General features: G+C 41.0%; 1 protein-coding gene and 1 long non-coding RNA gene across 2 annotated transcripts; one reads left to right on the top strand and one right to left on the bottom strand.

Annotated features, from left to right (window-relative positions):
- Window positions 1–2981: 2981 nt before the first annotated feature.
- On the bottom strand, window positions 2982–6266 carry LOC100929360 (cAMP-dependent protein kinase catalytic subunit alpha). The gene has a single exon (XM_031944461.1). It carries the CDS (start codon window positions 5920–5922, stop codon window positions 4867–4869), a length of 1056 nt encoding a protein of 351 aa, XP_031800321.1. The 5' UTR covers window positions 5923–6266; the 3' UTR covers window positions 2982–4866.
- Window positions 6267–11011: 4745 nt separating this feature from the next.
- Window positions 11012–24445, top strand: LOC116420210. The gene is made up of 4 exons (XR_004230494.1): window positions 11012–15161; window positions 17766–17818; window positions 22099–22177; window positions 24310–24445. It is a non-coding gene; the product is annotated as an uncharacterized LOC116420210 (long non-coding RNA).
- The last annotated feature ends 47644 nt before the right edge of the window (window positions 24446–72089 follow it).

Below are 72089 nucleotides of genomic sequence, written 5' to 3' on the forward strand. Positions count from 1 at the left end.
TTAGACATAACGTCATTCCACACTTAACAGACCACAGCACAATGTAAACATGCCTTTTATATACAGGGGGAAAACCAAAAAATTCTTGCGACTCACTTTATTGTAGTGGTCTGGAACCGAACCTACAATATCTCTAAACTGGTAGCCAATCATCTCTGACACAGGTCCTTTTGACAGGTTCCAAGGGACTAACTGACCAGCAGCCTCTGGTTGCACATGTCCTTTAACAAGGGCCAGACTACACGTCACTTGAAATGGTCTGTTTTGGCGCCCCCAAAGAAGAGGCTAGGGTATGGAGTCAGTTCCACCCATGTGTTTCATGTTGCCACAGGACCTAATCCAACAGATGGAAGGAAGTGGTGGTGGTGGTGGTGGGGGGTGTTGCTGATTTATTATCTCCATTATAAAAGTACTGTATAAATGTGACCTGTAATGACTGCTATTTTCTTAATCCTCATTATAATCGAAGTACATCATAGTAAAATAAGACCACAGAATGTGAAAGCTAGAAAGGACCTTAAAAGCACCTACTTCAGTCATGTACTTTAATAGAAAGAAAGACTGAAGTGAGTTATTTAAAGTCACATAGGTAGTGGGTTCGAGTCTGATTTGGATCTGAGGCTCTCTGATCCTAATTCCATGCACTTTCCACTGTGCTACTGCTTAGGGATGTCTGTAGGTGTTTACTGACCGCACCTGTCACTGATATTGGAGATCACTCTATTTCCTCAACTTCTGTTCATTTGGAGGATGATTTGGATGTTTTTCCTTTACAGAAAGTCTCATGTATACGAGAAACCTGAATATGGAAAATAACTGGATGCTCACTCAGTGTGTTCTCAGCAGGATTGTTGAATTTGTATTTCAATGCTGCCCCAGATGCTTCCTAGCTGTGTGACGATGGAGAAGTGTCGACCTCTCTGGGCTTCAATTTGCTCACCTATAATAACAGGTGCAGTGTCCAGTGCGCCAGGACCGGTATAAGGTTATGGATGTGCTATCCTTTGAAAACCGTAAGGTGCCATGATTAAAAATACGAATGTAAGAGGTGTTGCCCATCTCACTCTTCAGAACTGCCGCGTTATTCTCTTGTTTTTTTCCTCTCAAGCCTCTGTCTCTCAGTAAATGCTCCCACTCTTGCTACTTCACTGAGAAAACTGAGGTCATCTCTCTTGAGACTTATCATCCTTCTTCAACAACGAGAAAACTCTCTAAACGATATCCCTATAAGCTCTTCCTTCTCCCCTTTTTCAGAGAAAAGGGGAGCCTTCCTGTTCCCCGAGGCCAACCCTTCCACTTGCACACTCGATCCAGTCTTCTCTTTTTTTCCTTTGGGGCGTTGTGGCATGAAACAATCCCCTTCTCTCTCATTTTATATCTCTATCTGATTCTCAGCTCTTTTTCTCTCTCCCCTTCTATTTCCCTCTTTTCCTAGCTTCTTTCTTCCTTTCTCTTCTTTTTTCTCTCACTCTCCCTTTTCTTTTCTTCTTCCTCTCCTTTCTCCCTCTTTTCTCTCCCTCTGTCCCTTCCTCTTTCCCCTTCCTTTTTCTCTCCTTCCCTCTTCTCTCCTCCCCCTCCCTTTTTTCCTCTCTTCCCTTCTTCTCTCTCCTATCTCCCCTCCTCCCTCTCACTCCTTCTCCCTTACCTCCCCTCTCCTGATATCTCTTTTCTTTCCCTCCTCCCTTCCCCTGTGTCTGCTTCTTCCCCTTTTCCCTCTTCCTTCTCTCCCCTTTCCCTCTGCTTCTCTCTCTACCCCTCCCTTCTCTTTCTGCTCCATCCTCCCCCTCCTTTCTGTATCCCTCTCCCCCTCCCTTCTTTTATCTGCATTCCCTCCCTCCCTCCCTTCCCCTTGTCTCCCTTCGCCCTCCCTCCTTTTATCTGCATTCCCCCTCCCTTTTCCCCTCTCCCCCTCCCTTCTTTTATCTGCATTACCCCTCCCTTCTGTATCCCTCTCCCCCTCCCTTCTTTTATCTGCATTCCCTCCCTCCCTTCCCTCTGTCTTCCTCTCCCCCTCCCTCCTTTTATCTGCATTCTCTTCCTCCCTTCTTTTTCCCCTCTCCCCCTCTCTTCTTTTCTTCTGAATTCTCTCCTTTCTCCCTTCTTTTCCCCTCTCCCCTTCCTTCTTTTTTTCTGAATTCTCCTCTTTCTCCCTTCTTTTTTTCTGAATTTTCTTCCTCCTTTCTTTTTCCCTCTCCCCCTCCCTCCTTTTATCTGCAGTCTCTTCTTCCCCTTTCCCCTCTCCCCCTCCCTCCTTTTATCTGCAGTCTCTTCTTCCCCTTTCCCCTCTCCCCCTCCCTCCTTTTATCTGCAGTCTCTTCTTCCCCTTTCCCCTCTCCCCCTCCCTCCTTTTATCTGCAGTCTCTTCTTCCCTTTCCCCTCTCCCCTCCCTCCTTTTATCTGCAGTCTCTTCTTCCCCTTTCTCCTCTCCCCCTCCCTCCTTTTATCTGCAGTCTCTTCTTCCCCTTTCTCCTCTCCCCCTCCCTCCTTTTATCTGCAGTCTCTTCTTCCCTTTCTCCTCTCCCCCTCCCTCCTTTTATCTGCAGTCTCTTCTTCCCCTTTCTCCTCTCCCCCTCCCTCCTTTTATCTGCAGTCTTCCTCCCTTCTTTTTCCCCTCTCCCCCTCCCTTGTTTTTCTGCATTCCCTTCCCCTGTCCCCTCCCCCTCTGTGTCCCTCACCCCCTTTTCTTTTCCTCTCAGCTTTCACTGTCTTTTCCATCCTCCCTTCTGTCTCCCCCTCCCCTTCCCTCCTGCTCTCCCTGCCCCTCCCTTATCTCTCCCTTTCTCAGCCCCTCTTCTCTCCCCTTCCCCTTTCCATCCCTCCTCTCTCTTTCTCCCTTCCCCCTATTTCTCTCCTCTCCTCTCTCCCCCAGTTCTCTCTGTTCCTCTGCCCCCTTCCCCTTCTTCCTCTCTGTCTCTCTGTCTCTCTCTGTCTCTCTCTCTCTCACACACACACACACACACACTCACACCACAGCTGGTAAATGAGATTTTTTTTTAAAACAAAACTTTATTGGTAATGGATTTCAAATAATGTTCACAACAAAGCACACCATTATAGCGGAAGTCATTTCCGTGAAACAGATGTCTTCGAATCACACAGGTTGAATCTCTCAGGTATCCCCCACCCCTCCGCCTGGCCACTGAGCTCCTCCAAGGGTGGGGGAAATTTGAGAGAGGGACACGACAAGCGAAGGGGGATGGAGAGAAGATGACTGCTCTCCATTGAGCTATTTGCTAGAGAGGGGAAGCAATTAGGATATTTCAGAAGCCTCGACCAGGGGCCAGTGAGAAGAGCGATGGATAGATAGCTGTCAGTTAAGCCAGATGAAGGGGGCCTCTGGGGATGGGGGTGGGGAATGGTGGCGAAGCCACCAGGTGAATAAAATTGGCATTCTCAGGGCAAAAGGAAGCTCTTTACCTTAGAGCTGGGCCACTTCCTGTTCCCTTGCTCCCAGCCCCCCCCCCCTCTCTCCCCCATCTCCTCTTCCCCACCCGTGGTGGGCTCTCTTCGCCGACAAGCTTCTGGGGAGTGATGGTCCCAGACAGGGGGGCGAATCGGTGTCTGGAGAGGAAAAATCTGTAGATAAGGATGGTTAAATCGGAGGTGTGGCCCAGGGATTTCTGGGAGCCCTCTTTGGCAGGGATCAAAAACCAGTTAACCTGGGTGGGGTGGGGTGGGGGTGGGTAACGCTCTTTTCTGGCGCCCTAGCCTTAGGGACGCAAGAACTGAGGAGTGGGGGAGGTTCCGAGGGAGGGGGATCGGTGGCAGTTGCGGGGTGGGGATGGGCAAGTCTCTCCCCAGTTGGGCAGGAGACCCCTCCCCTCCCCACCCGCAGTGGGGATCTAGCAATTCTTTTCCCTGACCCTCGGAGGAGATGGGCAAGAAATCCCCTCCCGTAGGCCACGGACCTAGCTCGAGCCATCTGCTAAGATCCTAGAGGTTAAAAGCTGCGGGGCCTTTGACCTAAGCCAATCCAGACACATCCAAAGCTTTTGGGGGGCCAGCGAGGGCTTGGAGGGAGGGCAAAAAGGAGGGAGGGGCGAGGACGACCTCCAGAATCCTAAGCAGATCGGTTCGGTCTGGTTTGGTCCGATCTGTTTTGTTTCGTTTTCCATAGAAAGAAGCCCCGAAAAATCTCCCCCAGCCTCTTCCCAGGCAGGATCTCTCCGTCTGTCTCTGTCTCTGTCTCTCTGGGCAGTGGGGCGGGAGGGGGAGGAAACCGGCTAAATCTTTCTGTCTGTCTTTTTTTGCCCGTGGATAAGCTTCTAAGGTTATAGGGGAGAGGTTAGGAAGGGGCCGAAGGAGGATGATGCGGGATCGCAGCAGTCTTAGGAATCGAAGGATTTCCAACTTGGGGTCCCCCTGGCTCCCCTGCTCTAACTAGCCAGCACCAATGGAATCTTGGGGAGCTCCCAAAGCAGGGGCCTGACCCGTGGGACGGAGATACCACCCGGGGGGGGGGGGGGGGGGGGGGGGGTGGGGGGGGGGGGGGGGGGGGGGGGGGGGGGGAAGAGAAAGAAAAAGCTGCATCTCGCTTTGGTGATGGTGATAAGGCTCGGGGCTGGAAAACTGACTCACGACTTGCATGGAGTTGGGCATAGAGCGGAGGGAACCCGGCCACGGGGGTCTACCTGTTGGGGGTAAGCCAGCAAGGGGGAGGGGGGAAAGCAGTGGGGAGAGGGAAGGAGAGGGAAGGGGGGGGCGCCATCTGGGATGTGAATCTCCCTCGCGGCCTGCAAACCCCCTCAGCTTTTCTGATCTCCCGAGGGGAAAAAAGAAGAGGCCGGGAAATCTGGGGCCCTCTGGCTGCTCAATCCAACCCCCCCCACCCCCGCCCCCCAAAAGGAAGCCACTAGGGGGCCACGCCTAGAACTCGGCAAACTCCTTGGCGCACTTCTCGGTGATGGAGACTCGGATCTCTTCCTCCTCGTAGTCTTCGAAGTTACTCGTGTCGCCGGGGCCTTTGCACTTGGGGATGAAGGGGGCTTCCACCTTCCTCTGGTAGATGGCGATCCAGTCGGTGGTGGAGAACCACTTGTGGTTCTTGATGTCGTTGACTCCGTTCTTGAGGTTGCCGTAGCGCTTGGTGAGGTCCACCTGGAGCAGGTTGCGGAGCAGGTCCTTCAGGTCGGAGCTGAAGTGAGAGGGGAAGCGCACCTTGCCGGAGACGATCTTCTCGTAGATCTGGATGGGCTGGTCGGCGAAGAAGGGGGGGTAGCCCGCCGCCATCTCGTAGATGAGGACTCCCAGGGCCCACCAGTCCACGGCCTTGTTGTAGCCCTTGCTCAGGATGATCTCGGGGGCCAGGTACTCGGGGGTCCCGCACAGGGTCCAGGTCCGGCCTTTGACGCGCTTGGCGAAGCCGAAGTCCGTCACCTGGATGTAGCCGTGCTGGTCGATGAGCAGGTTCTCGGGCTTCAGGTCCCGGTAGATCAGGTCGAGCGAGTGCAGGTACTCGAAGGTCAGCACGATCTGGGCGGCATAGAAGCGTGCGTGGGGCTCGCTGAAGCGGCCGATGCGCCGCAGGTGGGAGAACATCTCCCCGCCCAGCACGTACTCCATCACCATGTACAGGTTGGTGTTGTCCTTGAAGGAATACTCGAGCCGGACCAGGAACGGGAAGTTGACGGCCTGCAGGATGCGTTTCTCGTTCAGGGTGTGCTCGATCTGCTTCAGCTTCACCACCTTCTGCTTATCCAGGATCTTCATGGCGAAGTGGTTGCCCGTCTCCTTGTGCTTCACCAGCATCACGCGGCCGAACGAGCCGGTGCCCAGGGTCTTGATGCGGTCGAAGTGCTCCAGCTGGGCCGTGTTCTGCGCCGGGGCTTCCCACTTCTTGAGGAATTCCTCCTTGGCCTTGGCCAGGAACTCCTTCACGCTCTCCAGCTCGCTGCCCTTCTTGGCGGTGGCCGCGTTGCCCATGTCCGCGGCTCTGGCGCCCAGCGGCTCGGCTTGCTCCTCGGAGCCCGGGCTGCGGCGCTGGCACCGGCGCTGGCGGTCGCGGGAGCCCTCGGCCCCGGGCGGAGACGGCGGCGGCGGCGGCGGCGGCGGCGGCGGGAGCCGGAGCAGGAGCACGAACGGCAGCACGAACGGCAGCAGGAGCCGGAGCAGGAGCCGCAGCGGCAGCGGCTGCGGCAGGAAAGGCAGAGGCTGCGGCCAGAGAGGAGAAGAAGAAGAAGGAGAAGGAGGAGGAGGAGGAGGAAGAGGAGGAGGAGGAAGAGGAGGAGGTGGCGGCGGCAGAGGCTGCTGCGGCAGGAGAGAGGTGGTGGCGGGAGAGCAGAGAGAGGCGGGAGAGGCGGCGGCGGAGGAGGCTGCGGCTGCTGCAGGAGAGGCGGCGGCTGCGCCTAGAGAGGAGGCTGCGGCAGGGGCGGCGGCGGCGGCGGCGGCGGCGGCGGCGGCGGCGGCGGTCGCGACTCTGCTGGCTGCCGTAGCCCTGATGCCCCCCCTCCTCCCTCCTCCTCCTCCCCCCTCCGTGGCCCCCCCGAGCCGCACCCCCTCCTCCCTCCATGGTCCCCCTTCCTCCTCCTCCTCCTCCTCCTCCTCCTCCTCCTCCTCCTCGTCTTGGCTGCACGGCCCCCCCTTCTCTTCCCTCCACGGTCCCCCCTCCTCCTTTTCGTCCTTCTCCGCCTCCTCCTCCTCCTCCTCCCTCCCTGCCGGCCCCCCCCACCTCGCCCGCAGCCGACGCTCGCTCCCGGCTCTCACCCCCCCCGAGCCGTGCTGCGGACCGCAACCTCCCACCACCCCACCCCCACCCCCACCTCCCCACTCCCCGAGCCTGCCGCCTCTGCCCCGGGGATTTGAATGGAGCCCTCTCCCCAGCTGCGGGGAGCCGGCCTTTAGCTAGCCACTGGCACGCCCGGCCATCTGCATCTCCTCCCCGGGTCCCGGCCCTCTGCCGTCACCTGCTCCCAGGCCACAGCCTCAGTCGCCTTGACAGGCTGGGGCTCCTTGTCCACGGCGCTCCTCCTCGACTTGCCGTGCACCGAGGGTAACACACAAGCATCTTGGGCCACGACGGGCTCCCCCCACCCCTTTCCAGCCTTATGTCATAGCAACACACCCTCGGAGCCCTCTCCACTTCCCCCCTGCTCCCCGCAGTCACCCCCCGGCCTTCGTGCCCACTCCTGGCCCTGCCACTTTTCTCCCTCCTGGAACCCTTCCTTGGGGTCTGGCTTGGGGGCCGCCTCCTCCCCCAAGCCTTCCCTGATCTCTTTGGGGGGGAGGCGGCCCAGTGTACAGAAGTCAGATTTAGGGAGGTGGGGGGGGCAGAGGACCCGCTGGCACCTCACTACCTCCGTGACCTTGAGCCATCTTCCTGGGCCCTTGGGAAAGGAGGGGGCTGGGCTCCATGGCTCAGAAGGTCCCATCCACTTTTAACACTCTGCCAGCCCTGCCCTCTCAGTGACATCTCCGAGGCAAAGCAAACTGCCTGTTTGATGCTGCCACTCTTATATAAAGCTATCACATTCCCTGCCCCAGCACTAGCTTTGTGGAAGGGGGGGGGGGGGGGGGGGCAGGAAGGGAGAAGCTGGAATCTGGAGTCCAAGGGCCTGGGTTTGAATCTCAACCCTGCTCTTAACTAGCAAGATGACCTTGAGCAAAGTCACCTCTCAGGGCTGCAGTTCCTTCCACCTTAAGGCAGTCCCTTCCAACTCTGAGTCTGAAGGACCAAGGCTGCAGAGAGAGGAACCCGGAGGCTGCTCTTTCCCATTGTCTAGATGGTATTTACAGCTGCGACACACAGTCCTCAAACATCTCATTCCCCCACCAGCTCCTCTGTGGGCAAGAACTAGGTGCTTTTTCACCTGGGCCTTCTCCATGGCCAAACACCGAGTTTTGCACCTGGTAGGAGCTTCCTAAATGCTCCCGGGCTTGAATGGAAACCGGAGTGCCAGGTGAAAATCAAACCTGCGCCAGAGTGGCAAGGGACAGAACACCGACTCTAGTAGCAAGCCCCCACCCCGATGAGGATGCTCATCTATTGGGCGGGAAGGAAACAAAAATCTCCATGAAAGGCCATCCTTTAGGAAATCAATAGGGATCAGAGCCAGTTCTCCTGGTAAAGGGAAAGCATTTTCAATTCCCAGCTTGGCCTCTGCATGTTCTATGATTCAAAGGGCTGGGGATGAGTTCTGGAGCTGTGATTTCTCAGGATAGGAAATGCTTAGGCGAGGGAACTTCCTCCGGCTGCCAAAGGAGGTTGGGGTCTCTGAAGCGGAGTTTCAGCTGCACGGAGCAGAGGTGGCCAACTCCCGGCTGGCCAGGCAGGTGACGTTACAGTCCACAACTCTCCAGATTAAAATTATCACTGGGAGATATTTAACAAAATCCAGGAAAACACAGACAGTATCACGTATTCGAAAGCAAGACGGTCTGTGGCCGGCCGGGCTCCTCATGTAGGGCTTATCTGCCTTTGAGTGTGATGCCACTGGACTCCAGCATTGAGATTTTCCCAGGACCACATAGCCAGTGTGCATCAAAGGTGGGATTTTGAACCCGGGTTTCCTGGCCCCAAAGCTGCCTCTCCATACGTTATGCTGTGTCTCTACTATGATTAAAAATGATTAAAATGCTGCCACTGCGTCTGAAAACAGGTGTGCCACAGACAGATGGCATAGTGCCCACTGTCCCTCATCCAGTCTAAAAAGCTTTTTTTTTTCTTCTTCTTCTGAGAACCTTAGGGTAGTACCATTTAAGAGATGGGAGGGAACTTGAAGCATTTCCTAGTGCCACCTATTCATTTTGAAGATGAGAAAACTAAAGGTCTGAGAAGTTAAGTGATTTTTTCCAAGACACACAGCAATCAGAACCAGATTTCCTGCTTCTGACTTACGCAGATGCCGTGCTCTTTTTACTACACCAAACTCTGTATGTAATCATGATCCACAAGGAAGGAGGCACGCTGTCACACTGGAAGTGGAAGAGAGAATGGGTTTCTCTACCCCTCACCGCTCACCACTGGCCTACCATCATCCGCTTGGAGATTGGCCTGTTTGAGCCCGAGAGCAGAAGGGAAAGGGTCAAAGGTAGCATGAGAAGGCAGGTAATAGAGGCTCTCGGTTTTCTGAATTGTTGTAGGGCTTAACACTGCTCTGAGACTTAGAGCTCGAAGGGAAACACTTAACTTCAGCAATGAAAGTTTGACCCATTCAACTCGATGAGACAAGTGCTTTTTAAGCAGCTCTTGAGACATGTAAGGCACTGTGCCGAGTGCCAGAGATGCAGGAACAAAAAAGTAGCTCCCTTCCTAAAATGGCTTAGAGGTCTACGAGAGGAAACGATAGAGAAATAGAACTAAGGGGATCGGGAGAGCCTCTGTAGAAAAGGAACTGAACTCTGTGGGACACCAGGGGATGATGAGCACTGGCAGGAAGGAGGGAGAGCGTTCCAGGTTCGAGAGCTAAGCTGCAAAAATACCCGAAGGTCACGAGATGCGGAGTCTGAGGACCGAGGGAGCCAGTTTAGCTCCGTGCAAAGGAGTAACGTGTAATAAGCTTGGAAAGCAGGCTCAGGTCAGAGAGTGAAGGGCTTTAAACACTAAGTCAAGGAATGGGTATTTTATCTCAGAGGCAATAAAAGGGGCAGCGAGATGTAAGTAGATGGAGAGTTTGATTCTCTTCCCACCTACAATACATACTGGCTGTATGTCTTAACGGATGAGTCGCTTGACCAAGCTCTCGGCGTCCCGGACCACAACCCTCCACACTGGGGCTTGGACCAGATGAAACGTAACCGGGAAATAATCAACAAAATAAATACAAATACGATAAAACATAGATGAGGTTAACATGTGGCTCTGCGAGTCGATACGCTACTGACGGAAATCCTCATGCGAGGTTTAGTGGCCCCATTTATGAGTCTGATGCCACTGCCCAAGACAATTCTCAAAGACTGAGAATAAATTGAAGAGGGAGGTTCCTCACTGAGACTTTCCTATACTCATGAAATCACAGGTCCGGCCCTTATTCCTGGAGGCCAAAAGGATTTTGTGCTTTATGAAGATGAATTTGGCAGCTCTCTGAGGGGGTATGGGAGAGATGAATGGGCAGGAAAGAACCTTTAGGGACCGTCAAAACGGTGTTTCTTCAAAGAGGACCGAGGACATAGCGGAATAATGTCTTGATTGGCTTGTGAATTGGATTCGAGTGAGGCAGAGTTGCACAAAATCACTCTTTTCAAGTCAAGTGGCCAGACAAAGGTCAGGACAAGTGGTGATGTCCAGGATACAGTGGATAACCTTGGTGCCTTTGATGTTTAGCCGAGCTCTGAAGTACTCCAAAGAGCCCACTTGAGCTGCCTTCATAGCCACTGGAACAAACTGTTCTCCTCTGACTATTCTGTTTGGGAAAGTCTTCACGAGTGCAGAAAAAAAAAAAAAAAAAGACAGAATATGGGATTCCTAGGATGAACAGGGCTGAGAAAAAACATCAGTATCTCCTTGTATGTCAGGTTGGATTTAGGCGGCCTCAGACCCTTAATGTGCCCTCATGGGAAGGAAATTGGAAGGCCCTTCTTAGAAAGCTCCTTCAAGAGTCATACATGGCTTTAGAACAATGAGCACCCTTAGGAGTAATTAGTCTAACTCAGCCCACCCCCAATTCACTAATGAGAAAACTGAGAACCAAAAAAAGGTTAGGTTAACAGGTACATGAAATAGGATTTGATCCCGTGTTTTCTAACTTCATATATAGCATCCTTTCCATTGTGCCATGCTTCTTTGGGTGAAGAGAAACAGAGGTCTGATAAAAAAAAAAACTGCTTTGGTTCCTGGAAGCCCTTAAGAGTGCTCAACACTCTTGATTCCCCATGGACCAAACCAGTCCACACTGGCCAAGGTGAGCGGCCATAGACTTTCCTTAAGGTCATAGAAAAAGGACTAGCTGAATTCACAGAAAGGGTAAAGGATTTGCTCTTGCCATGTGAGTGGCAGCGTAGTGCCATGGGTTCAAAAGTCTAATGTCTTTGCTAGCTTGACAGCCTCAGATCCCAGGACTACAAGGATGGGATCATAGTGAAGCTGGTGAAGGAGGACAGGCCCAGCCCAAGGCAGGCTTGTTTACAAGGACAGACTGCATTTCCCTCTCCTGTGTACCACTTCTGAGCATGCCTTATGCAATTGATAACAAGGATAGATAATAATTCACTTCTCTTATCTGATATTCAAAACACCCTGGAAAGTAGGATCACTATTCTGATGCCCACTTTATAGGGGAGGAAACTGAGGCTCACAAATATCCAGTGACCTGCTCCAAGTCCCATAGCTAGGAAGAGGCAGGGCTGAGATTCGAACCCCAGTCTCCTGCCTGGGTTCCATACTCTCCTCACTCCCTATGACTCCTCTCACTTTTGTCTTTGACATTCTGTGGTCTGAATTTCACAAAGACACCATTGAGATAAGCGGAAATTACCTCCTGTATTCACTCAATGATTAACTTGGAAACAAAGAGCCTGGTACAAGAACAGCAGGCCTCAGGCCCGGGAGTCCAATACAACCTAAAGGTTTTTCTGTTGTCCGAAAGCTAAGTCGCCCTTGTCCCTGCTTATACTTTGCCTAACTAGGTGGGTGACATTCCTTTGGCTCCCAGGATTATCTAACTTTCATCATCTCTTCTGGGGGTTTCAGTCCTAACTGATCCAATCACTTATCTTGGTCACAGCATGAGGTCTCAGAGCTGATCGAGCTTCCTTGGCACAGAGTCCGATATGCTGAGACCCCGGGCAGCCGATGGGAAACTTTTTGGCGGGTGGCCCTACTACCTCCAAGGCCAAACATTTGAAGCTGGTTAATCTCGGTCACTTAGATAGATGTCAGCTACTTCCTGCCTTGATTGCTAAATGGACTAGGGACATTTTGGCAACTCCTGAACTTGTCATAGCGAGGAATGATCGTTTCATTCATCTCCCATGGAAGGAGGGTGTCTGGGGGTTTATTGATGGCTTCAGATGAATATTGGCTTTGTGGCCTTGGGGCTGGTGAGGCAGGAAGCAGGAAGCTGCGTTTCTTCAGTGGCAGGGTGAATTCAGTTAACGGTTTAGCGGGGTGTTAGGAGCGAACTAGAAGGGTAACACCCAAAGGATCAGTGGCCAGGAGATGGAGAGTGAGGGACTGGTCCCTCAAAATATTCTTCAGTAACTCAATGAAGCCTACTGCTTCAGTATGTCAAAGATGCATAGAATGGTATTTCTGGAATCAAGTAATTTCCAATAGATTGTAAACTTCTCCAGGGCAGGGATGACTTCATTTGATGATTCTCTTTCACTGGCACCTGACGCAGGGCTTGGCGCATTTGTTTGGTGTGTGGGCACCCCTTCCGCTCACACTGATGCCAGTCCTGCTATTGCTTAAGATGCAGTTTTGGAGAACTGCTGGGGCTGAAATGTTTCTCCTCCTGGGACCGACCTGTTGACGAGATCCTCTGAATTCAGACAAGACATGACTGGGCTCAGAGTCGAAGCCTTTCTAGCTTGGCGAGCATAGGATTATAGATTTAGAACTAGAAGGGATCTCCGAGGTCATTTATTCTAACCCCCTTATTTTATAGATGAAAAAATTTGAGTCCCAGAAAGGGAAAGACTTGAATTTGGATACCTTGTAAATATAGAATGTCCCAAAAGTCTGTGTGCCATTATAAGTTCTAATATTGGGGGCACTCGTACTCATACGCATGCATACGTGTGTGTATGTATGTATATTGTTGCTCGTGCTTTATTTTCAAAGAGGACCGGTGACATCAAGAGAGGTGATGTCTTGACTTTCCAGTGAACTGGATTAGCACCAAGTTGTCGTCCTCACACTCTCTTCCCGACTTACTGAAGTCCAGTAGCAAGTCAAAAGTGCAGACAACTGGAGATGGCCCGGGATGCCGTGAGTGAACTTGGCATCTTTGGCGTCTCTGATGTCTGACCAAGCTCTAAGCAGTCCACGGTGCCTGCTTCAGGCACGTGGCCAATGAATACGTTCCAGCTTCTTAAAGTCACAGGTGAGGAGTGGGAGAAGGCAGACATGAGAGGTGGATGAGTGGCCCTGAAAAGAGCCTGGCAGCCCTCACACCAGGGAGCTAATACGCTTAAATGCCATCTATTCACATACATAGAAATATACTCTGATGTCTATGTATTTATGTATTCGCTTTATATTTACTTCCATATATACTTATGGATTTCATTGTTGCCTCCACTATTAAAATACAAACTCCTTACAAGTAGGGATTTTTTTTTGGGGGGGGGGGAGGGGGACCTGTGTCTTCTTTGCCTAGTGTAATGTCAGGCACATTGTAAGTGCTTAAGAAATGCTTGTTTAATCCAATTCATGAGAAATCAGGGGAGGGACTTGTGCTTCAGCATAGGAAATAAAACGCCACCTTTGGAGTTTCAAAGGTGTGTCTACACCTAGGCAAGAATGTAAAATCGATCTTTTCTGCATACAAAAAAGAAAAAAAATGCCAGTTCATTAACTGAAAGATTTTCCCGAGGCCACCATGGCATTAAGTAGAAGGCTTTAATTCCCTCAATAACTACCTACCCATGGGAATCAGTAGTCATTTTGTTTCATGCTTACGGAGATTTGTTGGAAAGTCCCTGAAAGACAGGAGGCCAGAGCATCTACCATCTTGCCTTGATGGCAAGAAAATTTGGGTTCAAAGCCCTGCCTCTGTTTTAGGGGAAAGATGAGTTTTTTAGATATTGGGTTTGCGATGTCTCTGAGATTTCCAGTGTAATATGTCAGATGGGTCATTGGTGATGGGAGAATATTATGCTACCTTCTCTGGGATCAACATCTTCCACGTCTTCCGTTCTTTTGACCGATATAGCCAATAAGAATTTTTTCAGCACCCAGCACAGTGCGAGGCTGTGGAGATACAAAGAATCTCTGTTCAGAAGGAGCTGTCATTCTAATGTAGGAGATAACATGTAGCTAAGTAAATACATCCAGCATAAATATGAAATGAATAAATATAAATATGTACAAAGTAGCTAATGAATATGAGGTAGTTTTGGAGGGAGGGCTCTAGCAACTGAAGAGGTATCAAATCAACAAGGCTTCATGCCAGAGGTGGTGCCTTAGTTTAAAGGAAGAGATGGACTCTGAGGCAGTGTTAAGGAAGGAGCATGGGAAACAACCACTGGCAAAGGCATGGAGATGGGAAATGGAGTGTTCCATGTGAGGAACACAAAGAGGGTTAGTTTGATTGGATCATAAAATTCAGAATGGGGAGTAATATACCAAGAAACTGGAAAGATCGGTTGATGGCTGGAGCGTTAAGGGTTTTTAAACTAAACAAATGGGGCAGCTAGATGGTGTACCAGCCCCGGAGTCAAGATTTCAGACATTAGCTGTGTGACTCAAGGCAAATCACTTAACCTGATTGCCTCCAAAGAAGAAATACCAAAAACAAAGGATATTATATTTATTAATGGAAGCAACAGGCATCCACTGAAGTTGGTTCACTAGAGGAATCAGACGGCCAGAGCTGCCTTTAGGGGAAAATCATCCTGCCAGATACAAACAGGAACGGACTGGACTAGGAAGACAAATCTCAGGCAGGGAGGCCAACTAAGAGGCTGTAGCAAGAATCTAAAGGAGAGGTGATAATGGCCTCAATTAAGGTGGTAACTGGGTGAATAAAAGGCTGGAAGGTGAGAGGTCTAGAGATAGCAATAGCAAGAATGGATATCCAATGTGAGGCAAAGTGAGGAGCTGAGAACACCGAGGTTAAATCTGGGAGACTGAAAGGATGATGGCACCTTCCGCAGAGAAGCAGAGAAGTCTGGGAGAGGAGTCTCTATACCTGATCTAGTTATCTGTTATATATAGTCTATTGGTTTATTCTAGATGATCCAGTTCTATTTACAAAGTGGATGGATGAAAATTTCATATTAAATGTCACTGGTTTTGTCAAGGTTTATAATTTTGGAGGTACATGAGAGAAAGATATGTTAAACTTAAAGAGGCGAACTTCCAAAAGTCATCTCCATAGTTCTGCTACCAAATAATCTATATAATTCTAGTTCATTTGACCCCTGTAGACATCACATCTGTGACTGGAGATCCATTGGAAAGTCACTGAAAGGCAGTAGGCCATCGCGTCTACCATCTTGCCTCGATGTCAAGATTTCAGTTCAAAGTCCTGCCTCTGTTCAAGGTGAAAGATGGGCTGGAGGTTTGTATATACTGAATTTGGGATGTCTCTGAGACATCCAGTTGAAAATGCCCGATGAGCCATTGGCAATGTGAGAATTTCACACTGCCTTATCTTTGTTCAACAGTTTCAGTGTCTTCTGTTCTCTTGATCCTTTCTTCTGCTTATAAACATGAATGGAACATTACTATCTTTGGAAAATGAGGTTTTTTTTTTTTTTTTTTAATTCGGTCTTTTTGTCTCTAAAGCACAGTCGTCTCTGGATATTACTCCCCCCTCCCAGAACAAACAAACATAAAATGATCCCTTTTTTACATCAAAGAAAACCACTTAAGTAAAAGCACTTGACCAAGGGACCAATGTTGTATATAGCATTTGGTACTCAGAGCACGCTGGATCTTTACCAAATAGAAAGATAGATCATTATAATTAGTCAACTCGTAACTTAAATTTGCTGTATCCAATTTGAACCTCTGGTATCCTTAATATTCTTCAATTTTATTGCTGAAATAACTCAAGTTTTGCTATGGTTTGGATAAATGACTTTCTTTGCTTAAAAAAGTGTCACCAGGCAGCTGTATTATAGTAGAAAGATAAGAATTTGAAGTTAGGAGATCTGAGCTCCAATTCTAGGGTTTTTTTTTTTTTTTTGTTTTTTGCTTTTTGTTTGTTTTAAATGAGATTCACAAAAAACAAGTAAGCAAACAAAAAGAAAACCTTGGCTATGTCATCTCACCTCTTGAGATCTCAGTTTCCTTCTCCTTAAAATGGGTAGAAATTCTACTTCTGGCTTCTGTAGGAGAAGGAACAAGAGAGGAGAGTCCAGAAACTTGGACTGAATGAAGAGGAGGAAAGTATACAGGTGAATAGGCAGGATTTGACTCTTGGGGAGGCTGAAGTTAAGTTTGGGCAAAAGAAATTTGGTATAAATTAAATTAAGTTTGAAGGAGAATAAACTCGAGGCCCAAAGACAAATAAGGATTAAGGAAGCTCAAGGAGGATTCTAACTCAACTAGAATTAAGAGTTGAGAAAGAAAAGGAAAAAAGTATTAAGCAAGTAAGGGTAAGAAAAGTAAGAAAAGGTAAGTGGAACAAGTCCCCAGTAAACAAATTGATTGAGGAGATTGATAGGTAGGGCAAACTGGTGAAATAGATGGAAAGGTGGTGCAATGCTGAAGGGGAGATGGGTGTGGGAGCCAAGTTGTCAAGATCAGGAAAGTAAGTTGAGAAGAGTTCTCAAGTAATTAAGAGGTGATAATTGGCTGTAAAATTTTTAACCAGGTGCTTAGGGTTGAGGTGTAAAAACACACAAGTCTGCAAAAAATAGGAGGATGAAAATCTCCACCAGTATGGGGAGTAGGAGAGATGTACAGTACTTTACGGTGAGTGCGGGATGTTTGCATTTCTACCATAGCTCAGAGATTCTTAGCAATGTTTCACCAAAGTCTGATCTGCCTCCTGAAGAAGATAACTGTAAAGGAAGAGGATGGACACCTGTCCATACTCTATATTTGGAGGGAGAATGATGTATTCCCAAAAGGAAACAGAAGTGGTGCTTCAATGGGATTTGTAGCAGAGGAAGCCTGTTCCTTATTAGGATGTTGGAGAGAATAGTAGTCAGAGGAGAAGAAAGAGCTTCTCAATCAAGACTTCAAATCTGGTTTGAGACCCTTCCTGAAGAGGAGGGAGCTAGGTGCTCCAGGAAGTGAGAGGTCACTTGTCTCACATAGCCTGACACAGTAGAGTCTTGAGATGCCGTCAAGTAGGAGACAGAGTATGGGTCGGTAATGGGCAGAGGAACAAGGGAGAAGTCAAAGGAGTTGGTAATTACTCCTCAGGGGGCTCAGGGACTACTGTTTGAGTGTGGCTTTTAATGGGGTTTCTTTTTTAAATTAATTTTTCTTTTTATAATTAGATATTGATTTCCCCTCCTACTCTTCTCCTCCATCCACTCAATTGAACATCAATGATAATAGTAATAACAAGTATACAGAGGTCAGCAATACACATTGCACCAGTGGCCGTGTCCAAACCGTCTGTCTTATTCTGCATCTTTAGTCACGAGGTGGCCAGTCTGCTTCCTTGTGAGTCCCCTAGAATCCTGGGTGGTCATTGCAGTGATAAGAGTTCTAAAGTCTTTCAAAGTGTTTTTGTTTTTTCATTATAATGTCAGTGTTATTGCATATACTGTTCTCCTATTTCAGCTTTCTTCACTTTATTTCAGCTCAGGTTTTGTTTTTTGTTTTTTTTTTTAACCTATAATTATGTGGTACCAACACGACCCATACTATTTGGCTTTTTGTCACCGTTTAGGTGATTTCTATTTGGGGCAGTTAGGTGGTTCAGTGGATAGGATCCAGGTCTGGAATTAGGAAGACCCGAGTTGAAATCCAACTTTCAAATACTTCTGAGCTGTATGACAGAGTTTCCTCATCTGTAAAATGGAGATAATAATAGCATTTACCTTCTAGGGTAATTGTGAAGATCACAAGTTAATGGTAAACTAACACCGGTATGGGGGGGGGGGGGGCAGGCTTGGGCATCATGCTTTTGTCAGCATACTCTTTGAGCTCTTTATTTCTACATGTCTGAACTGTGGTCTCTTGTTTATCCCTTTTTCCTTAGTTGGACTGTAATGTATGGTCTGTCAACCTGGGCATCTTCAAAGTATGATTCAGGTATTGTTGTATTCTTTACTGTATAATAAAAATGTTTTAAAAATGGGGAAAAAAATGAAAGGAAAATCATTGTAAAGTGCTTAGCACAGGACCTGACCCATAAATAAGTACAACATAAATATTAGCTATTCTTATTATTCATTTACATTATCCTACTAATGGCACATAGAGTTTCTAAAACATCTTTTTAGGTAACAAGTTTATTTTATTATATTAACCTGCCACTCCAATTACCCTCCTCCACATTGGACAAATTTAAAAATATAGTATAGCAAAAAAAAAAAAAAATCCACATTAACCAAGTCTAAAAATAAATAAAAATAAAAATCTAAACTTTCTGCATTTTAAGTTCACCACCTCTTTGTCAGGAAATGAATGGCGTGTTTTATCTTTATTCTTTTGGATTGGTGATTTATCTTTGCACCGATCAGAGTTCTAAAGTTTTCCAAAGGTATTTTTCTTTATAATATCATCACTGTTTAAATTATCTTAGTTCTGCTCACTTTGTTTTGCATCAGGCCTTCCTAGTTTTCTCTGAAATAGCCCGATCTCTGATGGGCCAATAATATTCTGCTACATTCATAGACCACAATTTATTTCTTCATTCCCCCAAGAGGAAGCTATCCCCTTGTTTGCAATTTGTTGTTACCATGAAAAGAGCTGCTCTGAATAACTGCATAGACATTCCTTTTTCTTTGAACTATTTGAGGCATAGCTAGGTCTAGCGGTGGTAGAGTTGGGTCAAAGGGTATGAACAGTTTAGTTACTTTCTGGGCATAGTTTTAAAATTGCTTTCCAGAAAGACCCAAGCGTTGCTGGATCAATGCAGTTTCCTAGTGTATCTGTTTCCTACAGTCCCTCAAATAGTTGTCATTTTTCTCTTTTGTTATTCTTCCAAGTCTCATAGGTGTAAAGTGGGATCTCCAAGTTGTCTCATTTATATCCTTTGAACATTTTTCTATTGGTTAATAGCTCTTGGCCTTACAAATTCAAATTAGTTCCTTATATATCTTGAAATGCAACCTTTCAAAACAGAAACTTGTTGCAAAGAACTTTTCTCAGTTGCCCATTTACTATTTTCTACTACATTAGTAGAAAACTGTGCAAATTAAATTTTTTTTCAAGTTAAATTTTAGGCAATCAAAATTATCCATTTTCTCTTGTGCCATTCACATAGATCTTCCCAATTTTCATGGAAACTGTCCATTTCATCATTTCTTATCTTGCAATAATATTCCATTACTTTTATATATCATTATTTGTTTAGTCCTTTTTCAGTTGATGATACCCCTTTCATTTCTAGTTCTTTTCTCAACTAAAAGACTTGCTATGATTTTTTTTTTTTTTGCCCACATGGATCTTTTCCCCCTTTCTTTAATTCTTTTAGGATATAGGTAGGCCTTGCTGTGATATTGCTAGCTCAAAGGGTATGCACAGTTTAATAACTATTTAGATATAGTTTTATACTGTTTTCTTTCCCCCCCTTTCTTTCCACTTAGCATTTTTATCTTCTTCAGTTACACGTAAAAACAATCTTTAACATTTGTTTTTAAAACCTTGAGTTCCAAATTTTCTCCCTTCTTCCCTCCCATTCCACCCGCTCATTGAGAAGGCAAGCAATTTAATATAAGTTAGACATGTGCAGTCGTGCAAAACATTGCCATAATAATCATGTTGTGAGAGAAAACAGACCAAGAAAAAGAAAGTTTAACAAGTGTCTTTTTAAATCTGTATTCAGACACCATGATTTCTTTCTCTGAAGACAGAATTTTTCACTATCAGTCTTTCAAATCCAGTGGATTTGGATCATTGTATTGCTGAGAAGAGCTAAGTCTTTCACAGTTGATCATTTTACAATATCGCTGTTACCTTGTACCTAGTACATTTCACTTTGTATTGATGCTCATGGAAGACTTTCCAGGTTTTTCTGCTCATCATTTCTTATGGCACAAAAATATTTCATCACTGTTGGATATCCCCTAATTTCCAATTCTTTGCCACCAGGAAATGCTATAAATATTTTGTACAGATGGTCCCCTTTCTTTTTCATTTTTAAATCTCCTTTTGGATAAAGACATTACTAAGTCACAGGGTATATATAATTTGATAGCCCTTTGAGCATAGTTCCAAATTGCTCTATAGAATGGTTGAATCAGAACACAACTCTACTAACAGTGCCTTAATATCTCACCCCACCCCCCCATTCCCTCCAAGATTTATCTCTTTACTCTTTTCCAGTATAACCGGACTAGTTCAGTCCAAGTGAGTTGACAGCTCTGCCAACAGTACATCAATATGCCCGTTTTCCCCGACAATTTCAAACATTTGTCAATTTCCTTTTAGTCATTTTTACCAGTCTTATGGGTATGAGGTAATTGCAGATTTGTTTTAATTTTCATTTCTCTATTAGTGAGTTAAACATTTTTTCGCCTGGTTGCTCATAGCTTAGATTTCTTCCCTTGAAGATTGCCTTTTCAATCTTTGACTATCTTTTGGGGAAATGGATCTTTTTCAAAAAAAATTGTATCAGTTTCTTATGTACCTTAAAAATGAGATCTTTATCAGAGAAAAATTAATACAAATATTTCTTTCCCATTACCTGTTTCCCTTTTAATTTGAACTTCATTTGGTTTTGTGTATGCAAAATCTGTCAAATTTTATATAGTCAAACTTACTCATTTTATCCTTATTGATCCTCTTTATTCCTTCCTTGATCATGAACTCTTTCCCCTGTCTACTGAAGTGAAAGTAATTTTTTCCTTATTCCTCTCATTTGTTAGTGATATCATCAACCTTTTTGTCTATGTTGTGTATCCATTTATAGCTTACCTCAGTATATACTATGAGATGCTGTTCTAGACCTCTTTTCTATGAGGCAATTTTTCTATTTGTCAATCAGATGACAAAAAGAGACAAGCTTGTCTTCCTAGGGCATGGAGCCAAGACGTAAAAGAGAAGCTCCCAAGACTTATAAAAATGGATAACAACTACTGCTGATAATTCATTTGGGCCCAAATGATGTTGCCAGAAGGAACCGAAAAAGTGTTGTCAACTATTATGAAGTCTTAGGGAAATAACCAAAGACCACAGAGCATTGGCTGTTTTCCTCCCAGTTACCAGTTGAAGACGAACGATTTGGGAAAAAAACAACTATTAATCTGGGAAGTAAACAGTGGGCTAAGAAAATGGTGTCTAAGAATGGGATTTGGATTTCTGGTACATGGCTTCAAATATAGAAATGTCAGGTTCCTGGACAGAGATGGAATACACCTAATAAAAACTGGTAAATATTTGTTGGGTTTCTTACAAATCTAATCAAAAGGGCTTTAAATTACAAAGTATGAGAGAAAGAGAAGGCTGCCTATGTATATTTCCCAAATTAGATGCTCTAGATGCAGCTTTTCTTAAACCTTTTCCAGTCTTGATCCCTTCTCACCCGAGAAATTTTAGACAAGCCCAGGTAGAGAGGTACATAGAATAGGTATACAAATCAAACATTTACTGATAACAAATCATACTTCCTCAACCTCACATTCAGTTAGGAGACCCCATACGAGATCATGACCCAAGAAGCTGCACAATAGAGAATATATACAACGAAAGAACAGCAGGATGTTACAGAAGAACAAATTCAAGAAACAAGTCAGTAGCAAAATTTAAGGCACTTAATGTCTAGACACAAATGGTTTTAATGCAAGAATTCAAGAAGGCACATTCTGAAGGAAAGGAAATTTCAGCAGACCCTGATACATTCCCCCTTGATCTAGAGAAAGTAGATATCACAGGGTTTAGAGAATATGCAAGTATGTTTTCATGGATTAGTATTTTACCAGGAAAGTCAGCCCAGGAGGGATGGGAGACGCTGAAGAATGACATTTTGTAGACACAAAGGATACCTACACAAGAGGCACAAATCACATTATTGAAAAAATGGACTTTTTCTAAAGGGACAGATATAGACGAACAGAGTTTACTGGCTTCGAAGTCTCAACAAGTGTACAGCAAATGGAAGTACGGTCACTTAATGGGAAATGAACAGAAATATGTGGTATGCTTCTATAAAAATAACATCAGGAATGCTAAAGCACAAAGTGACCTGAGGCTAAGAGAAGATCTATGAGGTCAATCAAGAGAGCTTGAAAGTTCTATTAGGAGGAAAAGGATGATCTAAGAAGCTGGACCACTTTTGCTTTTGGCGAAGGGGAAAATGATAACTGAAAATATAGAGAAGATCTAACTGCTAATCCGCTCTGATTTTGCTCCTGTCTTCTCTTTGTCAGGGAGAATGGCTTCTTCACTGAAAGGGACTGAACAAACCTGACTTCCACATTATTGCTACCTAAGATAAGTAAAGAGACGGTAAGAGAACAAGCCCATCGGGTGGCCCGGGTACAATCTACCTGCTTAAGAATTACTACTCGGTACTTGATATGATAGGATTCTAACTTCAATGTTAGAATAGTCTTCAGTGGATATTTTGTTTTGGAAGCTTGTTGTGAATTTTCCCTGGAAGATGAGCTTTGCACGTCCAATGGGTTCCCGTGAGTAGAAGGATTTGGCTTTTTTGGTTTGGAACAGGAGCATGGGGAACAAGGACAATGGGTGGAAGCCATAAAAAGGCTAGTTCTAGGCTGGAATTTAGAAAAAAAGTTCCTGATCTTGAGCTCTGTTCCCAAGTGCAATAGGTTCCCCCTCCTTGCGCATCTCCAAGCAGAGGCTCAGTGCCCACTTGTCAGAGTGTCAAACACAACCAACATTTATTAAGCACCTAGGGCAGCTAGAGGGTACTGCACATAGAGTATTAGGCCTGGAATCAGGAAGACTTGAATTCAAATCCCCCCTCAGATACTTATTAGCTATATGATCCTGGGCAAGTCATTTAACTCCATTTACTAAAGTTTCTTCATCTCTAAAATGAGCACGGAAGGAAATAGCAAACCACTTTAGTTTCTTGGCCAAGAAAACCCCCAATGGGGTCACAGGACACAACTAACGGACAAAAAAAGAAAAGGAGCCAGGCAATCTGCTGAGTATTGGGGATACAAAGAAAGACAAAAACAAACCTGCCCTCAAAGAGCTTACAATATAATGAGAAAGGGGAAGAAAAGGTGGTTTAAAAAGTGGGGAGATGGGTTGGGGGACGGTGGCCTAGAGAATACTCAGGGGTGTTCCTTGCAGTGGCAGATAACTGGGAAGGCCAGGAAGCTGTGAACTCTTAATAAAGGAAGGCTTTGGGAGGATCTTGGTGTTTGGCTTTCTAACCCTCCAATCAGAGTGGAGAGAGGCTGAGGGTGAATAGAGAAGGTGTAGAGTATCTCAACCTGAGTCATTCTTAATGGTGATCAGATTTCAGGTGATTAGCTTGATCTGAGGTGGGAGGAGTTGGGTGGGGTTAGTAGCGAAAGAAAACGGGAAATGCTCAGACAAATTTAGGTACTGGGGCAAAATTTGTTTCCTCTCTGTTCTCTCTTGTACCCGCTGCCAGGCTTGAGCTCTTGAGGCCCGGCCAGATGTGGCTGATGTCAGCAGCAGGCTGGGCCAGAGGTGCTATGATTCCTAGAAGGTTTGATACTTCCTCCTTCTCCCAAATCACTGCCTTGGAAAAAAATGAAAGTAGCTGGTGACAGCCCTTGAACTATGCATACCAAAGTGAAACCCTTTGGCCTTCTGTCTCAAAGGAACTGAAATAAGGGACTAACTCCACAGAGAAGATGTTGAAACTTTCTAATCCTGTTTTGAGAAAAAGTGAGTGCAGAGCTCCAAAATTATGTAATCCTTATTGCCAAACCAATTTGCTTATGCCCAAAGGGGAGATCTGGAAGGAGAGGGAGTGTGGTTTCCTGGAAGTAGCACCGTGGAACCTCTACTCGGTTCTGTCACTATCTTGCTGTATAACTTGGGGGCCAGCCGTTGCCTTTCTCTGGGCCTCAGTTTCCCCCTCTGTCAAATAAGGGTTTCGGCCTTGATCATCTCATCAAAGCCAGGTGCAGTTCAGTTTCAGATGCATCTGATTCCAACTGGGAATATTGGGCTCTGTAACCTCAGATGCATTGGCTGACTTGTCCTCCCTGGCTTAGAAAATGGCCACGCTTAAAAGAAGGTATAATAATGGAGCATCTGGCATCCTCTGGGAAGACAGCTAGTACTTACTCTGATGAATTGAACAATTAAAATAAGGTTTAAAGTTGTCACATGACACACCAACTGCTAGTCTTATAACAAGAAGAGTTTTCAAAGCTTTTTTTTGTGGCAGATGAGGAATAAAATGCAAAGTTCTTACGATTTGGTGGAAATGACCAATTTCCTACCACTTATGGGATCATTGAACTGTATAATCATCCTGTGTAAATACTGGTTGGCTCAAGGACAGTTTCCTTGAACTGTGCCTGGCTCTTTTTGTATCCTTGGCATGGAGCATGAGTTCCATCATCTCAAAATTGCCACCCTGACCATTGCCACTTGTAACTACACCTTTTGTTTTTTGTGTACAGGAGACCTGAGCCGGCAGAGAGTCTGGGTAAGACAAGAGAGCCATGTCTATCCCAGGATGGTAGGTCAAGAGCTGGAAGAGATCTCAAGCCATCTGGGTCAGCCCTATTTTACAGAGGAGGAAACTGAGGCTCAAGGAGCTAAATGACTTGCCCAGGAACCTAGGTGAGTGTCAGAGGCAGAAATTGAACTCAAGCTGTCTAACTCCCGAGTTGGTGTTCTTTCTACTGTACCACATCATCTTTATCATCACAGAATAATGACGAGAATTCAAACTTATATAATATTTTAAGGTTGTCAAAGTACTTTACAACTATTATCTCAGTTTAGCCTTGTAACATTCCTTGGGAAGTAGATTTTTCTTGTCCCCATTTTATAGATTAACAGATGGAGACAAAAAGAGATTTAAGTTGCCTGTCTTAAGGTCACACAGATGCTCGGTGTCTGAGTTAAATTTGAACACCCAGAAGACCCAGCATGCTATGTACTCTGCTACCTGCTTGCTTAGGTTGAGGGGAACCAACGGGCCTCAAACCCATCAGTGGGTTGAGGCGGGGGGGATGTCTGCTCCAAGCACGTGAGGACTTCCCACAGCAGAATGGGCCATGAGATAAATTTGTTTCAAGGGCCATGAAGGCAGCCGAAGCTAGTGTTGTGGGGTGCTTAGACCTTGGTCAGACATCAGAGACCGCTAGGTCACCCACTGCATCCTGTGTCATCACTAGTCATCCTGACTTTTGTCCTGTCCACTGAACTGTAATCTAATAGCAAATGGAGGTTTAGGCTATGCTATTGTCAGTTTGGAAGACACATTTTTAGGGCTTATTTTTTTTTTATCTATCTTGGTGGCATGTTGATGGTATTTGGCTATACTGCAGCCATAGCTTGATGACTCAGGTGGAAGGAGAAAGGCTGATGATGACTTTGTGCAACTCGGCCTCACTTAAATCCAATTTGTGATGAACAACGACTGATTCCTCTAACTTACGTTTCTGTCCTACTTTACGTACCTTCTCTCAGTTCATTCTCCCGACAGCCCTATTGGGTAGCCCTAACTTTATTTTTCCTTTTTGCAGATGGGAAAAATGAAATCCACAGAGATAAAGGGACTTAGCCAGGATCACAGTTAGCAAATGTTAGAAACTATATATAAATCCGGGTCTCCCAGTGTCCGAATCCAGCACTTTATGTACTCCATTAACATATCTTGACTTAAATCCAATTCACTTGCATGTCATGGCATTGCCTCCTTAATGTTATGGTCCTCTTCCAGAGCGAAGGGCAAACAACAATGACTACCTATGTACAGAGCACCACGCTGGAAGACAAACAAAAGTATAGGAATGAGGTAGTCTCTGTCCTTTTGTTTTCCTGGAGTTTATGAAGACACAGTTATCATCAGGCAGACTCTTGCATTGATAAATATGTTCTATTGTTGCAAACTGCTATTGGTCCTGGAGGAAGGGTTGTAACCAACTGAGTGGAGCAGGGAAGCTTCATGGATGAATTAGCGTTTGATCTGAGCTTTAAAACATGAGTAGGAATTCAAAAGTCCAAGAGAAAGAAGGACAGTATTGATGGTTTACCAAAAATGGTTTGCGCAAAGGTACAGAGATGGGAGTCACAGGGAATATTTAAGAGGTAGACAGTAGACCAGTTTGCCTGGAGCATTGTGAGTTCAGATGGAAATAAAAAGAGATGCCACTGGAAAGATAAGGCTGCATGAGACTGTAGAATTTCCTGAATGCTAAGCAAAAGAGTCTGAACTTTATTTTAGTCAGTAGGTAAGAGTGGATGGCAGCAAGTGGGGCATAGGTCACTAGGCAACATTCAGAGGTCGGCTCCATGCTCTGTGGCCCTTTCTAAAGTGGGTTATAAGCAGTGTTCCTATGACAGACTGGATCTTCCCCAGACCTGAAACCACTTTGTCCATTCAGACATGGCTGAATTCCAATTGGTTATGGCTTTGCTTTGTGACTGTGAATGACATTACTTATTAGCGATGAAGTAGCTATTTATTGTTTCACAAACTCAGAGTCTTAAAAGCTAATTAATCAATTTGTTAGATGGAAAAAGATAATATTGTACCTCTTTAAGTGCTTAACAGCTACTTTTCAATACTGCAAGACAACCAGGTAAATTTGTAAATGGCTTGTTTAAACGGGATGTTTTTAGTATTCAGAGGCTGTGAGTTGGATAACTATTTCAGTGGTAGCCTCTTTGTTGCCCTGGAAAACTTGTTCCACTAGAAGTTATGGAATCATAGATTTAATTCAGGGCTAGAAGGGATCTAAGAAGCCATCCAGTCCAACTTCCTCTTTTATATATAAGTGGGGAGATTGAGGCTCAGAAAGATGTGCCTTGTGCAAAGTAATAAAGTATCTGAAATACCTTTTCCTTTATACCATTCTGACCTGGCCTCTTGCTACCGACTTCAGATGTGGGCCTTAAATTTTACACCTGTAAAATGAACATAATGTCCTTGAACTACATTTTCCCCAGGTTATGAAGATGAAAATGACACATGGGACAACATGGTACGGGAGCCAGAGACCAGTTTAGGAGCCAAGAATAAGAAATGGACAGAACACTGCCCTCTTGGATTCAGGTACCACCAGCATGTCCTGTGCCCATGGGTTAGTTCTTTCCTCACTCTGGGGAGGGACAGATTCCTGTTTTATGCCCTCTCCATAGCCCAATATAGTAGTATTGGGATGAGATATTAGGTACTATCTGTGATAGAATTTGCCCTCCTCAGAAGAAAAGGATAAAAGTAATGGGACCACAGGTTAAGCACTGGAAGGGACCTCAGAAGATGTCCAATCCATCTTGTCCTCACTTTACACAGGAGCAAACTAAGGCCAAAACAGTTTTCCCATGATTCTATTTTTAATATCATATTTTTTGTTTGTCTATTTATCTATTCATTCCTTCATTTGTTTATTTATTGGACCAGAAAGATATGGATTCAAATCCCGCCTTAGACACTTACTGGCTGTGTGACCCTGGGCAAATCATTTAATCCCTCTCTGCTTCAGTTGCCTAGTCTATAAAATGGGAATAATGATAGCACCTGGGGCCACTGGACTGAAACAACTCAATAACAACAACAAAAACCACCAAAGAGCTGGTTGAAGGTTCAAATCAGAGAGTGTATATTTACATTAAAAGGAACACTTTTGGACCCACAGGGGCTGGGATACTAAATCGCTCCTTTATCCCTTAAGGAGACTCTCTGCTCAGAATCCAGTCACATGGTCTGGATCAGGTTATATTCTAGAAAGTCTGGTCTCTAAAGAGAAGAGATTGGCTCCCTTTTCTCACAATTTTGTGCTTGTTAACCCCTCTCTCAGAATGGGGGTGGGAACGATTACTTATAGCTTAGATATAGGCTCAGAGGAAGGGTTTTCTCAAAGAGGGGGGAGTAAGAAGATATTCATTTCAGATTCTGAATCAGCTATGAGATCCGAATTTTGCCCCACCCCAAAATAATGATAAATGTTCTATCAGGACACAGATGTGAGGGGAGGTCCCTACTTGAGGTGAGGCACAGGGTTCCTTGTCCGGTCTGGATTTCTACGAATGGATTCACAGTCCCAAGCTTGTCCATGCTCTGTGTAGCTGGAAACAAATAGTCCCAGCTTGGTGCCCTCGATTTATGGTTTTTTTTTATAGGAAGGAAGATAGATTCAAAGGAGTCCTTGGTTGGGTCAGAGCAAATAAGGCTGGTTCTTTGGACGCTGACTGGGAACATCACAGACGCAGTTATTTAAGAGTGATGCATCAATCGCTATTAATAAAGCACAAAGGTTCCCGAACTCTATGGTCCCATCAGGGAATGGGGTCGTAATGGGAGGCAGAGTGAGGAAAATGAGGGGGGAGGAGAGGAATACATGGAGTCACTTCTATAGCTGGTGTAGCGTTGAGAGTCCTTAAGCAGCATGGACTTGTGGAAGGGGGAGGAATACTCAAAATCCAGGTTTTGGGGTCCCACTTACAGGGTTGTGGGGTTGAGAGATGGCTTCATTCTTATCCAGACCACCTTGGGGTTTTCTCATTAACATATTAGTAGTATCTCAAATTTATCAGTGCCAGCTAAAAGGATCTCTTTTAGGATATCCCATAATTAATACAACAGTTCTCTAGTTTCACTACACATGTCTAGGATTTATCTGTATCTTGCAAACTGAGAGATCATGATTGGGACAGACAGGCCATTATATTGGAGTCTAACTGACTTCTCTTAATTTAGTACATAGTCCCTGAATGTGACCTTAATTAAATTAGGGCAGTTTTTCCAAGTTGCATCTATGGTCTCCTTTATACTCTTCATTCCTATTTATTGGTACTTTATCCTGGTTACTTGTATGTCTACTTAGTAACTGGTATGGTCGAGATACCATAACAAGATACAATTTCAACACGATAAACATAAACAGTAACAGAACCATTTGCAGTAGGATTTAATAACAATTCTTATCAATTATCTTGTTCGAGGCAGATAGTTAAGCCTCATCAGAACATAAAGTAATTTGCGGGATTGTTGACTGGACATTTTACGATTCACCTTGGCCCTGAGCTGGCTCAACGATTCTTGGTGCATATTTTTGGGCCAACAGACCCAAGCTTGGGTCAGTCTTCTTCTTGGTGGGCTTTGGTGATGAAGAAATATTTCTTGTCACCAGGGTAGTTTTACTCAGTGGACCTAAGATTTCTGACCCCCTCAAACTCACAGGGCTACCTCCAAACCCAAATATAACCAGCTTAACAGCAAGCTAGATTATCTTCTGAGGAGAGAAAACACAAAGGGGAAAATGCAACCATGGCTTCCCGTACAAGCAAGCTCCCCTAAGTTCATCATGCTCTGTGTGGAACAAATGGCAAGAAAAAGGGGATTCCTTCTCTCCTCCTCTCTCTCACTTCCAGAAGTCTAGAGATAACGCGCATTGCTTGCTACAGAAATTGAAGCAAAAAGACTGTGCTAGATAGAGGCTGTCTCTCCTTTTAACTGAAAAACACCCTCTCCTTTTATTGTCACTGGACAGGGAAAGAGCAAAGGATCATTCAGGGTTTGTCTCCTCAAATTAAAACCCTCAGCACTGGGGTGCCACATGATGGGAGCAGTTCCCAAAGTACCCATGTAGTAGGTCAGAACCAAGAAGGACAGCTCCGAGCCTGCTCTCCAGGATGGTTCCAATAGGTCAATTTTTAAACCTTAAGGCCTTATTCTATAAATGTCACATTTGTTTTTAGGGTATTTTGTGGACCCCAAAGAGTCACGAGGCTAATCTTTTCCCTATTAGTTCCCCCTTCAGGTTGTTATGAAGAAAGCATTTTGTATTCCACGTAGTCCTTTGGAAATTGGAGCTCTTCTTATTAGTATTCTTTCTTATTCTATTCAAAATACTAAGTGCTTTGTGAATTAAAAATCTATTACATGGCAGCGAGAATGTGACCAGCTAGGCAGGGCCATTTTGACAAATAAATTTAACATATTTAATTAAAACACAATTAGATCATACAATCTACTTAATTTGAAAGTTGGAATAGTATTCAATAAATTGATTACTTGACAGTTTGTAAAGCCCATGTGCAAAAAAAAAAAAAAAAATTACAGCTGTGTTAGACTTAGAGGAAATGAGCCATGCACCCAGTAGAAAGGAAAAAGAGCAATGAATTTGAAGGCAGACCACTGGGGTTGAAGTCTTCTTTCTGACACTTACCTCCTGGGTGGTTTTGATCAAGTCAATTCTTCTTTTAAGGTCTCAGTTTCTCTCTCTGTAAAATGAACAGAAGTTTAAATGGGAGAGGGGAAGGCTTAAACTAAAGAGTCTCTCAACTCTAATATTTTATCATTCTGCTTAACTACTATAGCACCCTTCACCCCATTTCGGAACCTCTAGGTCCTCATTGCTATCTGACCTCTTCCCTGTGCTGTCCCACCCAAACCTGTTTGCCATGTTCTGGAGTTTTCTTTTCTTTTTTTTGGGGGGGGAGGGGATTTAATCATTTTATTAACAAGCCATTTCTTTTACACCAAAGACAAAACACTTTATCAAGGGTTTCTTGGTATTTATGAGGGGGGAGACAGTGTGAAAGGAAAAAATGGATGGCGCTTGACAAAAATCAAAGGAGGCAATCCCTTATGATATATGTTGGAGACTTCAAAACATATCCTCTTATAGCCCAAACCCTTTCCTCATTCCCTCAGGACCTTGTAAAGTAACAGAATTCCTTCTGTTAGTGAGCAAACCACCCCCTCTCTTATTGTTCTCATCAGTACCATGTGAGAATTAGAGTAGGTGACCTCTTATCTACTAATATTTTTTCCTTTCTTTACAGGTGGCACTTTGAACCAAATCAATATGCATTTACACCAAATGATAATTGGTGATTATTTATTTTACAACAAGATGATGATGAGTCCTTTAAAAAACAAAGAAACTACAAACCCCAAGATTGGTTGATGATAGAAGCAGAATCCGTAAAGATCTTGTCCATTTCCTGTGACACCAATTTTTCTGGTTCTTCAAATGGGAACATGGCCCACCTGCATCTATTAAGGAGAGAACCCAGTCTCCCAGACATGAATGTTTGTTCAAGTCTGAGATTGAGCTTTTAGCTTTCAGGTCCTCTCCAGTCCGTACATGAAGGTCAGAACTCCCTTCATTCATCATGCCCTTTCTCCATTAGAAAAATCCTAACTTCCCAGAGGGGAAGGACTCTCTCTATTATCTTCCTGTAGTAAGAACATAAAAATGGGGGCTTGATGAAAGCTTTTTGGTGGTGAAGACTCAGAGAAGGAACAGATAAAATGGTCTCTCTGGATAAGTATGAATTAGATTTTAAGCAAACCGCCAAGGTTTATTTTGAGTTTTATTGATTTTTTTGTCTTTACATCAAATTCAGTTTTGAATATACTTCTCAACCTTCTCTTATCTCTTTTTACCAGAGATTAATAAAGAAAAAACAGTTCCCCTTCAAAAAACCCAAACCAAACCAGACTGATTGTGTCTGTCAACATATGACTCATTCTATACCTGTAGTCCATCACTTCTCCATTTAATGGATGAAGGCTGACTCTTTTCTCTTTCTTTTCTTCTCTTTCTTTCTTGCAAAAGAAGTGGTTGATATTTTTTCCTTTTCTGGGAAGGCTGTATTCCATCATTCAAGTGATAGAACATCAAAAAGACCCATGGCTCAAAAAAGGATTATCCCCGCAAGGAGGTATATGGACGCTGTTGGCCAGGCAGCCTAGGAAAAAATATATGTGGGTACAAACGGCTCCTTATCTTGTTGCTACTACAGTGCAAGGGTTTTCACTGGGCTTCAAGGTTAGATTTTAGGGAGTCTACAAATGAAAAAAAAATAGAGAGCTGTATTACAATATAACTGGTCTCCTCTGGGACCCCTTTTAACAAAATGCATTGAAAGACCTGATTCTGAGAAGAGGTCCACGAGATAGCCAAAGGGGCCCTGCCTCCCCCTCCCAAAGGCTGAGAAACCCCAAGACGGAAGGTGAGAGTGCAGTTCTTGAGGTCAAGACTCACTCCTTAGGGGTTGTGTGCCCCAGAACAGATCATGTTTCTTCTGTGAAGGGAGAATTTTCTCCTCTAGAAAATGAAGGAGTTTATCTCAGTGACTCCTGAGGCCCCGTCACAACTCCAGAGTCTCGGCTTCCTCTGTTCTACAGAGTAACCTCGCTCTCAATCTGTCTCGAGACAGAAGAAGCAAGGCCAGACGGGAAGGAGACCCCTCACTTGCCCTTCCCCCAAGGGGGGGCCTCAGGAGCACCAGTGAACGTTGCTCCTAGGAATCAGAAAGAGGCAAGGGGTGGGGCTGGGCGCTCCCTATTGGTTCCATGGGAGTAAATGAAGGAGGGCGGTGAGGAGCCTGCCTTCCAAGGTCCCCTCCAGGTGGCACTGTGGCCATACCTCAGATGGCTGTCCTCTAGGATGACCAGATTCAGACACCCACCCTAGCACCAGGAGGGACTTAAAAGGCCATGGAGGCTGAGCTTCTCGTTTTAGAGAAGAGAAAATTGAGGGTCATGAAAGGGGTCCCTCACGGAATCCTAAATCTAGAGTTGGAAGGGACCAACCCACTCTCATTTTGCAGACGAGGAAACCGAGACCCAGGTTGACGTTGCTATAAGGAGTTTACAACAGATCTCTAGTGAAGGATTCCCGGGTGGGCTTGGAGTCACCATTATCTGTCCGACACATTGCCCCTATGACCCTGGGGCAAAACTCTTCCTCTCTCTGAGTTTCTTTTCCTGCATCTGCAAAATGGGTACAGTAATGTTTGCCTGTGCAGAAAATGTGGTGCAGTCTTTAATTGATTATTTATCTATCTGTGGGAGTTACTACCCTGGCTTAGGCACCCCTTGTGGTGTGCCCAGCGCAGACAGAGGTACATCAAGTCCAATCCACAAACAGAGATAGCACTCTCAATTATGTAGACAGAACAAAATGCATTTTGTCAGTCTTGCCATAATCTGTAGCTCAGGATAATTTAGGTCACATTTATTGAAGAGCAAGAGGTCTGGTTCCTGTCTTGCATCAGCAGTTATATCTTAAGATTTTTGTGACTTGGAATCATTGATATTAATGAAGAATTTCTAAGGTACACAAAAAAAAAAGACAGGGAAAAATTCACCATGACTTTTCTTTATAGTATTTCCTCTACTTAATCATTTCCTGTGATCTTTATTTGCGAGGGACTACAATTCTGCAAAATTAAATACCCACGAGGTGGAACAGAAATTCAAGAAAAATAGTGTTTTTTAAAATTTTTTCATTCTTATAGACTGTAAGTTTAGGTAAAAGTTTTTATTCGGACCAAATAAACTAATATAATATTAATGAGGAGGGAGAACTATTCATGTCTCTGGCATACTGGTTTTATAACCCCGAGCAAATCATTTAACCCCTCAATTCTTGTTGCATAGTCGTTCTGACTCTTTGTGACCCCATTTGTGGTTTTCTTGGCAAAGACAGAGAGTGGTATACCATTTCTTTCTCCTGTTCATTTTACAAAGGAGAAAGTTAAGACCAACAGGGTGAAGTGACTTGCCCAGGCACATCCATCTAGAGAGTATCTGAGGCTGGATTTAAACTCAGAAAGATGAGTCTTCCTGACTCCAGACCCTGCTTTCTATCGATGGAGCCACCTAGCTGCACACCACTTCCCCATCTCAAAATTTAGACAAATCTCTAAGACTTCAAGTAGTAGAAAAGGAGCCAATATACAAAGAGAGGAGTTGTCACAGTGGGAAGTTCCTTATACTAGTGAAATTGCAGGTTCATTCCCTATCCATCACTCAAATATGTCAACTAGATATGATATTAGTTAATTACTCTTCAATTAGATATTATTTATTTACTAGTTCTAACTTACTTATACATGAGAGCCTTAAAGTGACTCTGAAAGATTATTTTTCTTGCCCAGGGTCACACTGATATTAAATACCAGAGAGAGGATTCGAACTCACTTCTTCCTGGTCCCAGATCCCACACTCTGAACTCTCCCACGGTATTTATTGTTCATTTTTATTGGCCATAAAAACAGTCATACAAAATGTTTCCCGAATTTCATTTTACAGGCAGTTGTATCAATGCTCAAGTAACTTTTTCTCGTTACATTATGCTGATGACCTAAATACCTTCTCTTTTGGCCTCCTCTTTCAAACGAGAAGTTTGGTCTAGAGGATCTCCAAGACTTGTTTTTCAAAATGAAGAGGCAGGTTAACTTTTCTTGAGGGTCCCTGCTGACTTGCTCTGAGTTCATTTTTCCTTCTGGCACCCAGAATCTTCATCTGATTAACATGCCTAGTCTTAGGAAACTCATTCACATTCAGGAATAAAGAACTGATAACAGCTTAAAGTGTAAATGACTGATAGAATTCTTCCATTCCTTCCTTTCCATATATGGAACACCTACCCCACCCCGGGCCCATCTTGTGGAGTTGTACCTGAAACAGGGATTAAAGCCTCAACTAGAAAGAAAATAGTTTATATTATGGATTTCTAGGTCACATTTGTCCAATCGGAGAGATTTGGAAGGAGAGCTTTCCATCATAGTAATCATTGACATTTATAGAGTGTCTTCAAAGCATTTTATAAATATTCTCTCTCCTTTAATCCTCACGAGTCCCTATAAAGTAAACTCTATAGATATCATCTTCATTTTTTTATATGAGCATATAGAAGCCCAGAGAAATGAAATGACTTTCTTTGCTATGTGGACATGTCAGAAATGGGATTCCAACCCTTCTTTTCTACAACAACCATGTGGAAATAACAGCATCTAAACAGCTTGATTTGACCCCTGCCTAAAGCTGTCGCTCTGTTTCCCAGAAGGAACTTTGCCATCCTAGATAGATACTGTGGCCACATGTGTCCTCACAGGCCGATGCTCAAGTATCATCAGTATCCTGTAATCATAAACGAAGGCACCTAAATACAAAATAAATATCAAATGAGAATGTATCTTTAATCTCCTTGTGCATTTTAACTCTTATTCTATCTGTACTATAGAGGCAGTCAGGAGGCATGGTGATAGAGCTCTAGGCTGCAGTTAGGAGTATGAATTCAAATCTGACTGCAGACACTAGCTGTTTGACTTTGCGAAAGCCATTTGGCCTTTGTTTGCCTCAGTTTGCTCAACTGGAAAATGGAGATAACCATAGCACCCACCTGCCAGGTGTGTTGTGAAGGTTAAAGGAGAAAATATTTGTAAAATCCTTAGCACAGTGCCTGACACATAGTAGACTCTTAACCAATGCTTTTTTCCTTCCTTCCTTCCTCTCTCTACGTGCAGAATACCCTTCGGAGGGCTACTTTTTCCCATTGCCACTTGTACTGGCAGGCAGGCATCCCCAGAGAGTGGCTGAGGAGCTGGCGTTTTTTCTTGTGAGTCTATAGCTCATATGTCTCCCCCCCGCCCAATATCTATTAACCAGCTGATGTCAGTGAACTGGTTTTTGACTTGTAAATATTTTTAAATATATTTTTATTTCATTACATATTTCCCAGTTACATGTAAAACATTTTGGACATTCACTTTTTGAGATTTTGAGTTCCAGATTCTTTCCCTCCTTCCTCCTGCCCGTCTCCCTCCTTGAAAAGATGAGCAATTTTTCAGTAGTCTTTTATAAAGGCATGTTTACTGAGAAGGTAGAGTAAGCAAAAATATACTAACTCATTCTCCCCAAACAGGAGAATGATTCTCTTCTCTGCACACTCCTGGTTCCTGGGAGGGAATACATAGACTTAGAATATAAAGACACTAAGATACCAGGGTAGGGGACATAGATGTCTAAGAAAGATCTGGCCCTGAGAATTCCTTTTGTTCTTTGCCGAGTCCTTAATACTTCTGTGGCAAGCCAGGAGATGAGGCATTCCCTCACTCAAATGGGCTCGCTACTTGCAAGATGCAGCGTCTAGATTGCCAGCATTCTCCTGCTGAGCTGGGTTAGGCCCTTCTCCCCTCAGTGGACTTAACTGCTGCCACTGGCTCTGGTTGCTAAGGGAACCTCTGATAGCTCTTCAGGCCTTTTGCAATTCACAGTCATAACCTGGTCTGTTCTGTCTCTGTGTTTTTTTTCACCTGAGATCAGAGAAAAAAATAAACACAGAATCAAAGAAATAGAGGTGCCATGCGTTTATGACTCCATGGCAACCAGGTGGGAGACGGGGCCTTATGCCCCTTTTCCCACCTTGTGGCCCATACTAATTCTTACTCAAAAGATGGCAGGGAAGAGGGAAGTGCAAAAAAGGGCAGAGGCAGGAGAGTATTGATCCTTTTGGATATCAATTCAGTTCAAGCTCTGTCCAGCAGCACACAGCACCAGCCCCTTGATCACTGAAGGCTAGAATAAGGTTTACCGATTCTTCTTTGTGATGGACTGGTAACCGACTGGCAGGCTCCGAGGACTGGTTTCTTTGGCCAGTCACCCATTCATTATACAGTCATTCAAATGATGTTCAACCTCATGGAAATTTAAAAATTCCAAATATGAATACAAATGACTTTTGTTAATATTGACCTTCTTTTGACATTTTCTTTCTTTGTTTCTTTTTTTGCAGGGGCTTTTGTCTAACTACAAATCTGTAATCTCTACTCTCTTAAAAGGTAGGATTCAAGTTGGAAATTCCTGAAATTTGATTCCAGTTCTACTGATCACATTTGTATGACAATTGAAAAGTAATATTCCACCTCTGGACTTCAGTTTCCTCATTTGTAAAATGAGAGGGTCAGACAGGATGATCTCTCATGTCCATCTGTTCTAGCTCAGATGCTTGATGGATCTGTGTTCCTACGTAGATGGAACACATAATACTTTGTTATATTAATTATTATATTATTATTAATTATATGTTAATTATATCATTCTATTAATAATGTCAATAATAATAGTAATAATTATAGCTGACGTTTATAGGCTTTCATGTTTTTCAAAGCACTTACATGATTTAATTTAAACTTTAAAATTCTGTGAGCTAATTTTTCTTTAGACCAGAGGCCTGCGATTTCATTGGTTTTGTTGTGGTTGCTGCTTTTCATTTGTTTTGTGTTTTTTCAGTTGTAGCTGACTCTCCGTGAGCCCCATTTGAGTTTGGTTTTTTTTTTTTTGGCAAAGATACTGGAGTGGTTTGCCATTTTCTTGCCCAGTTCGTTTTATATATAAAGAAACTGAGGCAAACAGGGTGGGTGAAGTGAAAGCCCATCTAACTGCCCATTCGTTGATATAAGGAGCTCTATATGAGGAATTTTCTTTGTCAGTGCACCTTAATAGCTTCAGAGATGCATGGGACACTGAGAGGCTGAGGGCCTTAGCCCGGTGTCACACTGCCAGCACGCGTCAGAGTTGAGACTTGAACCCAGCTTTTCCTGGCTCTGAGGCTGGCACTCTGGCCCACTGCACCATGCTGTCTTTAGAAAAGTAGTCCTAGCAACATGACTGTAATTTTACACGTTCAAAAAATGACTTTCTGAGAAGTGACTTGCCTGTCACAGCGAGATCCGGACATGGGGTTTGAATTTAGCTCTTCCTGACTGCAAATCGTGCATTCTATTACTCTAATTAGGAAGTACGGCTATTGATTCCAACAACCTGTTTTTAACAAAGTATTTGTTTCAACCTATTGTACTGAGGCAAATTTTCCCTGTGTCTCTAATTACAAAAAGAAGCTATTCTGGCTCCTTTGGATTTGTCATTAGTCACTGAAATTACTTTTTTCAGACTTCCTTGATTGCTGTCTCAGGCATAACCCCTGAATGTTTTTCATAATTCCTAATGAGACTTGCCATTGCCTGTAGAGGAAAAGCAGAGGAAAAGGGAAGGGAGAAAATCGGGGTAGACTTCTAGACCATATTCAATCCAATCAAATAAGTGGGTAGCTAATCAGTTTGACCTATCATTCTGGATGGAATAGCTTTAGAATAATTCTTCTTGAGATAAGAATGGCAAAATACTGGAAGAGTTCAAGAATCATATAATCTTACTTTTGGAAGGTCATCACACAGTGTGTTTATTTGGAATCAGCCAGAATAGAGCCGGAGCCTTATCCCTGAGGGGGAGTTGGGAAAGTTCCAGCAGTTGAGTTGGAGGAGGTACCATTCAAGAGGCTCAGGCATAGCCGAGTTATCTGATTGGAGAGAAACAGGGCCGAATGCAGGGTTTTCTGATGATGGAGATCTAGTAATCGATGCAGGTGAACCAGGGCCAAGGATGCAGGGAAGAGCAAGCTGGGCTTAACAGCTGCCTGTATCCAGAGTCTGAATTTGTCTGAGGAGATTGCTATGATTTCTAGGTGTTTTTATTTAAGGGGCCGCCCTCCCCACTCCCCGTGCCTCTGAAAGCCCCTATCTAGGGCCAGTCTGGATACACAATGTCGGGAACCCAAAATATATCCATATATATATATACACACACGCATACTATATCAAGAACAAAATGTTCTTGATAATAATAATCCTAGAACAAAATAAGAAAATAGCAACTTTCCCTCTGAATGAGTTAAAAGTGACAATAATATCTGGTAGTACTTTAAGGTTTACACATCAGCTAGTACATGTTGTCTCAATCCTTTGGTTATATTTTCGTACAGAGATGTAAGGTCTTTTGTCAATATAGACATTGTCAGCATGCAGTGAATAGGCAAATATGCTATTTTCTCCAAATATCTTTAATTTAGCATTCTTTCCTTTAATCTCCTGGAAGCCCTGTCCCTCTGAAGTAGCCAGCTTCTCTTGCTGCCTCCATTAACAGCCTCGAGACAGAGCTTCACTGAAAAACACCATAAACAGCCCTCAGGCTCAGGGCTTCATTGGCTTTCTGAGGCAGCAATTCTTCTGTTCCCTCTGCATCAATGACGTCTGTCTCCTTTATAGACAGATGTGCTGCGAGGTTGACAAGGACAGGAAAACCTTCTTTAAAAGAAAAAGAACATCTCTCTAGACTTAAGCAAGCCTAATAGAAACCCACATTGTAAATGTACTTTCATTCTGAAGGGGGAAGATGTATCTGTGCTAGTCTTATTCATCTGTAGTTTTGAGGAAAGGACAGTCCGGCCTCAGTTCTCCTAAATATATGTCTTCAAGTAGAAAGACTTGTAAATCTTGCTCTAAAAGAGCTTATTCCTTCAGATGGCATATTGGAAAACAATTAAATCTGGACTCAAAAGTTCTGCGTTTCTTTCTGGGCTCTGATACTTATTTGTTATAAGAATATAAGTAAGTCAGTTTGTCTCTGTGAAACTCAGTGTCTTTATCTGTAAAATGGAGATAACATTATCGATTTGTGGATCAAAGAGCAAAACTAACCGTTCAGTCAAGAAGGTTCTAGAACTTGGGGATGCTTGGGGATTTTAAAAGGCAGAAAAGAGAGCTTTGGGTTCAAATTCCAATTCTGACCATGGGCCAGATTCTTTGCCTTCCTAGGGCTAAGCCTCCTCTTCTATAAGATGAGGATAATAATTAGCACCTCACCAAGTTCTTGCAGGATTTGGGTGAGAGAAGGTATGCAAATGCTTATTAAATGCCAAATGATAGCACAAAACAACATAAATTACTTGTGGAGATTTTTTTTAATGCTCCTATGTATACTCAGGAATAGGGAATGAGCCCCTTTATTTAAGGAACTGAATCCTGAAAAATGAAATTTAGGAAATCTGTCATTTATAGGTATACAGAGCTCTTGGTGTGGAAATTCCTTCCATCGATGAAGATCATTGATTTTTTTTCTGTAATTTCTAGTCTTAGACAATTGTTTTGGCTACTAAAAGATGAAATGACTTTGTCATGGTAACAGAGCCAATATGTATCAGCCAAAGGAATGAAACCCATAACTTCCTGATTCTGAGAAGATTTATTTCTATTGTGCCAGGGTGCTTCTTAGATATTTTCTTAGTCACTGTATTTCTTAGTTGCAAATTTTGGGGTGAGAGTATAAAGTACTTTGAAGGTATCTGCTACTCTTAGAGAAAGAAGAATATGGTAGCTAGTAAACTTAATGGGCTCTGGGTGGGGAGGGCTCATCCCACTTCCTGAGAAACTGGGATATCTTTCTATCACTATTGGTTCCAGCCTCCATACCAGTATGCTTTTCCTCATATCAATCGCCACGTAGTTAGTATCACCCTTATATCATTAATTAACTGAGTGATTAGCACCCCAAAGTCATTTAATTTAAATCAATTAGATTTTCCAAAGGGAGATTTATTGAGAATGTATAGCAAGGACAGAATTATAAATATCCCCGCAAACCAAGGGCATACTCTCTCCTATGCCCCTTCAGCCCCTGGGGACAATGGGCTCAAACTTAAAATGGACACTACAAAGCATAAGGACACTTCAAAATGTGACATAGCTAATTCACGAGTTGATTCCTATTAGATGCTATTGATCGACTTGTCTGGGTCAAGCAGGTTGTTCCTTATCAGACCCAGATGCTGGCACGCTCTGGCTTGGATTCCAGTTCCTGAAACCCTGCTGTTTTCTTGACCTTTCCAGCTTCCAAGGCCAAACATTCTGTGCATTCTCATAAGGTCACAGTTCTCATTAGGCAGTCCAGCATTGCACATGCAAGGTGCGTACAGAGTAGATAGAAGGTAATAATCTTAGGAAGAAAGGGACTGGCAGCTAAGGGAGACAGAGAAAGACCTTCAGGATGTGAAGATTAAGCTGAGTCTTGAAACAGGGATTTTAAAAAGTTGGAAGAACATTACAGAGGATTGTATATGAAACTATACATTTCTATTCTGTAAAACATATTTTCAAAGTAGATATTAAAATGAATATAGTAGTACTAAAACAACCCTGCTTATCTTTGTCCTTTGCTGAAAATCCTTCTGCTCTCATCTGTGTATTTTTTGCATGTTTCACTGATATATTTTCCTTCCTATTTTTTTTTTGTCAGCCGTATCACTATAAGCCTACTGTTGTAACAAGTAAAGAAAAAAATGAATCCACACATCAACTCCGTCTGAAAACATTGCTCATTGTGCACTTTTAGTCCATTGCCTCTCTGCCAAGAGGTGGGAAGTGTGAGTTGTTGTCATTCTTCTGGAGTGGTGATTTGTCTGATGTTGATCAGAGTTCTCAAGATTTTCAAAGTTACTTGTATTTACAATGTTGTCATTGTACAGCTTGTTCTTCGGGTTCTCTTCACTTCACTGTGCATCAATTCCTACTCGTGAAGAGTTTGTCTGAAACTCTCACTTTCATCATTTCTTATGGAGCAATAATATTACATTCAATTCATCTATCGTGACTAGTCCAGCCACTCCTCAATTGCTAGACATCCCCTTAGTTTTCAGTTCTTTTCTCTGAGAAAAAGATCTGTTATAAATATTAGTGTGCATCTGGGTCTTTTGTCTTCTTTATTTAATAATTTTGATTTATAGGCCAAATAGTGACACTGGTGTGGCAAAGGGTACGACTGGTTCAATAATTTGGGGGGCATAGTTCCAAAGTACTTTCTAGAATGGCTGGGCCAGTTCACAGTTCTAGCAACGATACATTATTGTCTGGTTTTCTATGCACTCTCCAACAATTGCCATTTTCTTTTTCTTTCTTTTTTTAGTTACTTTTTTTCCCGATCTTACAGATATGACATGGAATCTCAGAGTTGTTTTTAGTGTGTATTTCTGTAGTTAATAGGGATTCGGACCATTTTTTCATATTTCTGTTGATGGCTTAGCTTGCTTTATATGAGAACTGCCTGTTCATATCCTGTCACCATTTATCTGTTGGAGGAATAGCAATTGTTCTTACAGATTGGAATCAGTTCTTTATATATCTGGGGAATGAGAGCTTTATTAAAGAAACTTGCGGTACAGACTTTCCCCAAATATTTTTCCCTTCCAATATGAAAACCTTAATATTGTTTGTGCAGAACCTTTTTGATACTATGGAATCAAAATTATCACCCCCTGGGGACACCTTCTTAGGGGACTTGATAGCCTCTGACTCCCTTTTTTCCTTGCTTAGGTTGCTCTAAGGTTTCCAGGCTTATTGAGAAATTCCCCATCAAGCAGCTGAGTGGTCTACTGTCCCTCCTGTTAAGGTACCAGATGGTTTACCATACCTATCACAGCTTCCCTATTCTGGGTCCTGAATGGTCTCTCCTTCCTCTTCCCCAATAGGACATTGAATCTTTTTTTTTTTTCTTTTCCTCCCTAGATTTTGTTTTTCTATGAAGGGATGGATAATCTCTCTTATCCCTGGGGCTTCTCTGGCTAGAAAGCTGCCTTTGGCTTCTCCTTATGTAGTGCTACTAAAGGTTTCAGGTATGTTTACCCATGTTCCTGCTGACTTTTCTGGTGGGATGCCATATCTACTGTCCAGCAGGTTATGTCTATGTTTTTATGGATTCTTGGGCTGGATGAAGGGGTTTATTGACATTTCTTTTTGTGTTCTTTGGATAATTATTCAGTCTCATGCTCTTTTAATTTTTTTTCTCAATAGTATTTTATTTTTCCAAATACATGTAAAGATAGTTTTCAACCTTCATTTTTATGAGATTTGGGAATATTAATACTATATATATCATTCGTAAATATTATGTATGATATATATATATAATATCATATATAATATAATAATATGTTATAATAACATATAAATATATAATCTCTTTGGTATACAGATCCAGTAGTAACATTGCTAGATCAAAGGATATGCATAGTTTTATAGGCCCTTTGGGCAGAGTTCCAAATTGCTCTCCAGAATGACTGGATCAGTTCACAACTCCACCAATCTCATGCTTTTTTTAGATCATTAATGTAATAAAGTAGGAGAGTTGGGCTATTGTGTGACTTAAGTAAAAGTCTAGATTTATGATTGTTTTTTCAAACTTAAAAAAATTATTTCAAAATTGAAAAAGAAAAATAATGCTACGTGCACTGCAGAACACGAGAGGATTAAAAATATGAGACAATAAATTTCCATTTTGAAAAAGCCTATATAATAAATACTATGCATTATGTGTAGGGCTGTCCATCTTTTTTTTTTTTTTTTTGCTTCCTTATAGGTTTTCTTCTGTTCTCCCCTGTGCTTTATTTTCTTTATTCCTCCTATCTCCCTCCCCACCTCACCCCCAAGAAGACTACAATTTAAGACAGTTGTACATATACACACATATATGTATACAGATATCTATAACCATAAACATATATAAACATGCACATTCATATTTATATAAGTCCATATTATGCTTATTTGTCCTCTGTTTCTCTGAAGGTGTTTAATATCTTCTTTCATAAGTCTAAGCCTTTCCACATTTTTCTAAATCCCCCAACTCATCATTTCCTATACCATAGCAATATTCCACCTTTACACTATCTAGTTCTTTTAAATCGTCTAAAACAATGTTGATTAATATGGTTGGCATATAGTATAGTTTCTCTACTTTTCTTGTTTGATTAAATTTATTTTAGCTTTAACGCTAAGATCAATGATTACTAGATGTGCTATTTTTCCCAATAAGCCGTACTCCTGGTCATTGTTATTATCTTTGTGTTAGATTTATGATATTTGACTTATCTCACTTTAAATTTCTTTTCTAGATTATTTGCTTTTGCTAGGAGATATTTTGTATTCTCTTCAATTTTTCAGTTTGTTCTCATTTTTCTTAGTGTCTGATAGAATTTTTGAGTTCTGTTGCTTCATATTTTTTTTCAGGAACTCTATTTGTTAGAGCATGGAATAATGGAATAATGAATAGAGAGTCAATCAGCTTTGTTCAGTGGTGATGAAGGTGCCGGCCTTGCCTTTTCTCCGATTGCTTCTTCTTGCATGATTCTCAGCTGTGTCCCTAATAAGCTCCAATGAGATGTTGGAGATCATGGTGGTTTCAGGGCTCCTGGAAGTCTCCCTGGCATACACTCCTGATTCCTAAGCTGCCCTTGTCTCCTGCTCTTTCCTAGTGCTCCACCAAACTCTCCCAGAGCAATGACCTTTGGAGCATGGCTTTACTTCCCCATTGCTTTTTTAGGAGCCAAGGCCAAGATCCTTTTCTGGTTCTGGTCCCCCAGGAACATCCCGGGTCCTGCTCAGAATAGTTGTAGACTCCCGGTCATTTAGCAGAGCCCCCAGTGACTTTGCCTCCCTTAATCTCACTCCTCTCTTCAAAGTCATCTGCTAGTCTAGCCCTACTCTGGATAGAAGAGAGCACTCATTTTTCTTTCTGAGTTCCTTCATTATTGCTCTTTCTGGTGTTTTCCGGAGCATATGTGAGAGAACAGGATTCCTCTGTGACATTCCATGTTATTATCTTAGCCAGAAGTCACTCACAGCAGCTGCTCAAGTAGGGGAGTATATCCTCAACTCTTCCTCAATATCTCAACTCATGTCCCATGCCCAAGCACTTGCCAATTCTTGGTGATTCTACCTATATAGACAGCATGTGTCACATTCATTTTCTTCCATCTACCTCTGTGTCTACAATCCTATTTCAGATTCCTTCACCTTTTATGTGGACCGTTGCCTCCCGATTGGCCTTTCTTCCCTTACTCTCCTCTTTAATAAATCCTCTACTTGACAAATTAATATTCCTAAAACATCGTTCTGATGGTAATATATCCTGGTGTAAAAACCTTCAGTGGCTCCCTACTGCCTCTAGAATCGAATCCAAACTACTCTGTTGGCATTTGAAGCCCTGCCTAAATGGGTTCTGGCCAGGAATGAGCTGGAAAACGTCTAAAAATCTGCTCTCCAAAACCATCACTTTCTTAAGTGTAGACAATCGGCAAAATAACAGATTTAGGTCTGATTTGTGGATTTCTGAGGTGTAAATGCTCATACTGACAAATCAACAATCGGCTCACACATACCCCATTGGTTCTAGCTCAGCTCCCTAGTCTTTCTATTCATTAATGTCCTTTGTACACTTTCCGGTCCAGCTATTGGTTTACTTGTCTACTTGTTTCTTGTACAGAATATTTCATCCCCCATGGCCATACTTGAAATGTATCCTTCTCAAGTCACATCTTGGAATTCTTTGTTCTTTTCAAATCTTATTTCAAGGACCAATTCCTATATAAGGTTCCTCCTGATTCTCCCTGGCTATCGGGCCTTTTCCTCAAAAATATTTGATATTTATTCTATACACATTTTATATTTATATATTGTATATTTGTGTTCGTTATCTTGCAGAATGTAAACTTCATGAAGCCACTTAATTTTTCACTTTGTATCCCCAAACCCTAGCATGGTACTTGGTACGCGGCAGGCACTTAATGGAGGTTTCTTAATTAAGTTATCAAATAATGGTTGCAAAATAAGACTTGATAATCAGTGATTTGGCATAACAGTCTTTATTGCTGTTAATAGAAAGTTGACTTTGCTTTTTAGCCAGGACATAGTATCATATGCTCATAAGACTTAGAGACATAAGATTTAGAGTCGGAAGTGTTCTTGTTGTCGTTCAGTCATTTTCAGTTGTGTCTGATTTTTTATTTGGGGGGGGGGGTTCTTGACAAACATCCTGTAATGGCTTGCCATTTCCTTCTCTGGCTTGTTTTACAGATGAGGAAACGGAGGCAAACAGGATGGAGTGACTTACCCAGAGTCACACAACTAGTCACTGTCTAAGGCTGCATTTGAACTCAGAAAGATGAGTCTTCCTAACTCCAGCCCCAGTACTCTACTGCAGCGCCACCTAGCTGCCCTTAGAGCTTACTGATTCCAACCTTCTCATTGTACAGAAGAGGATACTGAGAGCAAGACAGATTCAGTAAGTTGAACAAGACAATACAGGGAATAAATTGTAGGTGGGTGAAGTGACTTGGGGCCTCTGATACCAAATCCAAATGTGATATAATTGTCGTTCACTTGTTTTATATGCCTTATGTAAACTTCTCCATGGTAGAGGAATCCCCCATGGTAGGGACTATGTATTTTATCCATCTTTGTATTTTCAATCAAGGCCGGTGGCTTTCAGACTTATTAAACTCTCATCTATCCAGAGAACTTTAACAAGATACTCAAATGGATCTCATCCATGCGGATCTTGACTTCAGTGATGCAATTGGCAGCTCACCTCTTCCTGCCTGTACTCTGACTTCTGTCCCTGTCTGTCCATAATTTTGCTACATAAGATTTACCCATCATACTGGGGCACGGTAGAGGGGAACAGAGAATGGGGTCTTTTGACACCATTAGGAACCCAACAGGGCAAGGAACAATACATTGGCTATCTCTGACTCTGCCCAAGTAAGCAAATTATCTATTTCCTCTGAAACATTACTTTGATGACATCTTTCTTTTCAGTCTTCTTTGTAATTCCTTATTTGTTATATGTTCCAGCCTTCTTCCACCCACCATTTCCTGATCTCTTGCCCTCTGGCTGATACCTATTTTCAATTCTTAAGAAATTGTGTTCTTTATCTTGCAGCCTCTATACCAATGCTGCTAAAATGTCATTGTTAAAAAATTAATCTTTTGTTTCAAGGAGAAATTTGGAATTATTAAAAGAACTTTGTAATTCCTGTAGACGTTCAAAAAACTATTCACAGTGATTGATACTGCTCGAGGGTCCCTTAAGCCTCCCATATAATGTTAATGAGCAAGCAGACACCAAAGTGGGAATCCTGTGTGTGAACATTTATGAAATTTGCTAGTGACTTCCACTTCAGCAGATTATTATATTAGCAAATATTACATTATTCATATTATTAGCAAACATGCATATCCATTAATAAACCTGGTTCTACAATTTTACCTACATCCAGATGCATGTAATATAGCACATATACATTCATATATTAGAGGGAGCCAGATAGCATGATGCATCGAGTCCTAGTCCTGTAGTCTGGAAGACCTGAGTTCAAATAAGGCTTCGACTCTTACTCCTTTTGTGACACTGGACAAGTCACTTAAATTCTTTCTACCTCAATTTTTCAATCCATAAAACAAAGACAATAACAACTATCTCCCGGGCTTATTGTGAGGATGAGACGAGTTACTATTTGGAAAGGGCTTTGCAAATCTTAAAGTTCTATGTAAACTCTTACTATGACCATCCCCATTGATTTTTCTTACTATATTAAATATTCCATGAAGTTCTATTCTGAGCCCTCAATAAGACCTGGGCACACCGTATACGATGGTGTAAAAGGACATGATTGACCTGTATAATAAGGCACAACCACAACGATGTGTCAGAACAGTGAAGTTTTGGGAAATAACAGATAAACCAACCCGAGGAACAGACAGCAGAAATGGGGAGGGATCCCTTTGGAGCAATAAACCCTCTTCCCAATTAGATATCATCTAAGACCCAAGTATTTACTCCCCCTCTCTAGAGCTTGGAAATCCCTGATAATCTCACAGAGCACCTTTTAGCCGGATCCACAGATGGGCCTAATAATGTCAGCCAAGTCACCTTCAAATGAGAAGGACAAATTTAGTTATGCATGTCACTGGAGGAAATAGAACCAGCTACTGCTGATATGTCATACTGCTAACAGCATCTCCCTAAAAGCACTAGCAAATTTTTCTGATTGTTCTGTGGCTCTTTTAAATGCTATTCTCTGAAATACAATACCACCAAATTGGGAGATGACTAAGAATAATACAAGTGTAATACACATCTGATGAGAGCTTGGATTTTGCACAGGAAATGTCTAGAGGAAATCCCATCTGAATTTCATCTTTTCCAGTTTTATGTTTATACCTAAGTTGCTAGTCCTTCCTGGGTTTTATTGCTCTTTCATTTGTACAGACTTTAAAATGGCAGAAATGTTGCTAGCAAGCAGCAAGAGATAATGACTTTGAGATAGCCAACTCAAAGGATTGGCTCTTGAGTAGCAATTCATTAATGCCTCCCTTTAGCCCAACATTTTATAAATAAAAGATGTCTCCATTTTCTGATTTCATGAAAGAGCCCATTTCATCATCATACCAGTTTCTTTATATAAAACTAAAATGTCCATTGAATTAGACCCCGAAGCAGCACAGTAAAGGAAATGGATGTATCTGTGACCCATGCTTGAGAAGTGATAGCCCTTCTTATATCTGTATATGAGTTTAAGTTATGGAGCTACTTTATTAGCATCTGATGATTTCACTGGACAACTAGGTGACACTACAATGAATAGAGTGGTAGGCCTGGAACCAGGAGAACCTGAGTTCAAATGTGGCCTCAGATACTTACTAGTTATGTTGCCCTGGACAAGTCACTTTACCCTGTTTGCCTCAGTTTCCTCATCTATTAAGTGAACTGGAGAAGGAAATTACAAATCACCCCAGTATCTTTGCCAAAAAAAGCCCCTAATATGGTCAAGAAGAATAGGATGTGACTGAAAATGACTGGATAATGACAAGTTGATTAAAGCTCTCCCATTCACTTTGGCAGTTCAGTAATGACCACGGCATCTTCTTTTGGGTTTTCTCATATGGTTCTCTTTTTGTATTCAACTCCCTAGATTATTTGCTTTAATAATTTTATAATATTTTATTTTTTCAAATACATGCAAAGATATTTTCAATATTCACCCTTGCAAATTTTCCTCTTTCTCTCTCTCCATCCCCTCTCCCTGAGATAGCAAGCAATCCGATATGGGTTAAATATGTACAATTCTTCCCAAAATATCTCAATATTCGTCATATCCATTTTAATGTTTTCTTAGATTCATGATCCAATTGGATGGAGTCTATTTGCACTGGTCCATGGGATCCTAGCTCTAGAGTCAGAAGGGACCTCAGAGACCATATTGTGTAATCTCTTAAGTTTAAAGATAAAAAGAAGTAAAAATGAGTTGTCTTCAGGGTCATGCAGATAGAAACTTTGGGATAGATCAGTACAGTAGTGTGGTGAAGTAGGAAAGAGTGATGCGTTTAGTCAGAGGAGCTGAGGACTTCTACTTGCTCTCTCTGCTATCCTGGGACTGCTTCTTCATCTCTCACAAAAAGGAGTTTGACTGGTAATGTCTAATCTTTAATGTCTCTTCTAGGCTGAAATCAAGGCTTCCTCTCCATATCTCTTTTTATGATGTGCTGTTATTACCTATGTCTTTTTATCAGTCTTCCACAGAAGATCTACTTAACATGTTGGAGGTCTTCCTCTGGATCTTTGAATATTCTGTGGATACCTTTGCTGGACTCGATTGCCATCTGTTAGCCTATCCTGCTGCCAAATGATTAGCCTACTTTTCTTGGGAAGTCATGAATATCTTTGATGATGTCTTCTATGCTGTTTCTTATGCAAACTATTGGGGGTAATATGCTTCAACATGTTGACAACAGTCTTTTATTGTTCAGGTAGCCTCTGGGTCGCTTGAAATTTTGATTATTTCATGATTATCATTTAAGGTCATTTCCTTTGGCTATAAGTATAAAACCATCATTGTCCAATAGTAGGTTTGTGTCCTGTCTGAAATGCATCGCTAACTTAATCATTGTGAGAAGACATTATGTACTTATTTTTATCTTTCAGCAATGAGAAAGTTACACATATAGTTGTTCAGTGGTGGGAACTGAGAGTGAGGTTGATAAGAGTTAACAACTGAGATGCGAGGGTGGGACTAGGGTCCCAAGGTAGCTACGTGCAACATACGGTGGGAATGCCAGTTCTGAATCAGTTAATGGAACAAGTAGAACCTTGGTCCATAAATGGGTTTGATGTCAGTAAACTAGAATATTCAAAAGAAAAAAATACCATGTCAAGGAATGGGAAATGAGTAGGAGCATTGGGAGCATCAACCAGGGAACAGATTGCCAAGAACAGGTGCTGAGCCGAAAACGAACAAAAGGTCAGAGAAGCTGAGGAAAATAAACTGGGAACAGGTACTATAATGATCATTTTGCCATATTCATCATTAGTTCTTATATTCTCCTTTTAACTTCAATCTTACTTTTTCAGCTTCCAAAAATAGTGATGCTGTTTTCTTTATTTTTTTTTTCTTTTTTGTGTGTGATGCTGTTTTCTAGTGGGACCTGCATATCTGTTCTGTGTCAAAGCAAGAGAAAAGAGACTTTTTTTTTTTTTTACTGGTGAAGTCATGTAGTATAAGGAACCTATAACATGGCAATATCCTATGCTCTTTTCCATCCTGAGGTCAGGACAGCTGTTAGTCACTCTCTGTGGTCGATCATTTATTTGAATGGCTGTGTGTTCAATGACAGAACACATATTTTGGTCACTTTCTCCATTGGGGAGATAGAAGCTAATATGACCTACTGCCTCTGAGGACATTTCCCAGGGTCCTCATGTGATGAAAATATGCTAAGTCTGCAATGTGAAAGCTATCATACCTGTGTCCTACTTACTTTTTCTCAGGCCAGAATAAAGGGAAAGGCTTAGAGAAGGAGTGGGGAAATAATGAAGTCAAGGTTCTTGTTTTATAGTCAGGAAACAGCCCATGGATGCTGAAGAGGGACCAGATCCATTGAAATTAAGATTTTCTGGCTCTTATGCACAAATGCAAATGTTTGAGCTAAAGTCAATGGCAGCACCTAATCTGGTGGCAAGTATAAACTCTTCGGACCTGCTCTTCCTAGACCCAGCAGGGGAGTTGGCATTCATGCCAACATTCATGAACATTCATGAAAGGGATTGTTGAACAAAAGGTAACTGGCCTCTTTGTGATATATCTTTGTCTATGTCTAGTAACTAGAGAAGATATTTTATCTGATTTCCTATTTTTCTTCACACTACTCTGTTTTAATTTAAAATTGTGATATAATTGGAACCACAATTTCTTGAGAGCTCCCCACACAGTTTCTGATACTAGAATGCCACTGACCCATCCATCTGGAAGCTTCCCGAGACATCATATAAACTACTTCTCCTGGAAGTAGAAGCATAGAACAAACTGAGAGGTGAAGTTATTTACCCAATGTAACAGAGGTACTTTGTGGCAAGCTTAGGACTAGAGCCTTAATGCCCTGATTCTTGCCCAAACTCTGCCACACTGCTATCCATTGAGATACTCCCCAGAGAAATGAATATACTGAAATCACAAGTCAAAATTCATTTGGGGGGGAATGAAATGAATATTTCAGAGGAGATTTATTTAGATTGTGCTTTCCTAATGCAGCGTCACTGAATTCAGTTGATGAACATTATTTTCCTGCAGTGAGATAGGCATTCATGTAGTAGGAAGCCAGAACGTTGTAAGAGGCTATTACACCTGTTCAAAGAGATTAAATGTTTTAAGTGTTTAGCTGTTTGTTTCTTCTTCTATATGAAGTGACTGCTACTGTAATACATAAAGGTCAGGGTCAAAGCCAGGCTGCCACAAGGTAGTATGTAGGATATTGGTCCTGCCCCAGGTGAAGTGGCACAAGGATATCTGGAACCCAGACAGGGAAGTGAGCATGGGGTTGCCAAAGAGACGAATTGGAGGATGAAACTGAGCCCAAAAGCCAAGGATTTAAGGCATGGAGGAGGTAGTCATAGTAGGAGGCAGAACATGGATTCTATTACTGTCTGAGGACAGATTTGAATGTCAAGGACTCTGTGATCTGTGGGCAGCTATTATGAAGAAATACTGGCTCTGCCTACTGGTATTATGATGGCTCCTTAGGCACCTGTGTTGGCATTGGTGCCTGGGGGGTTGTTAGCACCGATGGACCAAACTCGATTTTATTCTTGTCCAGAAATGGAGCACTGGCTTTATTTTCCATAAGAGCAATCAATTACAGTGAACAATGGAACCCATTCCTCATTTCTCTTAGAAGTCTTATCAAAATTTCTTTTCAGATCACTTATTTGATAGCATCTGTAAAGTGTTTCCTAATATTCTTATAGAAGAGATAGAGCAATGTAAGTTAAATGATAGTACAATAGTACAATTTGGTGGATTCAGAAATGGTTAAATGGTTCTACTTAAGGAGTGGCTGTTAATGCTTAGTGTCAATAAGGCAAGAGATCTCCAGTGGAATACCCTAGGGGTCAGTGTTTAGTCCTGTGAAGTTTGACAATTTTTTAAGCAGTGAATGAGATAAATGTGTGTGTGTGTGTGTGTGTGTCCTTTTATGGAGGACTGGGATCTGAACTTTCTAGGTTACTTTCTAGCAGAAGCCTTGCTTGGTTTTGTCTGTACAGAATTTCATACCCCTCTCCCCCCTCCACTTTTCAGCTTTCTATTGTATATTGTCTTCCCTCCTTAGATTATAAACTCCTTGAGGGCAAGGACTATCTTTCTTTTTCTTATTTGTGTCCCTTGTGCTTAGCACAGAGACTGGCACATAGTAGGTGCTCAATAAATGTTAAATGAATTGAATGGAATTACAGAAAATCAACTTCACAAGTACAAGGTATGGGAGGCATGGTTAGGCAGCAGTTCATCTCTGGATCAATATGAGTCAGCAGTGGCAATGAAAATATTGAATATGACCTTAGACTTCATTAAGAAAAATATAGATTCCAGGATTGAAGAAGGGGTAATCAAACTGTGCTCCGAATTCATTAGACCTCATTTGGAGTATAGTGTTCAGCTCTAAACCTATGGTTTGGTGAGGACGTTAATAAGCTAGAGAGCATCTACAGGAGGGCAAGCAAGATGGTGAAGACTTAGCTTAGGTAGCATTTCCCCAGTGAAACACTTCCTGATCTCCTCAGTTACTAGCGTTTCCTTTCTCTACAAATTTTTTTGTAAAACCCCAGTTTTGTGTTATACTGTCTGGGTATGGATTTCTAGCCCCTACTCCCCCCCCTACACACAATCACACACATACACACACTGTATAGAGACTGTAAGTTTTTTAAGGGCAAGAAAACTCTAATCACATGTCTTTGTAAATCTGAGGATACATGCTTCACCCCAATAACTGATCACCTGAAATCTCCTGCCTGGTACAGTGCAAGGCACACAGTATGTGCTTTAGAAATGCTAAGGATGTCATCCATCTCATAAGTTGAGATGAATTGGCCCAAAAGAAACATGAAGTGTACAGAATTGAGAAGCCCCCAAAATGTTCATAGGGACTACTTGTGTCCAGCCTGTGGTAAATATTCTAAACTCATATTGGTCTGATCAGCCACAGTGAGACACATTGTAACTCGGCTCTAACATAGTTATGTCCTTTTGGTCCTCTGAGTATGAAGAACAACAACCCACCAGTTTTAGAAATGCCTGTTGACTTGAGCCCAGCTCACAAAGCCCCCCACATTCTGCTTTCTTGTTATTGTGTTCCCAAGTGGAGTCTATGAATAGCTTTTGATCCTTCTACCGATGCTTTTCTCTGCCCTGGCCTTGGCTTTTTTCTTTCTCTATTTAAATGAAGACTTATTCAACTTTTTTTTTCAAATAAATTTAATTGATAACCTCTGCTTCCAGAGCAGGTATCAGGCAAGGTTTGTTGCTTGGAAACCATAAAAACTTCTTCCTGATAGAAGATACCTCATGGTCACCAAAACATATCTAAAGAGACCAAAGTATTTTTTTTAACTTTTGTATTCTTTTTTTTCCTAACTTCTAATTCTTTTTCTTCCTACCTCCTCCTCTCCCAATGAAGGAAAGAAAAACTAAACCTATTACAAATAATATATATATATATATATATATATATATATATATATATGTCTCTGTGTGTATATATACATATATATATGTATGCATATGTGTGTAGTCATGCAAAGCAATTTCTGCTTTATTCATATTTGCCCTATCCTACTCTATACCAGTCTATGTACACCCCCCCAATTCTTCAATCTATGCTCTTAATCTATCAATTTTCTATCTGGAAGTGGATAATTTGTTTCATTGCAAGTCCTCTAGAATTGTGGTATATCATTGTGTTGATCAGAGTTAGTAAGACTTGGAAAGTTGATTATTTTTAAAATATTGCTGTTATTGTGTACAATGCTTTCCTAGTTCTACTTATCCTTCTTTCAGTTAATATATGTCTTCCTGAGTTTTCTGAAACCATGTCCTTCATCATTGGCGGGGGGGGGGGGGGGGGCGGTGAGGCAAGTGGGGTTAAGTGATTTGCCCAGGATCACACAGTAAGTGTTAAATGTCAGAGGCTGGATTTGAACTCAGGCCCTCCTGACTCTAGGGCCAGTGCTTTATCCACTGAGCCATCTAGCTGCCCCCTTCATCATTTTTTTTTTATGTACAATAGTATTCCATCACATTTGTATACCGTAACTTATTCAGCTATTTCCTAACTGATGGGCATTCACTCAGTTTCCAGTTCCTTGCCACTACAAAAAGGGCTACTACAAAGGGGTTTGGACATAGTTTGTGCATAGTTTCAAATTCTCTAGAATGGTTGAATAGCTTCACAACTCCACCAACAATATATTAGTTTTCCAGTTTTCCCACATGCCTTCCAACATTTATCATTTTCTTTTCCTCTCATCTTACCAATATGAGAGGGATGAAGTGGTACATCAGAGTTGTCTTAATTTGCATGAAATGAAACTTTTATCAGAGAAACTTGATGCAAAGATTTTTTTCCTTAAACTTTCTACTTTTCTTCTGATTTTGCTTTATTGATTTTGTTAATACAAAACCTTTATAACTTTCATAATTAAAATTAACAATTTGGTGGCAGCGAGGTGGCACAGTGGATAGATCACTAGCCCTGAATTCAGGAGGACCTGAGTTCAGATCTGATCTTCCTAGCTGTGTGAACCTGAGCAAGTCACTTAATCCCAATTGCCTCAGCAAAAGAAAAAAATGATCAACTTTTCCTACCATGAACATTTCTATCTCTTATTTAGTCTTGAACTTTTCCCTTGTCCATAGATCTGATGAGTAATTTCTTCCCTGCTTTTTCTTGCTTGTATTTATATCTAAATCATGTACACATTTTGAGCTTATCTTGGTGTTAGATGTGAGATGTTGTGCTATTCCAAGTTTTTGCCTGACTCCAATTTTCCCAGTTTTCATCAAATTATGAATTCTTTACCCAATAGTCAAGATTTGGGGTTTATCAAACACTAGGTCATTGTGCTCATTTACTTTTGCATATTGTTTTGATGATTATACCTCTGTCATATACTTTAAGATATACCACTGCTAGTCCCCTTCCTTCACACCTTTTGTCATCATTGATTTTTCTGATATTATTGACTTTTTGTTCCTGAAGATATTATTTTTTTCTAGCTCGATAAAGTAGATCTTTGGTAGTGTGATAGTTGTGGCACTGAATAAGCAAATTAAATGACATAGTATTGTCATTTTTATTATATTGGCTCAGCCAATACCAAGTATTATATAGATCTGTATTTATTTATAGGATGTTTTGTAAGTGTCCTGTTATAATTTAATGTTTGTGTTGGTAGATAAACTCCCAAGCATTTTTATATACTATCTATAGTTATTTCTTCTTTTTCTTCCTGATAGATTTTATAGGTAATATATAAAAATGCTGAGGATTTATATGGGTTTATTTCATATCTACAACTTTGATGAAGTTGTTGTTTTGTTTAGTTTCTAGTTGACTTCCTGAGGTTCTCTAGGTAAATTCTCATAACTGCAAAAAATAAATAGGTTTTTTCCAACATGGATTATGCTGATTCCTTCAAATTGTTTTTAGTCTTACTGTTATAGCCAGCATTTTTAGTTTGATACTGAGTAGTTAGAGTGATAATGGACTTCTTTGTTTCACTTGTTATCTTTTTGGAAATGCTACTAGCTTATCTCCACTAGAGATAATGCTTGTTCTAGGTTTTGGATAAATGTTACTTGCCATTTTAAGGAACACTCTGTTTATTCCTGTGCTTTCTATTGTTGTTGTTGTTTTTAAAACAGGAATGGCTATTGAATTTTTTTTTTGTTCTTTTTTTAACTTTTTTTTTGTATCTCTTGACATAATCATGTGATTCTTTAGTTTTGTTATTAATTTGGTCAAGTAGGCTCATAGTACCATATACCAGCTCTGCTGGTATAAACTGGCCTGGTCATAGTATGTGACCTTTGTGATATATTGTTACTACTATTTTATTTAAAATTTTTGCATCAATATTTATTAAGGAAATTGATCTATAGTTTTCTTTTTTTCTGTTTTGACTCAAGACTGATTGGTGTCGTGGAAAGAATTTGGTAAGACTCTTTCTTTATCTACTTTTCCAAATAGTTTATTTAGCACTGCAGCTAATCGTTCTTTAAATGTTTAGTACAATTTGGTTGTAAATGCATCTGCTTCTGTTTTTTTCTTTTCTTTAGGGAGTTCATTTATGATATGTTCTATTTCTTTTTGTAAAATAGGGTTATTTAACATTCTAGTTCCTCTTCCGTTAAGGTATGTACTTTCTATTTTGTAAATATTCATCCATTTAATTTAGGTTGTCATTTTTATGGGCATATAATTAGACAAAATAATTTTTCACAATTGATTTAATTTTACTTTTATTGATTGTGCATTCACTCTTTCCATTTTTGATACTGATGATTTGATTTCTTTTCTTCAAAAAACTCAAATTACCCAATGGTTTGTCTGTTTTATTTATTCCCCTATTAATCACTCCTAGTTTTATTCCATTTATTAGTTCAGTGGGGATTTTCTTTCAATTTTATTCATCTCTTCTTTGATTTTCAGGATTTGTATTTTGGTATATAATTGGGGATGTTTAAATGTTATCCTTTTGTATGTTCTTTAGTTGCTTGACCAATTTTTTGATCTGCTCTTTCTCTATAAGTACTGCTTTGGCTGCATCTCCCATAATTTGGTATGTTGACTCATTGTTGTCATTATTGCTAATAAATTTATTAATGATTTCTATGATTTGTTCTTTGGTTGCTTTTCCTTTAGGATTAGATTATTTAGTTTCTAATCAATTTTTAATCTATAATTCTAAGGCCCTATATTCAATGTAATTTTTATTGCTTTATGGATTAAAAAGAGTGCATTTAATATTTCTGCTTTTCAACATAGATTTCTATTGATTAGTTTCTGTGAAAATGTCACAGATAACTGAGACTAGATATACTCCTTTCTTTTTCCATTCAGGATTCTAGAGAGGTCTGTCATACCTTACTTTTCTAAAATTCTAATCATCTATATGTATATAATATATGTGTCCATATATATATATGTGTGTGTATATTATGTATGTGTATTATGTAGTTGATTGGAGAAAACTTCCTTGCTCTCTGATTCTACTCAATTTCACTCTAAACCTCTAAGTAGAACTAGAATCTGGGAATTGGCAATAATAAAATTTAACAGTTTCTCCCTCTCTTTCCCCCATAGTCATTTTGTAAATATTTCCAAATGTATTTTCTATGCTTATTACTGTTATTGTGGTTCTGTTTTTAAATAAAAGTTTTATTGTAAATATGGTGGGAAAAATAGAATTCTAATCATCTTAAACTTCTTTCTTGTTTATTTTACAGTTAGTTTTATCCAGTTCTAAGAGAATCCCCCACTAGTTTATTTAGTTTTACTATTTTTTCCTATAATTCATTTAACTTTTCCTTTAGTAATTTAAATTCTATGTCATTTGGTACATTTATATTCAGTATTGATATTGTGTCATCATCTATAGTAGCTTTGAGCAAAATGTAGTTTCTCTGATTATCTTTTTTTAAATTCAGTTCATTTTTACTTCTTTGCTTTGTCTGAGAGGATTACTACCCTACCTTTTTAAAAAATTTTTGCTCATTGCATAGTAAATTTTTTTTGGCCCCCTTATTCAAACTCTTTCTAAGTTTTTCTGTTTCAAGTGTGTTTTTTTAAGCAACATATTGCTAGATTCTAGTCTCTAATCCATTCTGCTATTTGCTTCCATTTTATGGATGAATTCATCCTATTTACATTCATGTTTATGATTACTTACTATGTATTTCCCTCTATCCTATTCTCTTCTATTTATGTTTCTTTTTTTTTTTAACCCTGTCCTCTCCTCAAAATTGTTTGCTTTTGACCTCTGCCTCATTTTATCTCACCTCCCTCTTCCTCTTAGCCTCTTCCCCTCCTACTTTCCTATTAGGTAAGATGAATTTCTATTTTTTTTATTTGTGTAAACTGTTTGTGTAAACAGATTCCTCCCTCTTTTATCCAGTTCAGAGTTAGATTCAAACATTTCCCTTTCATTCTCATTTCCCCTCCATTGTTATAACTTTTACTCAGGTACCTCTTTTATGTGAGATAATTTTCTCCCTTCTTCTTTTTTTCATTTTCCTAGTTCATCTCTCTTTCTCACTCTTCTATTCTCCTTTGAGATCATCCTAACAGAAAAGATCCACCCCCAAGTGGACTACTTCTAACTTTAATGATAAAGTTCTTGGGGATTACATGTATCACCTTCCCATTTGGGAATATAAACACCTTAACCTTGTTAAGTTTCCTGTGATTTCTCACTCATGTTTATCCTGTTCTGCTTCTCTTGAGTCTTGTGTTTTAAAGTTGAATTTTCTATTTAGTTCTGATGTTTTCATCAGGAATGCCTGGAAATCCTCTATTTAATTACATGTCTTTTTTTTCACTGTAGGATTATACTAAGTTTTCTGAATAGGAGATTCTTGGTTGTAATTCTAAATCCTTTGCCTTCCAGAGTTTGAACTGTGATTCAGTAATGGATTATGGTTGCAAGAATTGCCAGATGATACCAGTTTCTGTGTCCTGTACTGTTGCACCGGTCCCCTGGGATCACTTTCTGTTCAGTTACCTTACTGTTCTTGGATGGTGGGCCACTCCTCACTGCTGCTGCCTTTCCTCCTGTTGTCATGCTGCTGCACTTCTCTACTGTCCAGTCCCTACCTCAATGTCCACAGACCTCTTTGTCTCTCCTCCTAAGCTGCCCTGGGCTGGAGACATGATTCACGGTGACTTTTCCTTGGCTTTCTTGATTAGAATTTGGTCTGGAATGTCTTTGAGATTGCTGTAGAGAAGGTATATTGAATGAGCTGAGCAAAAATGCTGACTCTCACTCTGTTATCTTGACTGCTCCAAAGCATGATATTTTTGCATGCATAAAATAGCTGTGACCCAGAAATATAGCCTAAGGTGTGTCTCCACTGATCTTCTGATAGTCTAGATGAGAACCTACTTTAACTGTATTTCTCTGGCTCCTACTGCTAATAGAGCAGGAGTTTGAGATCTTCTGAGTACATAGTTAATATGGCAAACTGGTAATGCCTACATTAAGCAGGGAGGGAAGAACACCCAGCCTCTTACAAACCCATTTTCCCAAAGAGATCCCTGTGAGAAATGAAGTATTTTGGAATACTCTGTACCAACTCCAAAATGTAGGTCTCTGCAATCAATTATTAAATATTGTTGTGGCGTGAGACTTAGTAGAGAAATACCATTGTTAGCAAAATGGAAAAAAATATCAAATGAACTGTTTTATGAACTCAGGTGTCTTAGGCCTAAAATTTCACCTAGTCTATACTGATAAAAGAATGGAAAGATGTCTTGCTCTAGTTTGTGGCTAAAATGCCAAGAAAAAGTAATAGCCAGGCATTTTCTTCTGTGTCATAGCATCTATTGGAAAAGAGTATGATATAGCTGACAGCCTAGTTGACTAAGGACTCAGGAGACCTGAATTCTCTTCCTTTACTGGATTTTCTCAAACAAGTCATTTACCCTGGCTACGTATCAGTTTCTATCTTAAAATGACACTGACAATAGCTTCCATCTTGAAGTAATTTTTGAAGAGCCCTGAAAACCCATGATCTTCTCCCCCCGAGCCTAGAGAAAGGCACATTGTACCATTTTGGACTCCTTTTCTGATTGAAAACTCTGATGTGGGCTTAGAGCTGGAGGAGAGTCTTAGAAATCTTCTTTCATGTCCTTGTTTTATAGATTAGGAAGCATGGATCAAGAAAAGTTATTCTAAGCTGATTTCATCCAACCCCAATATCAAGAAGGGCTTTTATGTAACAGTTGGGTAAAAGCAACATAACTTTCCGCTATGGTTTTCCATTATCTGTTTCCAAGGACGGGACATTGTCACACGTGGTGTGAGATTTAGGACAATTCATAAGAAAAAATTAAGTTTGTCATCAACTTAATCTACCAGCATGTTTATCTAGGGCTGATGTTGCAACAGAGCTGAAGGCCAGGCTTGAGTAAGGAGAAGATGGCAGAATCTCAGAGCTAAAAGGGACCTCAATGAGAGTCTAACGGCAACAGGAAGTCCCTTTGTCAGCTCTTCTAGGGAAAGGCGCGTGCTTTTGTATTCCTAACTCTTTGCATTACACCAGGCACATAAGTGAACACTCAATCAATTGCTTGATGGTCATCGGGCTGGCACAAAAATTAGTCATGGATGGAAAACTGCAGCTTTCTCAATACTCCTGAAGTTGTGTCAAAAGCCCAACTCTTGAGCATTGTTATTATCCTATTATATGGCAGCAAATCATGGAATTTTATGATTTCAGAAAAAATCACAAAGTACTGATTCAGTTGGGTCCTTATACCATCAAATACTGGCAGAAATCCTGCACAGGAGCAAAATCCTTAGGCAAACAAACATAACCCGCTTTTTCCTGAAGGGAATTATCACTGAGTGTTGTTGTTGTTGCTGGTGCTGATGCTGTTATCTTTTTCATTCTCTTGCCGTGAGGCCCTGTGTGCGAGATGGGGATGAAGGCCTTCTTGATTATAAACAGTCAATTTTTTTTTTTTTGGAGTAGTGACAAATATACTTGTTTTTATGTTAAACATGTGCAATTCTTCCATACATATTTCCACAAATATCATGCTGCACAGGAAAAATCAGATCAAAAAGGAAAAAATGAGAAAGAAAACAAAAAGCAAGCAAACAACAACAAAAAAGGTGAAAAGACTGGTTTGATCTATACTCAGTCCCCGCTCTCTTTCTGAATGCAGATGGTTCTCTCTGTCACAAGACTATTGGAACTGGCCTGAATCACCTTGCAAATCCAAGTAAGCCGTGAAAAGAGCCACGTCCATCACAGTTGATCATATAATCTCGTTGTTGCCCTGCACAGTGTTCTCCTGGTTCTACTCACTTCACTCAGCATCAGTTCACGTAAGTCTTTCTAAGCTTTTCCGAAATCATCCTACTGATTTTTTCTTATAGAACGATAGATAATATTCCATAATATTCATATACCATAACTTATTCACTCATTCCCCTAATGATGGATATCCACTCAGTTTCCAGTTCCTTGCCACTCAACAGTCATGTTTTGAAATATTATTAAACCATAAATTAAGTTGCTGAATGTGTGCGTGGGTGTTTAGATTTTAGAACAACAAAATCAATATTGTTTTCAAATTCTTCATTTAATTGGAATGAGTCAGAGCTAATGTTGAAAAAGCAATTCAGGCCACTTCTGCCTGATCTATACCTAAAAGCCTTAAACCAAGTATATTTTGAGCCAGAAGGGACCTGAGAGACCATCTATTTAAGCTGTTCTCAAACACTGCTGTTCTTTTTAATGGGAAAATTGTAGATGCTAGCAATAGTTTCCTCTCACATTTTAGATGTGAAGTTGTAAACATACATATATGCATAAAATTATGGTATAAAATTAAGTTTCTCACTCTCTTTTGCTTCCAAAGATAACTAAGCATGATAATTGTGAAAATATGTATAGAAGAATTGCACATTTAACATATATTGGATTACTTGCTGTCTAGGAGTAGGGGGTAATGGAAAAGGAGGGAAAATTTTTTTTGGAACACAAGGTTTTGCCAGGATGAATGCTGAAAACTCTCTATGCATGGGTTTTGAAAATAAAAGCCTTTATAAAAAAGACAGCTAAGCCTTCTTTATGTCCAAGCTATTTCATGTCCCCAGACCCCTGCACTAATATTTATGAGTTTGAAATAGAGTAGCTGGCTGAGCCTGGGGCCAGGAAGACCAAGGTTCAGATTTCTCTTCTGGCACTTACTAGTCATGTGCTAAGCAAGCCACTTAATCTGCCTGAGCCCCACTTTCCTCATCTATAAAAAGGAGATCATAATCTCTCCAGAACCCACTTTGTAGGGTTATTGTGAAGCTATAATAAGGTAATGTATGTCTTGTACATTGAAGATATGAAAGTGATCTATTTAAAGGCTGAAGGGACGTCAGACTCCATCTGATCCAAACCCCTTATTATAGAGAAGAAAACTGAAGAGACATGGTCCCATGACTAGTAAGTAGGTGGGAGCCAGGTTATCTTTCTCCAGATGCAGCATGCTTTCCCCCAGGCCATTATCCTGAGTAATGGACTGGCAGGAAGATTGCATTTAACAAATTTAGATCCGAACTAATATAATTTATAATAGCCACATTCACCAATCTGGCCATATTTCCTAGCGAGACCTTTGTGTGGTCATTGGCCGGTGCCTGGAGCACGGACTGACCCCATGGTTCTGCAGGTAGTGAAATTGTTTCTAAATGACTTAGCACATCATTAGACATTACACCTCTCTCCTAAACCAAATCGATCCACTTAGATGGGAAAAAATTTGCTCCCAGATTAACACGATGTTAACCTTTTGGAGTATTGACTAAAACTATCAACCTTTCACAGTTTCAGTGAGTAGTCTTGCATTTAGCAAAATGCTGGAGGGCTTAAGACAAATATGGTGGTACTCTGATTATTTTCCTCAAGTGCTTCAAAAATGGCACAGTCTAAAAGGGATTACTTCATCGTTCACTGCTTTGTTTGCCTCTATCTGAATACTTGTGCTCCCTTCGAGTGTGGATTATTTTGCTAACCATCTGTTTTCACCAAAGCATCCCTATTTTGACTGCCCCATTTTTAAGGCCAGGGAAAGATCATGAAATAACTGTTACCGAAAGCTGGAATAAACTACAAACAAAATTAAACATCCCATAATTAAAGTTATAAGTTTCATTGTATCAGTAATGATTGATGTATATATATATATATATATATATATATATATGTAACATAGTTATAATAGTACTATAAACTTATTTTATATATATTTAATATATATAATGTAGATATAACAACACTTCAAACTTATTAATATGAGTAAATTGTCAAGCTATATAGGATAATGAGTTAGCGCATAGTCAAATGCATAAATTTTAGAGCTCTTTTGATGTAGGACCACAAACTAACTGACTCATTATTAGCTCTTAGTGCATTGTGTATATATTAAGCAAGGTATATGATATAACATGTAAGTTACCAGAAAAAAGGGACTGTTTTTTGATCACGTCTTTGTATACTTAGCATCTCGCAAAGTATCTTGCATACTGTAGGGCTTAAATAAATACTTACTATTTAGGAACACACATATGTACATACACATGCTATATGAAATATGTCCATATATGTATGTATCTATTTCTATATGGCCATGTTATTCAAAACTGTGATTTTTATATATAGTTTAATAACTGTATGTTGGGGAGAGTGCTATGGAATTCCTTTTGGAATTATATGTCAAGAATCTCTATTTTCTTGGTGTCAATGTGGATCCATGAATGCAGATTACAACTTCTTTACGAGTCAGTCAATGGCATTCAAGTGCTGCTGTGAGCAGGAGAAAAAATAGTCAGCCTGAATTTGACAAAAAAAAGCCCCTCTGATATTCACTGGCTTGGTATTGGTGTGACAGATCCACATACAGTTCATCACTAGTCTATACCTGAAACCTTTCTAGCTTGGTGAACTCTATGAGGGTCTGCATTCTTCCAGGGCGGTTTTGGGGATCACTCCCACGCCATGATGAAATAGCAGAGAAGGTCTATAGTGGAGATCTAAATTTTTACTTAATCTTTTTTCATTCATGTCTCCTAAGATGGAGTAGAAGACAAAATAATTAAATAGAAAACTTATTTAATTCAAACTTGTGAACACTGTTGATTTAAGGGAATTATGAATAATTATAATTTGGAGATGTGAACATAGCGGCATCATGCAATTGCAGAAATACTTCATTCACGACTCATTTATCAAATTCCTATAATTTATATAGTAGCACACTAGGCCCTGTGTGTGGATGCATATCTTGGGGGGGAAGGCTTACCAAGATAAATAAGATGGTCTCTGTCCTTGTCACATGCTTACAGGAGAGATGTAACAGATGTATAAACATTATACAATAAAATGAGCAATGACTCTATTAAGAATTTTAGTGCAGCACTATGTTAAAAGCGTTATTAAATAGAATTTATCTTAATAGTGTACTCTCAATGACAATTACACATTAATGTGAAAGGTTAAGTTTGATTTACGGAGAACATATTTGCTCGTTGAGTCTACCAGTTTCCTCCTAGAGTGCCTTACCGTAGCTATTTCCCATCAGTGGTATGCAAGCTTTGGCAGGTCATACCAAGCTGAGAAAGAAATAACAACCACCACAATAATATGTCAGCTAGATAGGATAATGGATAGAGTACTGGTCTTAGAGTCAGGAGGGCCTGAATTTAAATGTGCCCTTAGATACTTACTAGCTGTGTGATCTTAAGGCAGTCACTTAAATACTATTGGCTTCAGTTTCCTAAGCTATACCTCGTAAGGATGTTGTGAGAAGCAAAGGGGATAGTATTTGTCGAGTGTTTAGCACAGTGTCTAGCACATCTATTTTATAAATGCATTATTATTATTATTATTATTAACTCTTCTAAGCCCTTAATCTGTGGAAGTTAGTTTTGTGACACACACACACACACACACAAGGTCACACATCAGTAAGCATTTTACATTTCAGTTTTTTAAAAAGGTGAGTAAGTCTGCTCTGAGTTGGATTGGAGGAAGGGGAAAAGGGAAACTCCATTCCATTTTTCTTTCTTTTCAAGTCTTGCTAGTATTATATTGTCAGAGTTAGAATAAAACTCACTGGCTTTTTTTCCCCACGGGATTCCCAAAGCATTGCCATTGAGTAAAAGGGCTGAATCTTGCTTTTCTAGTTTTTATGCAAATCATTCTTGTTAGTGATGCTATGTACCTTGATTCCTGTATAGAGGCTGCCTCTTTACTTGAGCAGCAAATGGTTACAGCTGCATTGGCTGGAAAGAGGAATATATTACAGGATTGACCTGCAAACAAAGCAAAATGGAGTAAATAGACCAAATTTTGAACATGGGTCACATAAAAAAGACTTAGAATTATCACACAAATGATCTTTCATGATTCATTAAGCTCCTCTATGATGATTACATGTTTATCAAGATCAGACCATTTTTTTGTGCATTATGTAACAATGGAGTCTATTTATCTAAAGCTGTACCAAATTCCACTTATCTCTGAGTTGATCTGGTCCTAATAATTTCTCTTTTCTCCTTCTCTAGAGTTCAGTGAGAATGCATTTGCAGTTAAGTATCCTGACTTAATTAAGCAGAAATGTCAATGCTTCCTAAAGTTATAAGGTTAAGTCAGTGATATCAATCTAAATATTTACCTCCCCCCCCCAAATGCTAGGGAAGAAGCCAAACATAATCACAGTTTAGAAGTAGTAAAAAGAAAGCTGTTTTCCCGTCCAATACAACTGTGCTAAATTTGGTTTTTACTAGGGCCTTTCCATCGTTTACATAGGGATGAAAGGTTTCTCATTCTCTTTAAAATGCATTTTAAAAAGCAAGTCATTAAATAATCAAAATCATGAAATGCAAATAACTTGCTGCTTGGGGAATTTAAGTAGCAAAAAGAAATATTCTGGGCTTTTTGCTACCCGAAGCAAACAAATCCAGTAGGAAATCGTGGGTTGTAATAGTCAGGCATCAGAATTATATTGTGGCCCACCCTTACCCTCGCCTTCAGTCTTTAGGTAGCTGGTAAAGTCACCGCCCCTTCTGTAGGTATATATTGTGGTCAACCCTGCCACAAAACTGTTTATTAATCCTAATCGGACAAACTAGACGTGCTTTTGTCCACATGTCATGGCTCGACAAACTTTTGTTGACATCTTTAGAATTAAGCTTGGCTTCGCACCAACTTATTAAATAGCAAGCTAGAGTTAAAATATGCGCGATCACAAAAGGCCCCTTGTCAGAAAGTTATATAAGCTCCAGGAGTTGCTTGTCGGCCTTCTGGGCTTGACGGTAACTAGCCGAAAAGACCCGTCTCACTAAAAAGATCACATAGGCATGCTAGTGACAACTGGAGAGCTGAGTAGCCTGCCAAGGTCAGGCGGGGCTCCGCTGTTGCTTACAAGGATTTATTGCTCAAGGTAGCCATGGTCAAGAGTACAAACATACAGAATGTTCTGTCCTCACTCAAGCATGCTTCTGATCATTATCTAGCCATTATTATTCATTTCTGAGTGGAACATTTGAATCTATTTATTCACCATTATTGGCTGCCTACTATCTCATGGATGGGCACATTACTAGATAAAATACTTTGGGAAGATTGGAGAACACACATTTTTATCCTGAGCATTTGTTCTCTCTCTGAATGGAAGGGTTTCAAGAAGAAAGTGTTATTTAGGGCATTTAAAATAAGGACGCAGCATGGAAAGGTGGAATGAACATTGGGTTTGGAGTCAAAGTGATTTTAAATCCTGATTCTGACGGGTAACTGTATGACTGGGGTACTCATGGTGGTAATGATGGTAATAGCTACGATGACGAAGATGACGGCAGTAATTCGTGGCTCCCTTACAGTCTGCCCCATTGTCCTTGTTGCGGGGGGGGGGGGGGGGTGGTAATGACACAGTAGGGTGATGAGAGCTAGGACCATGTACACCAGGGATTGTGTACACCTTGAGGCAATTGTGTAGCTGTTAAAAAGCCTATCAAGAACCCTGAAATGCTGGCTGATAGACCTCTGACAATACTACTGACTGAGTTAGCACCTGATCAGTACGCAAAAAAAAAAAAGGCAAAGAAATAAGCAGGGAATTATAGAGGTGCAAGTTGACTCTCCTGTGGTGATTGGCTTGAGATGGAGGATGGCAGAGCGAGAGATACTCTTTTGTGTTTTGATACCACAAGGAGGAAAGATACTCTGGAACACATCAGAAATATGAATACGCTACTTTCTGCAACTGTTTCAGTGTAGATAACGATGACCTCCAAAATGGGCAAACCATGAGTGTATGTGCAACAGGCCAAAGAGATGAACATTTATTTTCCTTATGTACCTCGGTTATTTCACAGTCGAAATGGAAACATCTCCTACCATATAGAGGCTAGAAAGCCATTCTTTTTTTTGTCAATGGAATGTCCTTGGTTCCAAGTCATAAAACTCTGTCTTTGCCATCAGATATAGGACAGTTGTAAGCAAAAACTTTATTACTAAGCCAGGACTAGATAAAATAAGAGATTAAAAAGTCACATAAACCTGAAGAAGAAACAGGAGTCACAGAACATCTTCAATTAACACACTAGAAATTATACAAAATTACAAAATCAATGGTAGAAACAATCTTAGTGTCTAAAATGATTTTGATCAGAATGTGAGCACACTTAGACCAGAGACTCTAAAAGTCCTTTTTTGCATTTGTTGGCCTACACACAATTAAAAGACCACTTTTATCATAATGAGGTAATTCTACAAAGCTAACATTTGCAATTACCAGCAGTGATGAACAGATCCTTCTGCAATTTTTGATAGAATGTGCAAAAGCATCTCAGGACCTGTATTCAACCACTGTATAAAGCCCCAGTGTGTGGTTAAAGCCATTAGAGGAGGGGTGGAGCTATTAAGTAATTCTTCTGCCAATAGATACCAAGCATTTCCAAGGCAAAAATTACTTAAGAGGGCTATTGAGGATCTGCAGAAAGACATTGAAAGATTAGCACTTTATTTGGCTGGTACAAGCAATAGAAAAAGTGTATACCGTATTACCCAATTAAAGGAAATAAGAAAGCAAGATGGTAAACAAAAGTATATCAGAAAATCTAGATTTCTTTAATCAGCAAATGAAAACAAAAGTCAAAGAGTTAAAGTGATACCAGGAACCAAAGCAACCCAAAGTGCAAGATCAACAGTTTAGCCTCAAAGTCAGTTTGGGATCTAAATCTGAGACTCAAAGCAAGTTAATAAGCATCAAAGGTGGGGCTTGAACAAAATTCATCCTGATGCCTGTCCAGTGCTCCATCCATTCCATCCTGCTGCTCCTGAAAAAAATCCTCTTTGGTTCTCTAAATGTCTGTCCATACAAAAGCGAACTCATCTATTTCTGGCAAATGTGGATAATAATATTTGCACGTTCAGCCTTGTAAAATTATTGTGAAAAGCCTGCTTTATCAATCTTAGAGGTCTATAGAGATGTATAGTTTTCTTATGATTGTGTTGTGAAGTTTGTTATAGACAGTAAGGTAAGAGGAATTCAGCTAATAGCGGTCATTTCTCTTTAGCAATAGAAAACTATTCTTCCTATAGTCATAGAGCTTTTGATGGAAAGCAGAAAGTGGAAAAAATGTATCCCATTGAAAAAATCCTTTGAGTTACATAACAATGAACCAGTCTGGGAAGTGACTACTTGAGATGAATCCTTTTGTTTTAAAATTGATTCTCATGGAAGCAGTTCTATAACTTTTCAAGTCTTTCTATAGCTCTTCATCAACCCCCCTCATTTGTCCATTACTTTTTCTGTTGAAAACAAACTGAAAAAATTATTTCATATGAAAATTTACTCGGTAATTACTACCCACCACATTTCACTTTACTAATTAAAACAATTATCAATAATTGTTGACATTCTTAATGATTTATGTTTCAAATTGTTCATTGCTCTGCAAAATGACAAATTTGGCATCACATACAAAACCCAACAGACAGCGCTAGTGAAGATAATGAAAACATTTTGGGACGTTCTGATTATGAGTATGTTTCTTCTAATTATTGCTGGCTCACTTGGCAACCGCAAGAGCCGGCTTGAACATCCATTTTCCACGGCAATTGGGATTGTCATTCAAATGAGCAGCATCTAAATTTTCATAGTGGGAGAAAACATGTTTCACTTGAGTTATGATGTTTAAAATATCCCCAAACTTGACTACTTAATGTCATATTTGCTACCGTGCCGGTGACCCCCATTAGGAAAACAAAACTAATTCCACTGATCGTCACATCAAAAGTTGACGGGACTTATCACAAATTACTAAGAACCAACATGATTATTGCCCAAGACCGAGAAAAGGGTGGAGGATTTCCCTTATTAGATTGTAAGCTCTTTGAAGGTAGGGATTGTCTTTGTTTTTATTTATCTTGTATCCCCGATGCTTAGCACAGTGCCTGGCACATAATAGGTATTTAATAAATGTTTATTGATTAACTGGTATTTGTATACTCAGGACCTAACACAAACCCTGCTACAAAATATTGATTGCTTCACTGGTTGATTGATCGAATCTGGGAAGAGCTAATCTAATTAGAAAATAATCAGATTTTCACTTTGTTTTAAAATCCAAATCTTATGGTGGCTATTTCCCTTTTAATCAATTATTGTTTGCACTGATTTTGATATGGTCATTTTAGCAAAAGATGAAAGATTGGCCTCTCCTTTTGTGTCACATCTTCCCTGTCCATATTTTCATTATTCAATTAATAAACATTACTCGGATGAAATGTAAAATGGATATCATCATATGGCATCTGTGGTTGTTATGGAAAATAATAGCAGACTAAGTGGTGATGAGAGCTTCTAGGTAAAGGGAATTCAGTGCAAACTGGAGGGGTCTGTGATTGGCAGACTAAAAAGCTTATATTTCCTTAGAATAGTAAAAGTAACTCGGTAATATGTTGCTCACCCAGTACCTCATTAGCAAAACTTTGCTTTCTGAACTCTGTTTCCATGCTGGCACTTTCCCCTGCAAAGTCCCAACCCCCAGATTTGGTTGGACTCTTTTTTTGGACGTTGTTTGATTGCCTTTGTCCTATTCAGCTCAGTAAGTGGCAATCCTTCCTCCTCACTCTGACTTCCCCGTTTCAGAAATCTACAGGATATAATCATGGGCAGAATGGTCCTGCAGGAAAAACCCAGGACCTGGATTTGGTTTCGATAGTTTGGAATCTTAGTTCTGCTATTTGCCAATGATATGGCCTCGTAAATAATTCATCCAATTCAACTCAATTCAACAAACATTTATTAAGTGCCTACCAAGTGCCAGGCACCGTGCTAAGCTCTATGGATATAATTAGTCAAAAGAAAGACAGTCCCTGTCCTCCCTTGAGGCTCCTTGGCTTACAGTCTAAAGGGAGAAACAATATCAAAAGGAATCAGGAATCATAATGATGAGGTATAGATTTGGGGTACCCAAATGAAATTAGAGTTTCTGGTGGTCAGGATGTTAAATAAGATCTAGTGGCAGTGCAAGGGTAGGGAGTTCTGAGGATTCCCTTCTAGCGGCGCAAGCAGTTCTCTGTAAAGGAATTTACAGACTCGAAAACCTAGATTGATAAAAAGAAACTTATTATGGGGATCGGAAGTAAGGTTAAAGTCTAGTTAAGGAAATAGGTAAAGAGAGGTTGGCACTGGAAAGAGTATTCCAGTGGGCAGAAGCTCCTTGGGGTGCCAGGCATGGTAGCTGGCATGTTTGGAACCTCTGCAAAGAGAGGATTTTAGTTTGGCTCTTTTTATAATGAGAGATTTAGCTAAAGGGGCCTGTGGATGGAGTCTCAAGTTGGCTCAGATCCGATGGGGGCTGGGACAAGCCCAGATCTCCTATTGGAATCCAAAAGGGGTGCTTTTGACCACAATTTGTGAATCAAAGGTACAGGTTTCCTGAACTGATCATGTATTAGCCAGGAGGGGCTGGGAGTAATCTGCACAAATCAATTTCTTAAAGGATCACAAATCAATTTCTTAAAGGAACCATAATCCGTTTCATTAACCACCTTCAGCCCCATTTTCTTCATATATAAAATGGAATCATTAAAACTCATCCCACCTATCTCACTAGACTCTTGTGAGGCAAGTTCTTTCTAAAACTTTAAGTACTACAAAAATAAGGGTTTTTAATTCCAAATGACCACATTTGTGAATGTGATCTTTCTACTCTCCTCTTCTAAACAGCCCATGCCAGAATGACCCAGCTGAAACAGCTTTTATTATGGGAAGACCTCAGCACATGTCCTGACACTTGTTCACCAGCAGTCCCTTCGGAGTACTCACTAAGGCCCTTGCCAGGGAAGGACCTTGAAGGACCTTGAATACTGAAACTAAAGTAAAGATAATGTTCTTATAATTGAAACTAGATTTCTACATTGGAATGCTTATTGAAGCCATAGTCTTCCTGCCTCGAAACTCAGATGAAATAACCTTACAGTTGGTCGGAATGTATCACATAGAATTTTATTCTGATTATTATTATAGCATAGTATATTATTATTATGTGCATATTGTAATACATGTTCCATATCTAGATAATGAGAAATGGTGGGTATTTTCCAAAAGTGTTTGGCAGATTAAGAGACTACCATAGAGATGGTATATCTTTATTTCAGCAAGATACAAACCTTCAGAATATCCTTAAATTCAAGACAGAGAAATCGAAGCTGGATGCAAAGTAGGTGAGTTTTAATCTGGTTGACTGACTATAACTGAAATACTGATTAGTGTGCCAAGGTCAAACTGAAAGGAGGTCATCATCGCTATGTTTGTAAATGTAGGGTTCTGTCCTTGGTCCTGGCGTAATTAATGCTTTATTTTTTTCCCTAATGATTTAGGAACATAAATAGATGGCCTTATCTGGCTTACTGATGAAGCACAATAGAGAGGGATAGCTTCTAGGTAGCATAATATAGTACAGATGACCCTGAGTTGAGAGCCAGAAGACTTGGAGTATAGTCCTGGTTCTGTTAAAACAAGTAACTCCTCCTTTCTAGGCCTCATCATCTGTAAAATAATGGTAAAAGCTGGCATTTATGTGGCACTCTAGGGCTGCTAGATGGTGTTGTAGCAGATAAAGTGCCAGGCCTAGAGTCGGGAAGATCTAAGTTCAAATGTAGCCTCAGACACTTCCTAGCTCTATGATTCTGGTCAAGTCTCAGTTTTCCTCATCTGTAAAATGAGCTGGAGAAAGCAATGGCAAAATGTTCCAGTATTTCTGCCAAGAAAATCCCAAATGGGGTCACAGAGAGCTGGACTTGACTGAAAACAACTGAATGGCAGCTACAATATAGCACTTGAAGGTTAACAAACCATTTTTTATCATATCAGCCTTTTTCAAGTATCATTATTGTCTTCATTTTAAAGATAAGGAAACTAAGGCTCAAAGTAGTTAAACAGCTTAGTCACTAAAAAAAGCCAGTATTCATACCAGGCTCTCTAACTCCACATTCAGTGCCCTTTGACAAAAAATGCTAATGTGACTTTAGGCTGCATTCATTCTAGTAAAGTGTCCAGAACAAGAGTGATAATAGTCACATTGTGCTCTGTGCTGGTTAGATCACATTTGGGAGATGGTAGCTAATTAGGACTGTCTTAGATTCCTGTTCTTCTTTCACCACTGCCATATACTGGCTGACTGACCCTGGACAAGTAATTT

The sequence above is a fragment of the Sarcophilus harrisii genome, chromosome X, assembly GCF_902635505.1.
Source record: "Sarcophilus harrisii chromosome X, mSarHar1.11, whole genome shotgun sequence".
NCBI classification, from domain to species: domain Eukaryota; kingdom Metazoa; phylum Chordata; class Mammalia; order Dasyuromorphia; family Dasyuridae; genus Sarcophilus; species Sarcophilus harrisii.

Bases quoted from the DNA above. Each gene is read 5' to 3' on its own strand.
- LOC100929360 (XM_031944461.1), bottom strand. From the start codon at position 5,922: ATGGGCAACGCGGCCACCGCCAAGAAGGGCAGCGAGCTGGAGAGCGTG.